This window comes from Dromiciops gliroides, chromosome 3 (genome assembly GCF_019393635.1).
Source record: "Dromiciops gliroides isolate mDroGli1 chromosome 3, mDroGli1.pri, whole genome shotgun sequence".
NCBI lineage: Eukaryota > Metazoa > Chordata > Mammalia > Microbiotheria > Microbiotheriidae > Dromiciops > Dromiciops gliroides.
In genome coordinates this window covers 404,420,379-404,492,467 of record NC_057863.1, presented here as the reverse complement: position 1 = coordinate 404,492,467, position 72,089 = coordinate 404,420,379, and the positions used below count along the sequence as shown (strand labels likewise).

The following is a 72,089-nucleotide window of genomic DNA, read 5'->3' as shown; positions in this document are numbered from 1 at the left end:
AGTGGCATCTCATTAAGACTATAGGTTGCAGAGAAGCTGTCAGCTTGCATTAATAGAAGGAGTTTTTTCCTCCTGGAATGCTCTCCATAATAATGTAATCATATATCTATACTTATCCTAAATACTCATATAATTTTAAAGGTGGAAGAGACATAAGTCTATGATTAAATCATTCGATGTCAATGAGTATTTAAAGAATATTGTTCCTCACTATATTAAGGGTCAAGCAGAAGAGAGAATGGGATTCTATTGATTACCATATCCAAGATAAAAGTTCAGTAGGAGGTCCAATAACTAAATGTCCAGGGAGCTAAAGACCAAGAGCCACATACCACATATTCCAATAGAGCTATGGGACTTGAATGTGGTTTTTTTTAGGGACTTCTGAGCAGGAAGAGAAGTCCTAAAAATAGCAACAAAAATACCTTCTTAGAAAAAAGGATATCCCTCTTCCTCGTGGCTCTCTGTGTCCTTTCTTGAGGGAATTGAGAGCAGGAATAACAGATGGACAGACAGTCCAGGTACTTACCTGGTCATGGGTGAATGTGACAGATCTTGGTGGGAGGGCTATTTCCCCCACCTAGTGATATAAAAAATATCATCTGTAACCTAAAATTCATTGGTCTCTCAGAAATTGAAAGCAGAGCAGGTGTGCTCTTTCACCAAAGGAGCACCAATACAGTTTTATTTTATCAGCACAGGCATCTCTGAGGGATTGGACAAATAAGACCCACCTCTGGCCATACACTCTGAATTGCTTCCTCAGAGACTTCAAGAAAGAAAAAAAATTCTTTGATTTCCTAATGTAGCTCTTGGGACATGATATATTCAGTAACTACTCCAAGGGAGCAATTAGTTCAGAGTACTCCCCTCCTCTCTCCCAATACACCCATTGGGTAACAGCAATGATGAAATCAGGAAACAACGGATATGAAATGGGAAATTTCAGGTATGCCTTCTAGGTCTGGTTGAACTGCATTATACTCTGTACTGTTCCGTTGCACTGTGTGCTGGCTCCTATTCTGTTGATCTTTAAAAATATTATAGTTTATCCCAATTCCACTCTGAGCTGCATTCCTACATATTAGTTATCATAGATTGCATTTATATTTAATTTAATGATTGCCTTGATTCAAGGAAGGAATTCAATCAATATCATTTAGCACCCATGTATTAAACTTCACTGTGGTTTTATGGGACCTACATTTAAAGGAACCTTGACAAACTGGAGTGCTCCCAAAGGAAGTTTAGAAAAATTGGAGGAGGGATTGGAAATCATGCATGATAGAAACAGCTGAAAAAATTTTATATTTAGCCTGAAATATTGGTGACATTGGATCAACATGAAAACAGCCTTTAAAAATATGAATGGAACACTTAAATCTCACTTTCATTTGAAGTGCTTTATGGAAGGAAGAATACATATGCACACCCATTTGGGTAGAGAAATTAATCTAACCCAGCAGGGGAGAAGGGGGGGAGGGGGAGAGAAGAGAAAGGGGAGGAGAATAAGAAGGGAAGATAGATTAAGAGAGGCAGTGATAAGAAGCAAAACAGACTTTTAAGGAGGGCATAAGGTAAAAAAAAAAAAAGGATTAATAGAAGATAATAGGATTGAGAGAAATATGCAATTAACAATCAAAGCTATAAACGTGAATGGAATTAACTCACCACTAAAATGGAGAATAGAAGAATATATTAGAAATAAGAACAAATTATATTGTTTACAAGATACACACTTCAAACAGAAAAAAATACAGAAAGTTGAAATAGGGGGCCAGAATAGAATCTATTATTCTTCAACTGAAATACAAAAAGGCAAGGATAGCAATCATGATCTCAAACAAAACAAAAGCAAATAGAGACCTAATTAAAAGAGATAATCAGGCAAATTACATTTTACTAAAAGACACCATAAACAATAAATTAATATCATACTGAATATATATATGCCAAATGGCATAGAATCCAAATTCTTGGTTTTTGTTTGTTTTTTTTTGTGAGGCAATTGGGATTAAGTGACTTGCCCAGGGTCACACAGCTAGTAAGTGTTAAGTGTCTGAGGCCAGATTTGAACTCAGGTCCTCCTGACTCCAGGGCCAGTGCTCTATCCACTGTGCCAACCAAATTCTTAAATATAAAGAACAGGAAAGATCAGATAGTAAAATAATACTGGTGGAAGGCCTCAATTTACTCTTCTCAGACCCAGATATATTAGCTCAGCCTAGCCATGAGCAATTGATATTATTCCAATTATTTAGATCTGATTTTATTTGTGTGAAAAGTGCTTTGTAATTGTGTACATAAAGTTCCTGGGTTTGTCTTGGCAGGTAGACTCCCAAGTATTTTATATTGTCTACAGTTACTTTAAATGGAATTTCTCTATCTCTCGCTGCTGAGCTTTGTTGGTCATGTGTCAGACCCCAATAAATTTAACAAAATAAACAAGAAATAAATTAAGGAGATGAATAGCATTATAGGAAAGTTAGATATAATAGACTCTTGAGAATGTTGAATGGAAATATAAAAGGAATATAATTTTTTTGTTGTGTGCAAAAACTCCATAAACAAATGCAAAAAAGCAGAAATATTAAATGTGTCCTTTCCAAATCATAATGCAATAAAAATTACATTTGATAAAGGGCCTTGAAATAAAAAAATCAAGATTAATCAGGAACTAAGTAATCTAATCCCAAAAAATTAGTAGGCCAAAGAATAAATCATAGATAAAATCAATTACTCATTAAAGACAGAAACAACCATGAGATGACATGCCAAACTTTATTTATTGTTTTTGTTGTTAAGTCATTTTAGTCACATCCAACTCTTTGTGACCCCATTTAGGGTTTTCTTGGCAAAGATAGTGGAGTGGTTTGCATTTCCTTCTCCAGTTCATTTTACAGATGAAGAGTTGAGACAAACAGGGTTAAGTGATTTGTCAGGGTCACACAGCTAGTAAGTGTCTGAGGCTAGATTTGAACTCAGGAATATGGGTCTTCCTGACTTCAGGCCTGGAACTCTATCTACTGTGCCACCAAAGCAGTACTTAGGGGAAATTTTCTATCTCTGCATGCTTACATCAAGATAATACAAGTAATTGAATTGGAAATGCTACTAAAAAAAAAAAAACCTACAAAAACAACAAATAAAAAATCACCAATTAAATGTCAAAATAGAAATCATGAAAAATCATATGAGACTAATAAAATTAAAAGTTTAAAAAACATTGAACTAATAAATAAAACTAGGAACTGGTTTATTTTAAAGAAACAATAAAATAAGCCATTGGATTTTTTTTATTTAAAAAAGAAAGAAGGGGGCAGCTAGGTGGCACAGTGGATAGAGCACTGGCCCTGGAGTCAGGAGTACCTGAGTTCAAATCTGACCTCAGACACTTAACACTTACTAGCTGTGACCCTGGGCAAGTCACTTAACCCCAATTGCCTCACTAAAAAAAAAAAAAGAAGAAGAAGAAAACCAAATTATCCATATCAAAAAATGAAAACAATGAATGCACAAGCATTGAAGCTAAAATCAAAGCAATTACCAGGTGCCATTTTTCCCAACTCTATGTCAATAAAACTGACTATTTAATTGAAATGAATAAATATTTACATAATATAAATTGACTAAGTTAACTTGCCTAGATTAGTTTCCTAGAATATTTTAATAACCCTATCTCAGAAAAATATGCTGAACAATCCATGAATGAGATCCTTAAGAAAAAAAAATCCAGCACTAGATAGATTTACAGGTGAATTCTTTCAAACATTTTCCAAACAGTTAATTTTAATAGCACATAAACTGTTTGAAAAAATAGGTAAAGAAGAAATGCTACCAAATTCTTTCTATGATATAAATAGTTTAATAGCTAAATCAGTAAAAGCAAAAGACTCAGAAAGAAAACTATAAACTGATTTCCCTAATGAATATTGAGGAAAAATTTTTAAATAAAATACCACCAAGGAGCTTATACAAACATTTCAAAAAAATTATATACACTATTACCAGGCCGGACTTACGTCAAAATTATAGGACTAGTTCAATATAAGGAAAAGTATAAATATAAATAATCATATCAATAACAAAAACAAGAAAAAATACATGATTATATCAAAAGATATAGAAAGAGCTTTTGGCAAAATATAACATTTATTCCTATTAAAAACACTAAAGAGGCAACTTGGTGGTGCAGTGGATAAAGCACTGGCCCTGGATTCAGAAGGACCTGAGTTCAAATCCAGCCTCAGACACTTAACACTTACTAGCTATGTGACTCTGGGGAAATCACTTAACGCTCATTGTCCTGCAAAAAAAAAAAAAAAAAAACACTAGAAGGCATAGGAATAAATAGGACTTTTTGTAAAATGATAAATGGTATTTATCTAAAACAAAGAACAAGTATTATTTCTAATGGGAATAAACTAGAAGCCTTTCTAATAATATCAGTGGTGAAGTAAGGATGTGCATTTCACCATTATTACTCAGTAATGTACTAAAAATGCTCACTATAGCAATAAAAATGAAAAAATGAAGGAATAAAAATACATAATGAGGAAACAAAATTATCACATTTTTTTGTAGATGTTAAGATGGTATATTTAAAGAACCCTAGAGACAACTAAAAATCACTCCGAGAAATCAAAGACTTTAGCAAAGTTGCAGGATATAAAATAAACCCACACAAATCATCAATATTTACATACATAATATATGTACATGTATGTATGTGTGGAAAAAATAATTTTTAATAATGGATTTCTTGGGGGACACAAAAATCAGTTTCTTAGTCCTTTCTCCTTTCCCACTCCAAAAAGTCTAGTTCTCCTTGATCTGGGACAAACCCAATGGAACAAAAGAAATGGAGATGGATACTTTTGTCTGGCTCAGTGAAAAACTGATGGGATCAAACCATATCTAGATGATGGACTTTGCCTTAAGCAACTTGAGCTTGGCTTTTTTAAATACTTTTCCCTGATGCCACCTATAGATTTCATTTTAATGTGGACCACATTCAAATCATGTTAACTAATGGAATTGAATGATTCTAACCAATTAGCTTTGATCAATGTATAATGACCTGCCTCTATCAAAAGAGCTTAAAAACCCTTGGTTTTTTAGTGCTTTTCTCCTGCTCCCCATAACTGCCCTTCTTTTTCTACCATGCAGCCTGAGATCATCAAGTTAGGGAGACACATGGTCAATCCTTTACTGGTATATAATATTAATAAATTAATATACACTTACCTAAAACTGATATCTATAGCAATAGTAATTATTTTAAAATACATATATATGTATATAAAATTTCAAAATGAAACAGCTGGAAGATATAGAATGAGAAACTAAATTTAAATCATTCTATACAATATAAAATACTTGGGAGTTGATCTGCAAGAAACACACAGGAACATGAACACAGTTATAAACAATTTTTACACAAATAAAGACAGAAATATCAATCACTCATGGCTAGGTCAACCTAACATAATAAAAATGAAAATACTGCCTATCTAAATTAGTTCACTTATTCAGTGCTATATCAATCAAACTACCAAAGAATTATTTTATAGAGCTAAAAAAACAAAAACAAAAACAAAATTCAATTGGAAGAACAAAAAGTAAAGACTATTAAGGGAATCAGTGAAAAAAAATGAAGCTAGGAGGCCTAGCAGCAGCATATCTCAAACCATATTACAAAGTAATAACAATCAAAACAATTTGGTACTGAAAACAAATAGTCATAATGTCAATGAAATAGATTAGGTACACAATATGCAGAAGCAAATAAGCACAATAACATAATGTTTGACAAACCCAAACACCCCAACCATTAGACAAATACTCTCTGACAAAACCTGTTGGGAAAACTGGAAAGCAGTCTGGGATAAATTAGGCATAAACCAATATCCCACACCACATCCAAAGATAAGCTCAAAATGGGTATGAGATTTGGATATTGTAAACAAATTAGGGGAGCGTAGGAGAAATTACTTGTTAGTTCTGTGGATAGGGAAAGATTTTATCACCAAACAAGAGATGGAGAGGTTCATAGGAGGTAAAATGGATAATTTTGATTACATAAAATTAAAGGATTTTAAGGAAACAAAACCAATACATCCAAAATTAGAAGAAAAATAAAAGAAGCAGGGGGACAAGGGAATTTACAGCAAATTTCTCTGATATGGGTCTCATTTCTCAAAGAAATAGAGAATTGAGCCAAATTTATAGACATTAAGAGCTATTCCCCTATTGATAAATAAGCAAATGATATGAAGTTTCCAGAAAAACAAATCAAAGCTATCATCATTTTAAAATGTTCTAAATCAGCATCAATTATAAAAATGTAAATTAAAACAACTCCCAGATACCACCTTAACCTATAAGATGGGTTAACACAATAGAAAAGGAAAATGAAAAATTCTTAAGAGGAGGTGGGAAAATAGGTTCACTAATGCACTGTTGGTAGAACTGTGAACTAGTCCAACTATCTTTGGGAGCAATTTGGAATTATGCCCAAAGGCTTATAAAACTGCATACCCTTTGACCCATTAATACTACCACTAATTTTATAACCCAAAGAGATAAAAGAAAATGGAAAAGAACTTGTATGTACAAATATATTAATATCAGGTCTTTTGTGGTGCCAAAGAATTGGAATTCTGAGGGGATGCCCATTAATTGGGGAATGGGTAAACAAGTTATGGTTTATGAATATGATGAAATATAATACTATTGTACGGTAAGAAGTGATGAAGAGGATGGTTTAAAAAAACATGGGAAGACATATGAACTGATGCAAAGTGAAGTGAGCAGAACCAATAGAATAATCTAAATAGGAATAGCAATATTATAAAGAAAGAGGCTAAAAAAGGATTGAAAAAATTAAGGGGGAGAGAGAAAAAATTCAAGACTCTCTACTGAGTAAAAATTGCAAACATCCCATCTCTATGTTTCTGTTTCTCATTTGCCAGGAAGGAACCCAACCTGCTGCAGTATCTTCTTTAGGGATGATTTCACTTCCTTGTTCCTTAGGCTGAAGATTAAGGGATTCAGCATTGGGGTGACCAGATTATTCAGGATCTGAACAGTAGCATTCAGCCAAGGATTGGGGGTAGGTTGTAAGTAAATGAGGACTACAGGTATGTATAAGAGAAGAATGGCTGTGAGGTGAGCACTGCAAGTGGAGAAGGCTCTGTGCCGCCCCTCTGCTGTGTGGATCTTCAAGATGGAGCAAACAATGCAGCTATAAGAAGTAAGGATAAGAAGGAAGCAGCTAAGTGGCATAAGGCCCACACTAATGAAACCCACCATCTCCAGGGCTGAAGTATCTGCACAGGCTAATTTCAGCATCACTGGGATATCGCAGAAGTAATAATCTACTTTATTGGGTCCACAGTAGGGCAACTGGAAGGTTAGGGCAGTTAGGAAAGTGGCCTGAATACAGCCAAAAAATGAAGTCCCCATAGCCAATATGGCACATATCTTATGTCTCATGATGACTGTGTAGCGCAGAGGAAAACAAATGGCAATAAAACGGTCATAGGCCATCACAGTGCACAGCAAACACTCGGTGCAGCCAAGGAAATGATAGAAAAAGAGTTGGCATACACAGCCCCCATAGGAGATGGCATGGCTGTTCCCAGAGAGGTAGGACAACATTTTGGGTGAACTCACTGAAGGGAAAAATATGTCCAGAACTGATAGCTTACATAGAAAGAAATACATAGGTGTATGAAGGTGAGATGAAGAGATAATGGCTGATAAAATAATCAGGTTCCCCAGCAGGGTAAAGAAATAGAAACATAAAAATACAATAAAAAGTTGAATCTCTAATCCCTCAGTGTGAGGGATTCCCAGGAGAATGAACTCTTTCACCACTGTATAATTCTTCATCTGTGTGAAAAAATATCAACCAATCTCTGGTATGGAGGGCACAAGAAACCAAAGGGTGGGTTCTAGTGTCAGAGATCCAATGCAAGGTTCAATGGACATGCTGCAAATATACCTGTAAAAGAAAAAAAAATAACTAATGGCTTTAGAATGGAAGAGTTTGGGCTGATTTTTATATATAGATGATTTTTTGTAGCCTTATAATATTTTTTTGGTGGGACAATGGGGATTAAGTGATTTGTCTAGGGTCACACAGCTAGTAAGTGTCAAGTGTCTGAGGTCGGATTTACACTCAGGTTCTCCTGAATCCAGGGCCAGTGCTTTATCCACTGATCCACTTAGCTGCCCCTTTATAGCCTTATAGCTACAAAATGTTCTCTTATTTGTTAACTCATTTGAGAGACATCATAGCACAATGGATACTGTCCTGACCTTAGAGAAAGGAAGATCAATGTTTGAAAACTGTCTTGGACATTTGCAAGATGTCTGACCCTGGGCAACCTAATCATTCACCATCAAAATCAACATCTTCCTCCTCAACATCATGTTCACCATCATGCAGTGATGCATCTCCAAATGCTTCTTAGAACTCTCAAACTGAATGTCCCATCTCAAACTCAATATGTTCAAAATATAATGCATTATCTTTTCTCCAAAGCCTCTCTCTTTCTGAACTAACATTGTCAAGGGCACCATCATCTTCCTAGTCACTAGGGCTACAGCCTTGACCTCTCTGTCATCCTGTGTAGCCAATCCATTGTCAAATCTTCCTTTCTACTTTGCTGACTTTCTTGTTCCCATTTCTACACTCACATAGCCACAACACTAGCTCAGGTGTTCATCACTTATCACCTGAACTACTGAAATATTCTTGTATATGGTCTCCCTGGATTATATCTCCCTACTCCAACCCATCCTTCACTCAGGTGTCAAAATATTCTTTCAAAAGTAAAGGTCTGGAAGAACAGCTTGGAAGGTCAGAAGGAGGGAGCTGCTGTGCTGATATAGGAGTCAAGCCCAACTCCACAGTCACCCTGATACAGATCCAGTCCCAGGAAGGCCTCACCAGAGAAGGAGACCCCCAGAGCCTCTGAATCAGCTGAAGCACCAGTGTCATCTGGAACTAAGCTCAAAGTCTGGTGAGAGGGCTGAGCTCTGGTCAGGGGAGAGACTATAGGGGTCTATGCTGGTGCTGAGGCAGAATTTGGGTTTTTCACCCCTGCTGGGAACCAGGAGATAGGCTTGAGTAGCAGTGGCCCAGGTGGTGGAGTGGGACAGGCTTATCGGAGCTGACAACCACAACACACAAAGCTGGTTGATTGGCAAGTTGGTCTGGGGTCAACTATGAACCAGGGAACAGCCCAGGCAAGTAAAGAACATGATCCTCCTTAAATCATACCACCTGGGACTTCTTAAGCTTGGGATACTGCAGCCTGGAAACAGTGCCCCACTTTAAGTAGCTAAAAACCAAGTAAAAGAAAGGCAAGAGGAGCAGACAGAGAAAGGTGAGGACCATAGAAAATTTCTTCAGTGATAAGGAAGATCGAGGTGCACCCTCAAAGGAAAATGGCAACGTCAGGGTCCCTATATTTAAAGCTTCCAAGAAAAATATGAATTGGTCTCAGGCCATTGAGGTGCTCAAAAAGACTTTGAAGATAAAGTTAGAGAGGTAGAGGAAAAAATGGAAAGAGAAATGAGGGTGATGCAGGAAAGACATGAGAAAAAAAGTCAACAGCTTGAAAAGCCAAATGGAAAAGCTCTCTGATGAAAATGATTGCCTAAGAATTAGGATTGAACAAATGGAAGCCAGTGACTTTATGAGAAACCAAGACACAATAAAGCAAATCCAAATGAATAAAAAATAGAGGGCAATGTGAAATATCTTCGTGGAAAAACTGCTGACCTGGAAAATAGGTCCAGGAGAGATAATTTGAAAGTTATTGCTCTACCTGAAAACCATGATCAAGGAAAGGGCTTAGACATCATCTCCCAAGAAATTGTCAAGGAAAATTGCCCTGAAATTCTAGAAGCAGAAGGTAAAACAGAAATTGAAAGAATCCACTGCTCACCTCCTGAAAGAGATCCCAAAAAGAAAACTCCCAAGAATATTATAGCCAAATTGCAGAGCTCTCAGATCAAGGAGAAAATATTGCAAACTGCCAAAAAGAAAGAATTCAAGTACTGTGGAGCCCCAGTCAAGACAGCACAAGACCTAGCAGCTTCTACATTAAAGGACCAGAGGGCATGGAATATGATATTCCAGAGGGCAAAGGAATTGGGATTACAATCAAGAATAACCTACCCAGCAAAACTGAGGAAACAATGGGACTTTAATGAAAAAGAGGACTTTCAGGTTTTCATGATGAAAAGACCTGAACTGAATGGCAAATGTGACTTTCAAATACAAGACCCTAGAGAACCATAAAAAATTGGAGTTGGGGGACATACCTGGGGTTGTGCAGTGGGGGACTGTCTTGTGTCTGAGGCTGGGTTTGGGCTGGGATCCCCCTGGGTCCAGGGTGGATGCTTTGTCCACTTTGTCACCTAGCTACCCCATGATGACATCTTTAGGGGTAAATTGAGGAGTGAGGGGAATGCACTGGGGGAGGGGGAAGGGCATAGGTGATATCCTACATGAAAGAAACAGGAAAAGGCTTATGGAATGGGGGAAGAAATGGGATGGAAGCAGGGCAGTAAATGAATTTTCCACTCATCAGAAAAAGGCTCAAATACCTTAAACTCATCTGAGTTGCCCCAAGAAGGGACCAACACACACACACACAACTAGGTGAAGTAATCTATTTAATCTGGGCAGTAAATAAGCCTAACACTGGTAAGAATTGGCTCAAAGACCTCAATCTCATTAGAATTGGCTCAAGGAGGGAATAACATACACACTCAGTTGTGTAGAGTAATCTGTCTAACCCTGCAGGAAAATAGGAGGGGGGGGGGGAGAGGGGCAAAAGAAGGAAGGGCAGATTGGGGGAGGGAATAGACACAAGCAAATCCTTTTTGAATAGGGATAGGATGAAAGAAGATGGATAATAGAATAAATATCATGGGGAAGAGAATAGGATGAAAGGGAAACAATTAACAATAGTAATCATGAAAAAGAGAAAAGGCTGGGGGAATTGCACAAAAAATATTTATAGCAACTCTTCGTGGTGGCTAAGAATTGAGAAGCAAGGGAATGTCCATCAATTGAGGAATGACTGAAGAAGCTGTGGTATATGATTGTGGTGGAATGGTATTGTGCTATAGGAAATGACAAACAGGATGATCCCAGAAAAACCTGGAAAGACTCAGGAACTGATGTATAGTGAAGTGAGCAGAGCTGAGAGTCATCATGCATAGTGATAGCAGTATTGCTCAATGAGCAATAGTGAATGACTTAACTACTCTCAGCAATGCAATGATCCAAGACAATCCCAAGGAACGATTGACAAAGCTTACTATCCACCCCCATAGAAAGAACTGATAAAAAGAGCACTTGTGGATTGTACATATATAACCTGGTTGCTATCTTGTGGAGGGGGGAGGAAGGGGGGGTGGAATTTTGTAACTCTAAATCTTATGAAAATGAATGTTGAAAACTACCCTTACATGTAACTGGAAAAAATAAAATAAATATTTGTTGCTCAAAAGTAAAGGTCTTGGGGCAGCTAGGTGGTGCCTTAGATAAGCACTGGCCCTGGATTCAGGAGGACCTGAGTTCAAATCTGGCCTCAGATACTTGACAGTTAAAAAAAAATCTAAAAGTAAAGGTCTAATTGTTATCCCCTTGTCCAGTGAGCTCCAATGGCTCCCTACTACCTCTAGGTCAAATCTAAAGATATGTTTGGAATTTAAAGCTCCTCATACCTGGTCACTGCTTATCCTTCCATTTTTCTTAGGCCTTATATGCTTCTTACCTCTATTAACTCTAATAATGTACTTTTAGTTGTTATAATAAGACAACCCAATTCCAATCTATGTCTTTGCATTGACTGTCACTGCATGCCTGAAATGACCTGTACCACCCCTCACCTTTGCCTTTACGGGTTCCTTCAAGACCCAGCTCAAATTCTACATTGGGTAGGAGGCTTTTTTCCCCATTCCCCAAGATGCTAATACTTTCTTTCAGATTTGTTGGTCGTTTCAGTCATGTCCAACTCTTTGTGACCCCATATGGGGTTTTCTTGGCAAATATTCTGGAGTGGTTTTTCATTTCCTTCTCCAGCTTTTTTCAGATTAAGTTCATCTAATATATATACACATATATATTCATGTATGTAAATGTGTGAATATATAGGTGTGTGTATGTATGTATATATACATATATATATATACATATCTAAAATGGAGATGATAATAGGATTTACTTCATGAGATTGTTGTGTATATATATATATATACATATATATATATATACATATACATATACATATACATATACATATATATATATATATTGGTTAGGAAATTGGGGTTAAGTGACTTGCCCAAGATCACCCAGCTGGTGTCAAGTGTCTGAGGCTGGATTTGAACTCAAGTCCCCCCTGAATCCAGGGTCAGTGCATTATCCACTGTACCACCTAGGTGCCCCCCTATTCTATATATATCTTGTAAATACCTGGGTATTTACATATTATCTCCCACATTAGGATATGTACTCCTTGAGGGCAGAAAATATTTGTCTTTTTTTGTATTTCCAGAACTTAGAGTAAAGAGTAAAAGTTTAATAAACATTTTTTTACTTAGGGACTATCATTTGTATTGAGTTTTAACATTTATCAAGTGATTTGCATGTGTTAAGTCATTTGATACAACAATTTTATGAGGTAAATCCTATTATCATTTCCATTTTAGATATGTTGAAACTGAGAATGACAGAGATTAAGTGATTTGCCCAGGGTCAAATCAGTAGTAATGATCTGAAAGTTTCATGCTTAAGTCTTGAAGTCTTCCCGACTTCAAAAGTCCAGCACCTTTTCCACTAAACAGCCTTTCCTAGTTTCTGTTTCCTCATCAATAAAATGGGGATAATAATTTCTTTAGTATTTCTTCCTCAGAGTTCCTGTCAGGATTGAAAATAGAGTGTTTGAAAAACTCCAAAGTACTATATAAATATCAATTGCAATTATTATTACTATTATTACGACTAATTGTTATTATTCTTCAGCTCATTTTTCCCATTTTGTCAATAGAGCTCAGATGGAAATGATCTTGGGACATGCTGTTATCCTGCTATTAGTCTTCTATATATAGGTTACATTCTTCTATATACTTCTATATCTTCATTAGACTGTTGCACATGTGGCAGGATAATTGCTTTTTCATAGTTTAATGAAATTATTGAGATGTAAGCTTACCATGTTTATTCTCATTGGATACATTTTAGCAACAATTCCAGTAGCACCCAGGACAAGGATGATGATTAACTTCTTGCAGTTCTTGCATAGTTTGGGTTTCTTCTGTTACATTTCTATAGTATAAAAACTTTTCATTTTGCATTTAGGCATTATGAGTATTGGGCTTTGTAACAGTTATTAAAAACATTTTTCTTAAATTTCAATACAGCAACATCTTTTCAAAATATGTCTTAATTACTTATGGATCAATGTTATTATTACTTGCAAGGGAAAATAGGAAGAAACTGTTCCCAAGTAGCAACACTGTGACATAGGAATGGCACTTATGGAAGCAAGACAGATGCCAACAGGGAAGAGCATAGCTACAAGGCCTCTATCTCCATGTGTAGGTTTTTAGTTTGAATGTGCATCAGAATGGAGACTCTGTTATAAGGCCCCCAAAGCCATCCAGGGCTCAGACTACTATTAGACATTTAGACAAAGACCTTTAGACAAAGACATGGCACTAATAGAAGTTTGGTGCTAATAGGAGGCAAGGCAGTGGTATCTCACTGGACCACTGAAATTAGAGTATTCTCAGAATTACTGTTGTTTGTCCTTTGTTCTCAAAGTGGACCATGACAGAAGTCATGATTTAGAATGAATTGGATTTAAGTGAGGAAGGTCTGTACAAAGTCACCAGCCTTACACTCTCCTTTGGAGCTATCTGGGTATAGTGGCAAGATATATTATCAGGATGACTATAGATAGCACTAGATGTTTAAAGCAACTGGAGTTAAGTGACTTGCCCAGGGTCACACAGCTTATAAGTGGCTGAGGTCAGATTTGAACTTAGGTCCTCCCAACTTCAGGGCCAGTGCTCTATTCACTGAACCACCTAGCTGCCCCTTATGCGCAGAATTGCCTAACAAGGAATGAAAGGCATGGACCCAGGAAATTTGACTCTATCTATAGCACTTCAAGGAAACAACATCTTTTGGTCAGTTAAGCTTTGGAATACATGCATTGTAGGGGCTGGAGACATATTAGTTGAACAGGTTTTTATCATTTCATATCATCATTGTCATCATCATTAATATTATTGTTGTCATTAATCCTGGGAGAAACAAACTGAGGCTCAAAGAAGTTAAAAACTTTACCCAAGGCTAATCAAGTGGTAAGTGGTGGAAGATGGAAGTGAACCTACTTCTGATTACAAGTTCAATGTTCTTTGCACTATACATTGCTAAGGCTCCAAGCAGAGTAAAGTTAACCAATTCAGCAAGATAGGCTTTCTCATTGTTGTATTGTATTGGCATCATTTGTTGAAGAACTCTCTGCCAGCAATCAGTTCACTTATTGAGTCTCTTTATAAAAAGATGACAAGAATTGCTTCACTGGGTCAGAAGTATGGAACATCCAGCCTTGCCCTTGCTTCTGACATTGAGATCAAGGATGGCTTAGGGAAGAAGGTAACTGTGCATGAGAATTAGAACAACAACAATAGCAATTACCCATAACATCACTTCTATAGTGCCTTAAGGTTTTCAAAGCACTTTACTTATATTATCTCATTTGATCCTAATAACAACTCTGTGAGGTAGGACCCCATTTTAACCCAAGAGAAAACTGAAAAAGATGTTAAGTGACTTACATAAGTTTCTGAGGCAAGATTCAAACTCAGGTGGCTCTTTTCCTTGCCTAGGCAAACCCCTCTATATGGACAAGTGATCCCATCCCACCTTTCCTTCTCCAGCAGATTGCCCCCTATATCCTCCTTACTCTCCTATTTACCTTCAATCTCTCCCTATCTGCTTGTTGCTTACCTACTGCCTACAAACATGACCATGTTTCCCCCATCACCAAAAAAACCCATCAATTAATCTGTCCATCTGTGTTAGCTCTCATCCTATATCTCTCCTCCCTTTTGTGGCTATACTTAAAAAGACCATCCACAGTGGATGCCTCCATTTCATTTTCTCTTATCCTCTTCATAATTTTCTATAGTCTGGCTTCTAACCTCATTGTTTGAATCACTCTCTCCAAATTTACCAATAATCAAAATTTTAATTATCAGAATCAATATCCTTTTCCTAGTCTTCTTCCTTCTGGACCTGTGTGCAACCTTTGACACTGTTGACCATCTTCTCCTTGAAACTCTCTTCTCTCCAATGATACTACAAACTCTCTACTATGCTTGATCAAACAGCCTGAAAAGAGCAGCATCAACTGACCTGAGGAACAAGATAAAAATAATCAACTCAGAGAAAGATGTGGATGCCTTGAATATGAAAGTATCCCTCAGAAAGCAAGTAAAGACCAGGAAAACCTTTACACAAGAACAACTTTCTGGACACAAGAACAACCTTCAGCAGTGAATGTGTCAGTGGTTAAGATATCACAATCTTGAAGACATTTTGAATTTGTACCTTTTCACATTACATACTTTTCAGTCAACATTTTCATTATGAAATTCACAAACTTTAATAACTAAATGAAATCAAAAGTATAATTCCGGGCAGCTAGGTGGCGCAGTGGATAGAGTACTGGCCCTGAATTCAGGAGGACCTGAGTTCAAATCCAGCCTCAGACACTTAACACTTACTAGCTGCGTGACCCTGGGCAAGTCACTTAATCCCAATTGCCCAGCAAAAAAATAAAATTTAAAAAAAAAGTATAATTCCTCACTTTTTATTAAGGCTTCAAAAGATTTCTCAATGTGAGTTTTCCATTCACTGTGCTGATCTCAACCACTTTAAACTTTTGTAGATGGTATCATAAATGTATCAGCCCTTTAGTGGTAAGCTTCCCTGCATGTTTCTAGGATGCTTCTTAATTGTAGTTCATCACCATACCCAATAATGAAGCTTTTTGAGACTGAGAGGACTTGATCAAATTTACACTGTGCTTTTTTATAGCCTTTGAAAATTCAGGGTTACCTTAGTATGACAAAGGAAAACCCAAGCAGAATTATCTTAATTTTTCAAGACATTCAGAGAATTGTGGTAGACTAGACTTCTGGCTGAAAATTCATTTAGTACAAAAGGGATTCATGTTTTTGTGTCATAACCTAAAGTATTCTCCCTTTGGAAGACTAATAATGTGTTGTGTTGACCTTTTTTGTAGTGCATGGTGAGTCTTATCTGGATAAGGAAGCCTTATCTGTGATAAGGAAATTCCCTTGATTATGGCTGCATAAAATTGGAAGCTATGATATGATATACTGCTAATAATAGGTTGGATTAAGTGTGACTTTGAACATAAACATTACTGAAAATGAATCATAAATGTAGCATTGCTTGGGAGACAATAAATTCTTCCTAACCTTCCCATAATAGGACTCACAGAGAACTTTGAAAATTATTTTGAAGTGGACAGAGCATAGGTCCTGGAGTCAGGAAAACCTTAGTTCAAATCTAGTCTCAGACACTTACTAGCTGCTTGACCTTGGGCAAGTCATTTTGCTTCTGTTTGACTCAGTTTCCTCATCTGTAAAAAGGGAGTAACAATCACACCTCCCAGGTTTGTTGTCAGGATCAAGTTAGATAATAATTGTAAAGTGCTTAGGACAGTGGCTGGCATATAGTAAGCACCATATAAATGCTATTTGTTATTATTGTTGCTGCTGTTGTTGTTATTGTCATTATTTTCTCTCAAATGATTCCTGAAGACACTGGCATCATTTTTCACCTTTGTTCACTTCTTTACGCTTCTTTCAATGGGGGTAATAATTTGCCACTCTGTGTTACATTCAATTAAAAACATGACAAGGATAGCATGTGTACAATTAGACCTAGTGCTATAACAATCCAGGTGCCTAGGGCAAATTCAGTGACAAGAGTATGCACAACATAACTGGTCCTAAGAACAACTGGACCGTGTACGAAATGGTACCAGGAAACTGTCCATTAGGGAATCTGGCCTGTGCCCCAGTTGATGTTGGTGGGGAGTCTTGGCTACTAGAAGAGAAGCCCTATGGAAAGAAGATCCTTGGGGTGTAATGTGAGTAGCACAAACTAGCAAAGTACCTTAAGCTGAGGTCTGGTCTTGGCAGTTATTGCACAAAGGAAATAAACTCATACCATCACACACTAGAAATGCTTCCCCTCTGTGAGCACCATGGACTAAAGTTTTAGCTACCTTTCATTACTTATAGTTCTGATTACAGGCCTATTCCTTCCCTCCTCCATCCCCAACTAATGATCTAATGGTTAGAGGCAGTTGAAGTGTGTCAAATACAGCTTAACTGTTCTGACAAATGTAATAAAGCTAAAGATTGACATTCATGCACAGTGAGCAGTGAAAATGTTGAATGAATAGCATCCATGACCCACATTGCAACATTAAATATGGGGCCTATAGTATAGAGACAAAAGTGGGGGAAACATTTTTCTTTTTCATTGCTAATATTTTTTATCAAAGCTTGGTCAAATACCATCATCCTGATAACAAAAGAAATGGTAGAAGTGAATGAATACACTCCAAAACTTAGGATAAATAGTTTTATCATATGTTTTCTGCCTCTGATGACATAGATGACAACATGTTACATAGAAGATGGTCTCTGAGTTTGCAGTGGTCAAAATTTTCAACGACCCTGAAGCCAATCTAGTGGATAATCTCTGTAAACTTAGTAAGGCTAATTTTATGTACAATATGATGGCATTTGAAGCCTTTCCAATTTGAAAGGGGGCCTGCCAGGAACCTTACCCACCTCTAGTACCACTTTAATAAAACCACGGTACCCTCTACACTGGGCATCTAGGTGGCACAGTAGATGGAGTACCAGGACTGGTGTAATGAGACTCATCTTCCTGAGTTCTAATCTGCTCTCAGATACTTATTAGCAGTATGAACCCTGCACAAAGTTATTTAATGCTGTTTGCCTCAATTCTTCGTCTGTAAAATGAGCTGGAGAAGGAAATGGCAAACCAATATCTTTGTAAGAAATCCCATATGGGGTCACAAAGAATTGGACATGATTGAAAGCAAGTGAACAACAACAACCTCCTCACTACCACTGGGGCACAAGAAAATGAGGTCATTATCATATTTTCTAATAAAACAGCACTGTCATTCTCATTTAAAATTGATCTATTTTAACCAGCTTTGCGCACATCTATTTCCCAAGCCTGCTGAGCAAACTGACCAAATAAAGTACCTGCCCATGCAAATATGGGGGACCGGATGCTAGAACTCTAGTGATTTCCCAGGTGCTCATATGGGCCTCTAGCTGACAGTTACTTTCATTCTTGGCATTCAACGTTACTACAATAAGGCCAGGTTGATCCTTGGCATTCTGCATACCCATCTTCTTATCAACCTGTGTGACTTTCCAGAAAGGACTGAAAACTAACTGGTGAGAATTACTTCACAGTACTCATTGCCTGTATTAAGGTGTTAAATGTCTATTAGCAAGGCTTTCTCCTTCCTTTGGCCTAGTGTGACTATGCACTGAGAATGACATTCTATTCAGTCAATAGTCAAAATGATGCAAAGTCTTAGAGCAGGAATAAGAATAAAAGCATATCTTTTATAGTTTCTCAGACTTTCAATAACCCATGAAGTAAGTAGTACAAGTATCCACATTTTCCAGAGGAAAACTGAGACTCAGGGAAATAAGGGGTCTTGTTCAAGGTTTTACAAATGGCAAGTATAAAAGCAGGCACTGGGGCAGCTAGGTGGCGCAGTGGATAGGCACTGCCCTGATTCCAGAGGACCTGAGTTCAAATCCAGCCTCAAACACTTGACACTTACTACCTGTGTGACCCTGGGCAAGTCACTTAACCCCAACTGCCTCACCAAAAAAAAGTAGGCACTGGAACAGAGGTTTCTCCCGAAATCAGAACTAGAAGGGGGGCAGGTAGGTGGCACAATGGATAATGTACCAGCCCTGGTTTTAGGAGTAACTGAGTTCAAATCCAGCCTCAGACACTTAATAGCTGTGTGACTCTGGGCAAGTCACTTAACCCTCATTGCCCCACAAAAAACAAAAACAAAAAACAGAAAAAGAAAAAAGAAATCAGAACTAATATTTCCACACTGCCACACTATTGATGCCTATCTGTGTAGGTACTGAAGTTGAATCCATACTCTTCCTACCAAAGCATCTAATGAAAACCTTCTCTGAATTGCTTATAACAGTTAAAATGTATACTCTGTTTGGCTAAGGTGGACAAAATGCTTCCTATTGATATCCCTCAGCTCTAAGACCTACATCCATTCACTGATTGCCAATATACTCTTGGGTTTTCAACCCTAGAGACTTGAGGAAAAATTAAGAGATTTCACTCCTGCCCAGAAATACCTCCTGATTTCTCTCAAGTCTTATGCCCATATAGACATTCATCAGGATTATTTTTTATATCCTTCACAGTGATGATTTCCTGGGGCAATGGACTACAACTCTAACTCAAAGCATCTGTAATATGGCTATATATGAGGACCCAAACCCTTGCTCTACATGCTATAAAAGCATACACAACTTTGAATTATTATACACAGAGCAGTTTGGCTTATTGTGGGCCCAAAATTCTGAAACTCTCTACCACCCTCAGGACCACAAGATGTCTCAGCCTCTTTAAAGTCTAGAAATACATTAAAATCTGCCTCAAATGCTACCTTCTCCAAGAAAGCTTCCTGTTACATATATCCCCATTCCATCCTATCTTTGTGTGTCTTCTAAATCAAGATAAAACCTGAAAATCCACTTATCATTACTCATATAGATGCAGCATGGTATAGTAGTGTGTTGAGCTTGGAGTCAGGAAGACATGGGATCAAATATTCTGGCATGTGGGACTGAAGGCAAGTCACTTAACTTCTATGGACCTTAAGCAAGTCTAGGACTTATCTCCTCTTCAAGCATCATGGCACAGTAAATTGAGTGTTGGTGTTAGAAACTTAATTTTGAATCTTGTCTCAGACACTCACTAGTTTTGTCAATCTGGTCCAATCACTGAACTTCTCTAAGCCTCTATTTCCTCAGCTATAAAATGAAGATAACAATGAGGAGCAAATGAGTGAATTAAAAGACTTCAATGTTAAGATGTTATATAAATGTTAGCTTCTATTTTACTAAGTCATAAATTGGCTCTGGGCTATATTGAAGAGAGTCAATTCCCATGTTATGAATTCTTCTCCTTGAGAAAATCACATAATTTTTTCTCATGTTTGTGTCATTACTCATGATAAAATCAGTGTGAAGTAATGGAAAGCTTCTTGCAGTTGGGAATGACTTTGGTTTGACTCCTAGTTCTGACACTTACTAGGTGTCAAATTCCTTCCATTCACTGAGATTAGCTTTAGAGTCTGTAAAATGGGGATAATTAACATAATACTATTTATTTGCCAGGGTTGAAAGGAAAGTATTTTATAAACTTTATCATATTGAACAAATGGGAGATGCCATTATTGCTTTTAGAGCTAGAAGAGACTTAAGGCCTGTAATTTTATGACTTGTACATTCCTCGTTATAGTCAATCAAGGGAACAGGACAGGATGAGACTATATGGACCAGGATTTCTAAGATAAAATTCTAATAGGAGGTTGAAGAGGTAAGGACTAAGTTTGTTTATCCCTCCCTACTAATGACTTCATACCCATTAAAGACTCAGATCCAAGGAAGTCAACCCCTACTCTCACTCTTAGGACTCAACCTATTGCCCACTTTGATAGATTGGTGACTTTGCTATATTTTCATGGACTTGCTAGTAAGAGGGAAACCCTGTAGAACCTTCAAAGGATCATCTAATAGTCCTGTTCATCTCCTTTCTTCAGTAATGTGAAAGCAGGGAAGACAGATGGACAATCAACCAAGGTACTTACACTGTTCATGTGTGAATGTGGCAGGTCTTGGTGAAAGATTGTTTCTCTGGGGCAGCTAGGTGGCAAAGTGGATAAAGCACTGGCCCTGGATTCAGGAGGACCTGAGTTCAAATGCAGCCTCAGACACTTGCCACTTACTAGTTGGGTGACCCTGGGCAAGTCACTTAACCTTCATTGCCCCACCAAAAAATTATTGTAAAAAAAAATTAAATTTTCAAATTTTTTAAAAAAGATTGTTTCTCCCACCTATTCATATAAGACTATCATGTGTACCCTAACATTCATTGACTTCCAGCTACTGAAAGCAGGGAAGGTTGTGCTCCCACTAGAAGAGCCCCAATATTATTATTATTATTTATCAGTGAGCAAGTCTCTGTGGGATTGTACAACTAAGACATACCCCCTGAATTGTTTCCTCAGAGGCTCCAGAAGCCAGAAAGTTCTTTGGATACCCTGATGCAGCTCTTGGGACATGATGCATTCAGTGAATCCTCTGAGGAAGTAATTAGTTCAGAGATTCCCTCTTCTTATCAACCATCCATCCCTTGGGCAACAACAATGGTGAAATAGGAAAAAAAGATCTGAAAGAGGTAATACCTGGTACCTCTCATCTCTGGTTACCCTGTGTAATAACCTTCAATCCAGACCCCCCCATTCACTGTGCTCATTGTTCGCTTATCTCCCACCCTTTCAATCTTTCTAAGTAATGCAATTTGTATCAATTCCATTTCAATGTTATTGTTATCATTTATTTCTGTTTAATTTAATAATTGTCGTAATTCAAGGAAATTATTAAGCTGATATTAGTCAACAAATATGTATTAAACATTTAGATATCATTCTGGGTATTACATCTTCCAGAGGAAGGTGAGCAAAAAAAAAAAAAGAAATGATGAGGAGACTGGAATTCATATCTTATTAGAAACAGTTGAAGGAACTGGAGACTTAGACTAGAGTAGAGAGGACTAAGAATAAACAAGCAGTTTTTTGGGTTCTTTTTCAGCAATTTGAAGGGCTGGCACATAACTACAAACAGCAAATACCTTTGTGTAATAACATTTGGGAGATTAGGGTGAAAAGTGAAACCAAATGTAGGTTTTATTCCATCCTCCAAATAGAAGAGGAGATACAGATTTTTCCTACACTTTTCTCTTCCCAGTGAGTGATCCTGGACATGATTTTCCCCTAGTTCTCACCCTTCCCCACCACTGACTTGGCCATGTGTAAAAAAATATGAAAGTTTTTTTAACAGTCGGTTAGGATAACTGAAAGACGCCAGTTTTTCTTTAAGGACCACCCTTTCGGGGGAGGAGACCAATGGCATGAGCTACACACGCCAGTGTGCCTGCTGCGCATGTCAGACTGCCTACTATGCACTACACTTCCGGGGTGCGAGCTGAAAAGGCAAGGAGAGAACGGACGTGGGGGTTTTTTTCCTGCTCTGCTGGTCTCCTGACTGCGCGGCACAGACGGTCTCTCTCTCTCTTCAAAGGTGGCCTTCTCTTTTGGTGAGTTTTTTATAAGGAATATAGACTAAGCCTAGACTTAAGACGATTTGTATTGTATTTCTACTTTCCTATCCTTCTAATCAACATCACCTTGTGACTACCATACAATAAAGGCTCTATCTAGAAAACCAGAAGCTTCTTCCATTTACTAGTCTGGGAGATAAATTAAGGGAAAGGTTAAGTAGGGGAGATTTATGATCTAATATCCAATTTTAATCTCACAGCCAGAAAATTTGACTAGGGCACCTATGGTTAAAGTAAACTGATTCACAATAAAATAATAACAAATTTGATTTCAAGTATTATGGGTTTCTCTCTGATATTTTTAGGAGTTTATAAATATGGTTTATTATTTTTGTTGGATTGAATTAAGATCTTTTCATACATAGTTCATAGAGCCTTCACCAACACTTCGATGTTTTGCTCAGAAAATTTAGATCTCTGACTAGGTTGAAGTCTGTGTATTTGGTTTGACTTCTCTGATATTAACATATAGACATACAGCACCAAGCAGTTCATAGATTTTGTTTCAAGGTAAAGTGTTTTCAAAGACACAAATTAAATCAGAGATTATAGCAGACTTAAAGAACACAAAAGCTTAATAGTAAAATGCCTATTTTTGGAGACAGAGATAATGTTGGGAGAAAGTGGAGGTTAAAGCTCATTCATTACAGGTTCTAGGATTCTCTCTAGAAGAAAGGTTGTCGCTTCTCAGCCAAGGGTTTCAAGTACCTTGGTAAATCTGGATAGCTTATTTTATTTATCCATCTTTCCCTTCACCTCCTTCTGTCTCTCTCTCTCTCATAGTTCAAGTAGTTAGCAACAAGTATGAGAGCAAAAGAACATAGGAGGGGCTGAGCAGGAAAGATGATTAAGAATTTGGATCACATCTCTTACAATTTCTGGCTGTTTAATTATAGACAAGCCATGAGAAAATCCATTTAAAATAACTGCAAACAATATAAAATACTTAACACTCAACTGCCAAGACAAATCGAAGAACTATATGAACACAATTACAAAACACTTTTCACACAAATAAAGTCTGATCTAAACAATTGGAAAAATATTAATTGCTCATGGGTAGGCTAGCCAATATAATAAAAATGACAATTCTTCCTAAATTAATCTACTTAGTCAGTGACATACCAAACTACCCCAAAAAATTTATAGAACTAGAAAAAAATTATAACAAATTTCATCTGGAAAAACAAAAGGTCAAGAAAATCAAGGGAATCAATTAAAAAATGTGAAGGAAGGTCACTTAGTAGTACTAGATTTCAAACCATACTACAAAGCTGTAATCATCAAAAACAATCTGGCTCTGGCTAAGAAATAGAGTGGTGGATCAATGGAATACATTAGATACATAGTACACACTAGTAAATGACCATAGTAATCTACTGTTTGACAAACCCAAAGATCCAAGATTTTGGGACAAGAATTCACTATTTCACAAAAATCACTAGGAAAACTGGAAAGCAGTTTGACACAAACTAGGTATAGACCAATAGCTCAACCTTCAGAATAATTAAGTAAACAAAAGTGTGTCTAAAATGCACCCTTGGATCCAGAAATACCACTGCTAGGTTTTTATCCCCAAAGACATCCCCAAAAAGAGAAAAAGACATATTTGTACAAAAATATTTGTAACTGCTCTTTTTGTGTTGGCTAAGAATTGAAAATAAAAGGAATATATGATGGTGATGGAATGTTATTGTGCTATAAGAAATGACAAACAGGGGCAGCTAGGTGACACAGTGGATAAAGCAACAGCCCTGGATTCAGGAGGACCTGAGTTCAAATCTGCCTTCAGACACTTGACACTTACCAGCTGTGTGACCCTGGGCAAGTCACTTAACCCTCATTGCCCTTCCCTCTCCCCCCCCCCAAAAAGAAATAACAAGCAGGATGACTTCAGAAAGACCTGAAAAGACATAAATAAAATGTTGTATTGTAAAGTGAGCAGAACCAAGAGAACATTGTACACAGAGACAGAAATATTGTTTGATGAAGAACTGTGGGGGCAGCTAGGTGGCACAGTGGATAAAGCATCGTCCCTGGACCTGAGTTCAAATCCAGCCTCAAACACTTGACGCTTACTACCTGTGTGACCCCGGGCGAGTCACTTAACCCTCATTGCCCTGCCCCCCCAAAAAGAAAGAATTGTAAATGACTTGACTGTTCTCAACAATACAATGATCCATGACAATTCCAAAAGACTATTGATGAAACATACCATCCACCTCCAAAGAAAGAACTGATATTAATGGAACAGACTGAAGCATGAAATTTTTTCATGTTCTTTCATTTTTTTCTTTTAATCAAGTTTTCTTGTACAAAATGACAAATGTGGTAATGTCTTACAGCATCATATATGTATAACCCATATCTGATTATTTGCTATCTCAGGGAGGGGGAAGGAAAGGGAGGGAAAGAGGGATAAAAATTGAAAACTGTGGTGACCAATTTTTCATTGGGGAGTGTTAGCTAAGTGGCTCACCACAATATTAGGGCAAGGAAGGAGACAGACAGCCTCCCTCAAAACAGAGCAGGATTTATTTAACAAGAACAAACTTAAAAAAAACACAAACAGGGGGCAGCTAGGTGGTGCAATGGATAAAGCACCGTCCCTGGATTCAGGAGTACCTGAGTTCAATCTGGCCTCAGACATTTCACACTTACTAGCTGTGTGACCCTGGGCAAATCACTTAACCCCCATTGCCCAGCAAAAAAAAAAAAATACACACAAACAGGAACAGTAGGATTAAGGGAAAGGAAATAAAATGGGGAAAGGGAAATTATACAACCTGAACAACACCACCACCCAGGAATCAGCTGAGAACACACAGAATGCATCCTGTCACCTTCCAGCTTCAAGCTAGATGGTGAAAAACCTCCCTTCTTCCCAAGCAGACCCAGGCTGACCAGACACAGCCCCCAGCCAATTGGGCTGGCCACTCTGACAGTCACATGACTGCCTTCACCAGGCTTCCAATCATTATAATTTTCCCAGGCCCATGTAGGCGTCAGCGAGTGGTGATGATGTGAGGTGCCAGCACCATGGCAACAGCTACAACCAGTGGGTGGAGCACTGTGCGGTTTGTGGAACTCCAGGCCACTGAGTGTGCAAGGGTTTTGTTTTTTTTTATTCTAGCCAAAAGATGGGGTTATAAAAACCTCAAATAACAATTAATTCTTTACAAACCCAAAACTATAAATAAAAATGTTTATTAAAATGCAAGCCCCAGGACTCCTAGAAGATAGCCTTGTTTCTCAAAAAACATATAGGAGAATTTTGTAGTTTTGAAAGTAAAGGAGTAGTTTTAACCAAAAAATAAATTCTAAAATCTTTAAACATGAGCAAAACTATCATAAATCCTTGGCAAAAAATTCTTAATTTTAAAAAAGTTTTTGAAATTAGAAAAAAAAGTCATTCAACTTCTTTCCCAAAACAGAAAAAGGACTCTTTTAAACTTGAGTGATAAGTGTCTTCCAAAGGACAGAGATAACAGGTGGTATATTACTCTAATGGCATTCCAAATGACTTACAAGGAGTTTCTATACTCACTTCTGAGCCTTCTATCAGTAGCCTCCTTTTCTCCTTTTCCTTACCATTTTCTTCTTTCTCCTTCCACTTCTCTCACAAGAGACCTTACCCTTATTAAGGTTCATTCCTAAGAAGCCTCAAATATTGTTTTTATTGCCTGTCTCCTACAGAAAAAAAAGATCAGAGAAATTATTTTTATAATATTTACTACAGAAAAAAAAAACAGATCAGAGACAGACAGGAAGGAAAAACAGTACCAGTTTATTTGTCCCAAGAACAAGCAGCATGAATCATACTGAGACCCCTTCCAAAGAAGTTCTCAAAGATTCCTCCTTGCTTGTGACAGTATATAAATCTTTTTTCTCTTTCACTGGTTACAAGGTAACTCCATTAGCATGATACTAATCAACTTAAAGCAAATACTATAACTGGAAACTTAAAGAAATAGGAAGGGTTTACCAAGGACAAGGATGCCTAGATATGTGATAAGGAGAACAATAAGATATATTTACTCTCTTGGAGAAAGTTAGTGAATAGGGATTATTTATCTGCTATCTGGGTTTAGTTTGAAGTTTAGTCAAAGGGCACTTTGCTAATCCAGAGTTTCATAAAATCCATTTGGATTATAAGGCAGCTCCATCAAATCCAGGTGGTCCATACATTTTTATCAACAGAAGAAACAGGAAATTGAATATGAAAACTCAAAAGAGGAAGGAAAATTCTGCCCTCCTAGGTCAGCCTGATTCCACAAAAAGAGAGCATGAGCTTCAGCTCTGCCCAAATGATGCAGCCCTACCTTCCAACACAGAAACTTCAGGAACAAAAGCTAGTAACAATTTCTTTCCCCAAGAAAAATGGAGCCCATAATAGCAAGACCCTAATAAATTTTTGTTGAATTGAGCTAAACTCAACAGTGTAACTGAGTGTCTCAGTGTAGCTGAGACAAGCCTGAAATATGAGTTTCAAGGCTAGAAGTTTGCAATCAGAGAGGAATCTTTCTCAGAACAGCTGGACTGACCCCACTTGGGGGTGTGGGGGGGTGGAGTGTTAGTTTCTGCCTTGATGCTGGGCACTTCATATCTTCTACTCTAAGCTGCTCCTGTGACCTCATTTGAGCCCTTCTCATCTAACCATAGCCATCCACATCTTCAACGGTGCCTGACACATAAAAAAATGGTACATAAAAAAATGTTAGTTAACTCTTTTTTTTTCTCCTTTCTCCATAAATAGATCAGGAAATAGAATATAGAACTGAAATATATTTCTATAATGGTATTTAGAATCACCTATCCAGCTGTCCTTCCTCTCACCCTCAAACCTAGCCTTTTTTTTCATATGTAGTAACTTCTCATAATTACAGTGGTAGGGTAGGACAAACGCCTTTGTTTCCTGACTCCAAGGGCAGTTTTTTTTTTTTTAAGTGAGGCAATTGGGGCCAAGTGACTTGCCCAGGGTCACACAGCTAGCAAGTGTTAAGTGTCTGAGGCCAGATCTGAACTCAGGTACTCCTGACTCCAGGGCTGGTGCTCCATCCACTGCGCCACCTAGCTGCCCCCCAAGGGCAGTTTTTGTTCCTACTCTTGCACAGAAGGCTTAACTCACAAATAAAACTTCAAGTGCCCCAGGGACCAATATTCTGTTTTATACTTGCTTATTCCCTTATTGTCCTTTGCATTGTGTTTTACTTATAGCTCCTATATTAATATTATTTAACAGTTAGCTGGTCCCAAATCTTAAGATTGCTGTGGAAACTACTTGCTTAAAGGGGGTGGGGTTCTCATAAATGACTCTGTTCTCTGATCTAAAGTCTGATCTTGTAACCCTAATACAGTAGAATCAGTAATTTATTCCATTGCCAAAGTTAAATTTGTAAGCATAGCTTCATGTTTGTTACCCAACAAAAGGAATAGTGAGGGCAGCAGTTTTTCAGACCTAACAAAGAAAATTATCTCAGGTTCCTCTTCTAACTTTAGTATGAGAAGAGGCAGTGGCATTCTTACTCTGGAATCCAAATAGCCCAAGATAACATATGGGCTTAAGCAAGTGGTAGTTAACACTAAAGATTTATAATCTCCTCCTTGGTATAGGAAGGGGAGATACCTTGGGGCACAATAGGGTGCAAGAGGACCAGGGCTAAAGTTGACCTGTGAATGGACTTAACAGCTAATCTAGCATCAAGGTCTGCCCTGTGATTCCCTTGTACTATGGAGTTGGTAGCTTGGTGCCCTTGGCAGTACATAACAGAAATCTGACTGGGCAGATTTATGATAAAACCTAAAATGCATAACTATGTTTCCTAGTTACCATTCTCCCTCTCATCTGAATGGGGAGGAATTTCACTTTCTTCTAAACCAAAAAGATCCCCAGTTAATTTAACCTTATCATACTGCCATGTAAGCATTAACATGCTGATGATGAACCTGAATATTAATTAATATATCTAGTTCTTTGGCATACCAAATGATCACACATTTAAACTGAAAACAATAAGATCTTACATACTAGGATTGTGCTCATTTCTTCTACTGACTACTTGCTCTGATTATAGAAATCTGCTATAAAAGAAAAGTCGGGGACATGATTATAAGGCCAGGATAAAACATCCTTAGCTCTGTTTGATTTTAGGTAAAAGTAACCAGTGACCAGTAATAGCCAAATTCAGGGATAGCTAGGTGGGGAAACATTTCCTGTTCAGTAGAAACTCAATGAGCCAGAAGGAGCCTACCTTGGATTGAGTCTGAAATTGTCCTCTCAGCTTTTTCCTCAACCAATGAAATCACAAGTCCAGACTGTGGGTGTGACAGGGCAGAGGGAGAACAACAAGATGTTAAGATCAAATTTATGTTTATGTTGTCCAGGGGCAGCTAGGTTGCGCAGTGAATAGAGCACTGGCCCTGGATTCAGGAGTACCTGAGTTCAAGTCCGGCCTCAGACACTTAACACTTACTAGCTGTGTGACCCTGGGCAAGTCACTTAACCCCAATTGCCTCACTGAAAAAAATAAAATAAAAAAATAAGATCAATTTTTCTTTTACCAGGCTGCTAAAGGACTGAAGATGTTGTTGACCAATTTGATCCCAGAGAAAGGTTAAGAAAATGCAGCTTCTCTCCATCTTTTCAAAGGTTGGGGACTATGTCCATGAAATAATCTTGCATATGTTGTTGAACCCGGTTAATGTGCTGGTTGTTTTGTTGTTGTTGTTGTTGTTGTTTTCTGGTTGGTTTTATTGGATTTCTAATTTTCTCTTCTTTAATCTTTGCCACAAGAAGTGGCTTATTGGGTAGGGGAGGGAGAAGGATACCTTTGGAAATAAAGGTGATATAAAAATTTAAAAATTTTTAAAATAAAGTCTGATCTTAAGATTTTAAGACTGTTTCATACTGCCTGGTCTTGGGAAGGTTCTTAGTATGAAGATAATTGACACCCCTACTTGATTTAGTCATTATTTACTCAGTTCATTGTGATTTAATAGGTATCATTTGGGGCAGCTAGGTGATGCAGTGGATAAAGCACTGGCCCTGCAGTCAAGAGAACCTGAGATCAAACACTGCATCAGACAACTGACACTAGCTGTGTAACCCTGCACAAATCACTTAACCCCAACTGCCTCAAACATCTGGAGCCATCTCCAGTCATGCTTGTATCTTCCCATATGACAGCACCTCCAGATGTTATGATCCTCTTCCAGAACAAAGGACAAACAACAATGGGTAGCAGTGATTGTTAGTGAATTAAGAAGAATGGGATGAAGTTTGAGTTAGTTATGTTAGTTAATACTATTTAAATGAGTTATGATTAGGTAACTATGTATTGATTATATTCATTGTATTTAATTTATAAGATAGTTCCATGCTGTATTAGCTAGGCCTGTTCAAAGAACATATATTAAGTTGTCTTAAGAACTTGTAGTTGCAATGCTCCCTGACCCCTAGGAATCACCACTACCACTCCCAAATGACCTTTGCTTTAAAACCACAAATTGCTTGGTCTCCTAGGATACTGTTGGCTAATCCCTACTGTTTGATGGCCTGTGGAAAACCCCTGCTGAGACAGCCTGTAGGAGATGACCTGTGAAAGGATTGCTGACAGAATTGGTTGTGGTTGATTTGAACATTGCCCTGAGCCACTTGAGAACTCCACACACACACACACAAACACAAACACACAAACACACACATACTTCACACACAAACTTCTGAAGCTTAGCCTATTATCATATTAGGAATTGATGTGGGCAGGAAATTTGGGGTCTAATTGATCGTGAGTCATCCCAAAAGAATTACAAAACTCAGTGACTCAGTTTACCAAGTTTTATTGCAATGCTGTGAGTGATCATAGGGAGAGAACCAGAAAAGTGGAAAGGTATCTCTCAAATGAGGAAAGGAAAGACCGTTATATTTATAGTATGGATAAATTGATTATCAGTCTCATTATAATAATCTCCACATAGGGGTGTTACAAGGGAGGGGTTATCCTAATTTGGAGTTCCTGGGAGTCCTAAGCCAACCCCCGAGGTGGGTACCTTTTTCCGTGGAGGTGTGTTTTTAGGGTTTATAGGTCATAAGGTGAATCTGGGGACAAATTTGGCCTTTTCTGCACATGTCTCTTTCTTTTTTTTTTTTAATTAATAAAGTATTTTATTTTTTTTCCCATTACATGTAAAAATAGTTCTCAACTTTTGTTTATACAAGCTTTCCAATTTCAGATTTTTCTCCCTCCCTCCCTCCCCTCTCCCCGAGACAGCAGGCAATCTGACACAGGCCATATATACACACACACACACACACACACACACACATCATAACATTAATCCTATTTCTGCATCAGTCATGTTATAAGAGAAAAACTAGAGCAATGATGAAAAACCTCAAAATAGAAAAAACAACAGCACCAAAACCAAAAGAAATAGTATGGTTCATTCAGCATCTATACTCCACAGTTCTTTTTTTTTTTTTCTTGGATTTGGAGATCCTCTTCTATCATGAGTTCCCTGGAACTCTTCTGTACCATTGCATTGGTGAGAAGAATATAGTCCATGACAGTAGATCAACACTCAATGTTGATGATACTGTGTACAATTGATGATACTGTGTACAATGTTCTTCTGGTTCTGCTGATCTCACTCATCATCAGCCCACGCAAGACCCTCCAGGTTTCTCTGAACTCCTCCTGCTCATCATTTCTTTTCTTTTTTTTTTTTTTTAATGAGGCAATTGGGGTTAAGTGACTTGCCCAGGGTCACACAGCTAGTAAGTGTTAAGTGTCTGAGGCCAGATTTGAACTCAGGTACTCCTGACTCCAGGGCCGGTGCTCTATCCACTGCGCCACCTAGCCACCCCCCTCCTCATCATTTCTTACAGCACAATAGTATTCCATTATATTTATATACCACAACTTGTCCAGCCATTCCCCAATTGATGGGCATTCCCTCAACTTCCAATTCCTTGCCACCACATAAAGAGCAGCTATAAATATTTTTGTACATGTGGGTCCCTTTCCCTTTTCCATGATTTCTTTGGGCAAAAGACCCAAAAGTGGTATTGCTGGGTCAAAGGGTAGGGCACATATCTCTTTCTGATTCCCATGGCTAGTTTCAAAATATAATCATTTTTCATTAGAATTTCTATAGGTTGTCTTTTTCCTTTATTGTTATTTTGACCTGACCCATTCTGGTTCGTTATGGTATGGATGTTGATCACTATGGGTACAAGAACCTAACATAAGTTATCTATTAACTGGGATCTGACTCCCTTTTAGAGCTAATATCTGTATTAGAGCTTGCGTCTTAGGTTTTTCTATTAACCCCTTTTTGCCTCCTGTTTGGGACAAACTGCCTCAGTTTACTCAAATAACTCAAGGAGACCACCAAGTCAAGCAGAGACAGATTTATTACATCCTTGCGAGGACAGGCAAAACCCAGTTATAGATTGAAGTCTTGCAAAGATAGGCCCAATCCTCTAGGCCTTTATAGTAATCTTAAGGGGAGGGGGGAACCTTCATATGCACATGTTGAGCTCACAATCTAACATCCAATCCTGTCTAATCCAATGTGCATGCTTAGCTCATGATCCATGTGTGGAGGCATGTCCAAGAACAGAGGGGAAAAGGAGAGGGGGTAACAGGTCTGAGGAACGTCAAAGAAAGAGCGAGGCAGAAATCACTCCCTTATCTGACTGCAATTAATTCATGACAGGGACTGGGGTTCTGACACATGATGGATTCCAGATAGGCTGAAGACACAACTTTTATTACAGGCCATAAAACAAAGATGTAGCTGACATGTGGAAACTAAGCAGAGGTAAAGTAAATAGTGCTAATTGGTAGAACTGTGACAAGTAATAAAACTTACTGGGGGACTGGATATCTTCCAGACCCCATCCCAAAGTTTACAGAACTGACCTAAGTCTGTTATCTCATCAATAAAACTTAAAGAAGACAGTGAAAATTCAACAAGCAATTAACTTTTAGGCAAAGCAAGAGGCTAGCTATTGGGGGGGGTTCTATCTTTCAGACTCCATCCTTAGAGTTTAATCTGGCTCAAATCCATAATTATCCCATACACCTCCTACATCAGAATCTCCGTATTTCTGAAGAAACCTCCCAGGGACTTCCTAAAGGTCTATAAAATCCCTCAACCACTCATTGACTGAGGTACTTGGTTAAGAGGAAAGTCACATCTAATTGCTTAAGGAGCCCCAGTTTCCCTAATAAATTGATAAGTGAATGAGAAAGGTGAGAACAGCTGGAGCCAGAACTTTATATCTTCCACTAAACAGATGAAGAATGTTCTCCCAACACTAGATAACTAGGTAGATTTTTGAAGATCTGAGGTCATTCCATTGCTCTTTCTCCTCCAGCAATGCCATGAATTGCAGGCTCATCATAGTATTCCTGGAAGGTCCTGCCAAGGGTAGCCCCCAACACAAGGGAACTGAGACTAAAGGATGAATTACAGGGAGCTATTTATGAGATGGGACAGTTGGAGACATATGGAGAAAAAGAGCAGATGGGTGGAGTTTGCCCACAGGAGAAATGCAGGCAATCAGGACAGAAGATCAGAGGTGTAACAAACAAGGTACTGTGATTGGGCAGAAGAATACACCAGATGAAACAAAGAGCATTAATAGGCAAGTTATTTTATTCTTGTTACTAGAATATTTGCAGGAAATAACATGTTTCTGAAAAGTTTAAGTACCCATGATAAAGCAAGTGTGGATACACGGGGCAGATTGCAACATAAAGAAGCTATTTCCTTCATCTCAGAGAGATGTGTGTTATTTCTATCCTGGATTTCTCTACTATTACTATTGTTATTCAGCAGAAAATAGGGCATAAAAGCAAAGGGCATGCAGCCCATGGTCAAAGGATTCCACCCCATGACCACAGGGAAGTTTCCATGTCTCCAGTAGCTCCCATAGGTGGCAAGGGGAGCTCATCAGTGCTTGTAGGAGGAGAGGATATAAAGGGCACACGGGAAGCTGAATGGTCATGGGCAGTTTAGGTATCTCTTCCCAACCCATCCCCCAGGCATGGATATGGGTTAAACCTAATGCCTATGTGTTAAAATAATGGAATTTGGTAGACTCCCAGGGGTCCCACTTGATTAACTTAGTAGTGTTTGAATTGGGTGTGAATGAGGAACTACTATGTACACACTTAAAGGTGACTAGATCTTGAATTTAAATGTATTCAACCCTGAGGAGAGTGTGTTCTCCAAAGCTATGGACTGCAACATCAACAGGAGACTGCTCCCAGCCAATCAACTTGAAGAAACTCTCCTTTCTGGGAGAACAGGAAGTAGGAAGTTGGGCTGGCAGACAGGATCTTCCTCTTTTGGTGGCAGAATTTTGAGAGGGCTGTTAGGAAAGGAAAAGTTTCTGTCTTTCTGGCTATACCGAACAGATCCAAGCTTTAATAAATCCTTAAAAGCCTAAACTCTTGGTGAATTTATCAGTGATTTTAGCCAGTTTCCCCCCCGAACTGGGGGAACAGATAAGAACCCATATTTAGATTTTTAAACAACACACCTGCCTTCCACCTCTAGCTCCCTAGGTTTGGGGTCCTTAGAAGCTCACTAGCTTGGGCTGGGTAAAAAAATTAAGTGTTAGAAGAATTTTTTGAAGTCATCTAACACAATTAATTCTAGCTCTGCTATACAAGTCATGCATGCTCTACCTTCATGTTAATTTTCATTCTCTCCTCCCTACCTACACACAGATTAAGACACTTCAAATTAGCATCTCCCTCCCTGTTTAAAAAAGGCTCTTTAATGAGCCTTGAGATGGTTGAAAGGGGGAAAGGGGAAAAGTGAGAGCAATATCTGCTTTCCCCAGCCCTGAACTTCATGGATTTTATGCAGTGACAGATTCTGGAAACTACAAAGAATGATCTAGCACAGAAATGTTTGTGGAACTGAAAGAGGCCTTTCCTGATTCTCCCAGTTGTGCCTTCTTTCTTCCTCTCTAAATTTTATTTTTATTTATTTTGTACATATTTTGGAATTTAGTGATTTGTGAGCTTGCTGCTTTCCCCAGTAGAATGCAAGCTGCTTGTGTAAGAAGACTATCTCTTTTGTCTTTGTAGCATTAGCTCCTACCACATGCCCAACTCACGGTAGGGTCCTTAATAAATACTTGAATTGAACCAAATGGAATCCAATTGATGAGTTCCTATGGGGAATGAGTCATAACAGGGAAGGAAGGCACATCAACAGGCTTTAGCAGCATAGAGGGTAAGGAGCAGCAGCCAAAGATAAACACTTTCATTTCTACTCTCACAGGCCAAAGACAGCAAGATCCACAGATGATTTCAGGAGAGCGTTGGCTGCTTTGATGCATTCACCCAGGGAAGAATCTATAAACACAAGAAGATAAGTGCCAGGAAAAGCAGGGTTTGCTTCACCAGTCTGTATCCTATTCCCTTTTCACCCCTCCTTCCTATATTCAGTCTTTCTCCCCCTTCTTGATGTCGTTGAATTGTTTCAGTAGTGTCTGACTCTTTGTGACCCCACTTGGGATTTTGTTGGCAAAGATACCAGAGTGGTTTGCCATTTCCTCCTCTAGCTCATTTTACACATGAGGAACTGAGGCAAACAGGGTGTAGTGACTTGCCCAGGGTCACACAGCTAGTAAGCATCTGAGGCCAGATTTGAACTCAGATCCTCCTGACTTCAGGGCCACTGCTCTATCCACTGGACTACCTAAGTACCCTGACTACCATTCTGCCCTAGCTCCAGGAAACATTCATGAGGCATTTATTATGCTTAACAGAAAACAATCTAGTAGGCACTGCTATATTCCCCACAAGAATCATGCTCTCTTTTCTCATCCCTAAGTTCCCCTTTCACTTTTCCTGGCCCTACAAACACTTTCAATGTACAATATTCTTGAAGCCAGAGGAGTGGATAGTTAGATCAATCTCAGGTTCATCCTGGGGGCATCTATGGGACTAAAGTAGGAATGATGCCAGCAGCCTGGCAGAAGGAGTGTGAAGAGAGACAAGTCTACTCTGTCACCCAACCCTCTTCTTGTGTCCCCTCTATGTCCCTTATTCTCTGTGAGTCCTTCCTCTGGATTGACAGACCAAAAAAGGGGGACAGAAAGGAATCAGGCAATCAATCCCTCCATCTCCCACCCTACCTGTCTAGGTTAATGAGGTAGTATCCTGAGGGAACAGTAAGTCTCATGATGTATGAGGGACAAGGTTCTCACGGTGGAATCCTTACCAGACTGAGACTGGATCCATGCCACAGCCTTCCTCTCCAGAAGTTCCCATTCTTCTCTCTGGTTCCAACTGGACTTGTGCATCCACAGCACAGCCAAGATAGTGGCCCAGCGTGGGACGTCTTTGCTCTAGAAAATAGATACAACAAAAGGCCCCAGTGTCAGGGTACCATAGAATGGGGCAGACAAACCTTTGGATGGCTCCTAGCCCACCTAGGGCCATAGAAATAACTGATCCCAGACAGATTATCTACTTTTTCAACTTCCCTGCCCTTATTGCTTTCCTCAATGAACAAATATTTACTGAGCACCTATACATGAGCAACTATCTATGCTAAGGTTTAAGTCCTAGAAAGTACTTCCATGAAACTTTCTGTCATAGACCACGCCAAATAGGTAATAGCTCCCATCACTCTGCACAAAGGTGTATTCCTCTCCCTTGCTCCCTCTCTCTTGCTCTTCCCCCAATATATATCCCATGCTATGCCCTCCTCTCTGTGGCATCTCACCTGGTCAGGCAAAGCAGCCAATGCAGTCTGAACACTCACACCCAGAAGTGAGGCCAGGGCTTCATCTAGTTCCCAGGAACCATCTGCCTTCTGGAGGGAAACCAGCTGCAGAAGTGGAGACTCTGGAGGGGATGTGTCTGGGGGAATAAATAGTAAACTTGAATATCATTTGCACCCCCATGGCAGCTGAGGGGAAATGTCATTCTGTAAAGACCTACTAGACACAAAGCAGAATACATTGGGGGCCTAGAAGAATGGAGAGGGTTCCTTGCAGTAACCCTAGTTTGAGAGACCTTAGGCTTCATATCCAAGGGGGCTCAGACAGACACCCCCCTCCCCACCCAACAACTCCCCAAAGGCTTTGCTGAGCCCCAGGGCAATCTACCAGCTAGACCCTGCCCCAGTGCAAGCCAAGAGTCTCAGACCAGCCAGACAGCAAGGACCCACCCCCAGTGCAGGCCACCAGCTAGGAACCACCCCCATCCCAGCAGCCAGCCAGAAGCAAGACTGCATCTCTAGTACAAACCAGCATGGAACTACCTCCACCCCCCAGATCCAAGGCAAGCCAGCAACTAAGCCCTCAGGCATGGTGAAAGTACTAAGGCCCCAGAGTGAGGGCAGAAGAGGTAAGGGACAGTGCAGGAGCAGAGCCAAACAGTCACATAAAAGTGCAAAGCACAAAACAGGTAGGAAAAAATAAGCAACAAAAAAGAAGTTGGCTATGTAAAGTTACTATCATGAGAGGGATTGGCTAATATGACATAAAAGGAAAATGACAAATGCTGTAGGGGATGTGGGAAAACTGGGACACTAATGAACTGTTGGTGGAGTTGTGAATTGATCCAACCATTCTGGAGAGCAATTTGGAACTATTCACAAAGGGCTATAAAACTCTGTGTACCCTTTGATGTGGCAACACTACAGCTAGGTCTGTATCCCAAAGAAAATTTTTTTTAAAGGGGAAAAGAACTTATCTGTATAAAAATATATATAGTGGCTCTTTTTGTAATAGCAAAGAATTAGAAACTGAGGGGATGCCTTACAATTGAGGTATGGCCGATTATATGCTTGTAATGGAATATTATTGTGCAATAAGAATGACAAGTAGGATGATTTCAGAAAAACCTGAAAAGACTTACATGAACTTATACAAAGTGAAGCAGAACCAGAACATTGTATACAGTAATAGCAATATTGTTTGCTAAAGAACTGTAAATGATTTTCCTATTCTCAACAATACAATAATCAAGACAATTCCAAAAGACTCATGATGAAAAAATGCCATCTCCCTCCACAGAAATAACAAATGCTGACTGAAGCATACTATTTTTCTCTTTCTCCCTTCCCTTTCTCAATCCAAATCCTTGTTCTCCTTTCTGAAGGTATTGATTACCACTTTACCATATTCTACTTGTTTGTCTTTAATTCAGTCACTATGCCCAGTTAATACTGGAGGCACCCTTATCTTCTGGGATACTTACTCTTCTATGTAATTGTAGTGTAAGGAATATAGAAATAAAATGGCTATAATTTTAGCAATTTTTGTCCATCTGGCCAAACCTTCTTAGTCTCCCTTCCTGAATCATCATCCATACCATGATCCCTAACTGTGGTTATCCTCAAAGGTGCTGCCCTAAGCCTATTTTCTCTTTATATTGAGATGAGATAACAAGCTCCCATAGATTTATCTCCATGCAGACTATGCCAGACCCATATATCTAGCCCTAATTTCTCTCCTACAGCTATAGTCTCACACAACCAAATGCCAAATAGACATTTTAAACTCAGTGACCTGTAGGCATCTCAAACACATTTTAAAAAGAACTCATTATCTTCCTTCCAAAATCCATCCTTTTTCATTATTTCTTATTTCTTTTAAGGCCATAGACATTCTTTCAGTCAACAGATTTATGATCTTGGAGTTATCCTCAATTCTTCTTATTCACCCCACACAGCCAAATCAGATGTCAAATCTTATCCTGTCTACCTCCCATAGCACTTTCTTCACTTTCTATCCACTTACTTGATCATCAACCTAGGTCATTATCCCTGGGATTATTGCAATGCCTCTCCTTACTGACTCCCCATTTTAAATCTCTCCATTCCAATCCAACCTCCAGACAACTGCAAAAGTGATTTTCCTAAAATGGAGGCCTCCCCTTATGACGTCCCTTCTTAATAAACTCCAGTGAATCCTTATAACTTCACAGATCAAATCCAAAGGAGCACTCCAGACACATCTGTGAGAGCAGATCCTAGAAAAGGATGGGGCTGTTTGGTGCCAACGTGCATGAAAAAGATTCCTCTCCTTTTATTGGGAGTCATAAAGTGTGGTGAAGACGGGAGCAGAGAAGAGAGGAGGAAAATGAGCTAATGCTTACTTAGGCACCAGGAAGAGTACCTCCTTCTGAAGAAAAGATATGAAGGACCAGAGAACAAGACAGCCAAGCAAGGCCCACAATGGCAATATGGAAACAAATTAAGTTCATTTTCTTGCCTAATACTTTTCAGAGGTAAAGCCTCAAGGAAATAATCATTTGGAACAAGAGGTCTTCAGCACACAGAGGGGTAAATGACACACAGCAGAGTGCAGAGTCTATCTCACCTCCAGCTACAGAATGCGCCTCCCCTATCACGCAAATTTGGGGAAATGCCATTTGTAAATGGCATGACTGTGGAACAGCAGACTTGACAGCCACCTTTTTTTTGAAGAGAGAGCCGACAGTTTTGAAAAATCCTATAGGGGGAATAGACCAAATTCAAAAGAAAAGAAAAAAAAAGGAAATTTACCTCTGGGAGATAGAATTGTGGATGAGTCTGAGTCACAGAGAACATAAACTCAGTCATCAAGCTCACCTCCATCAGCAGAGCATGGTGAGCCACAGGCTGTGAGAGGTGCACTAAGTTCAGACAAGTGGGAAGCAGAACCACCACCTGAAAACCAGCAGGACAGAAGTTAAATTCAAAACAGACTCAGGATCCTTGAGACAGACAGGAAGTTCAGAGAATGGAATGCTATTCTTCAGGTGTGTGACCACTGGCATGCTCTCTCTATAGCTAAGAGATCCTCTCTAAGGAACTTCTATCAATTGACATATCAAAGTAGTGCCCACACCAGCTTTTCAGTGGGTCACCAAGATTTTCTTGGTAGGGATTACTCATCTACACAACATTTTACACCCATCTGTATAACTGTAGTTTAGGGGATACAAGAATAAAATGGCAATAACTTTAGCAAGTATGACATTCTTAACCTGTAAGATTTCTGTTGCTAAATATTTCTTCACACCTCTTTATTTCTTTCTTCTCTATGATGTTGCATCGCTCTGCAACCCAAGAGCTCCTTTCCACCAAAACCCAGTTGCAACAGGAAAGCTTCACCAAAAAAGCATCTCAAAACAAGTCAGGATCGCCAGATAAGAAAATGACAGAAGATACCAGTATGATCTCTTTGTCTCTTGAATGTAAGAAAAGGGGATCAAATCCACCTTACCTCTTAGAGAATATGTGAAGGATGGGGCCCCAAAATATATAAAAGGCAATGGAATATCTCTCCTGGTGAGGGGCCCCTGAATGGGCTGGTTGAGCTCCTTATTGATAGCAATGTAGGCAGTGTGAGAAGAGACAACACCCGACTGAAGGCTGATATCCACCACTTTTTTCTTCTCTTTTGCAGCATCCTCTAAGTTTCCATCAAGAGTCTGGATCAGGGCCTTGGCAGCTAGGCGGTGAATGGTGAGTCTGAAAACAGACAATCTTCTCTGCTAACTGTGGGGACCTGGGAGGCAGTGCTAACCCCCAATGTCTAAGGCTTCCCAATAACCATGGAGAGAAGGTGGGCAATAAAAGGAAAAGATGTGTGGGTCCACAGGAGAGAGATTCATGAGAAAGGGAAGAAAAGAAGCCTCAAGAACAGGCAGGTGAAAAAGGAGGGAGGAATCACCAAGGATTCTTACTTGTCATCTGCTTTGGGATCCAGGCAGAATGGCACTGTGTTCTGGAAGCCAGCACCTTGGAGGGTGTATTGAAGGCAGACCTCACCTGCTGCCTTTTTGGACTAGAATAATATGAGCAGAGAAGTCAGAGACTACATAGCCCATTGAGGGAAGTGTCAAGGTCTAAATCACAAGCATAAGATCATAGCTCTAGAACTTTCAGTGACCTCAGAAGTCCATCCAGTCTGACCCCTTCGTTTAAATAGCAGAGAACAGAGCCCCAAAGGAGCTCAGTGACCTGTCAAGATCATAAGTCATAAGCATCTGAGGTGAGATTTGAAATCAATCCGTCAAACTCAGAGCCATTACTCTGTCCCACATATCACACTAGTCAGAATGGAGTAATCAGGCAAAAACATTTTCAAGTTCCAGGTATACCAGAAAGAAAAGAAAATTAGAGCATTTGTTCCTCACCCACTGAGGCACTCACATGCCCACCCACTGACAGAAAAGGAAAAGTCCAGGACAGTGTTTAGACATCAGCTACCACAACCACCAGCCCCAAAAGTAGAAATGTGGACTCACTGCATTTTTCCCTTTCAACTGGGCATAGATGATTAACCTCTGACCCTGGAAGATGACAGTAGGAGCTGGAGAGAGCAAGGTAGCCTTCAGCCCAGGGTGCAGAGTCCAGGTCAGGGAGATGTCCTGTACCACCGGCTGCAGGGCTCGCTTTAGGGACCTGAGGGCCTGCGGGAACAGAGAGGAGGCTGCAGATTTCTAGGTGTGAGGGACCCCTAGAAAACTGGGGTTTTGGAGATGGGGGGGGGACTTGAGAAGATAACTAAGGGTTGAGAAGATATTTCCTCCTCTTTGGTCATGTGAGAAGCCAGGCCTCAACCCTCTTCCAAACTCCTGAATGCAGCACAGCTATGTGTTTCCCCAGTTCTTTTTTGTCATTTACAGCAAAACTGGGAGAGTTGGATTTTTACACTGAAAATGAAGGTAAGTCCACGTTGTAGAGCCAGAACCTCCAGGGAAGCAAGGAAAGTTCCCAGTCTCTGAGGCTGGCCCCAGTCTTTATACCTTTCATCCCCCCCTTCATGTTCATTTCCCTTAAGCATCTGTCTGTCATGAGCAGAGTCATTCCCAGGGACCATGACTCCTGCTCCACACTCAAGAGCTCCCACATCTACAGCTGTCACATCCCAAGGCCCAGGAAGGGAAGTGTCCCACTTCCCCTCCCCACACACATTTCCCAAGCACCTAAACACAAAAAAATGCTACAGCACAGGACATGGGGACAAGGATGTATCCCTGCTCAGTTAGCTATTGTGGTGCCTCAGTCTAGAACAGATGCTTTTGGAAAAAAGATAACCATGCCACCTTGGGCTGCATTCTGTCCTTGCCCGTGATGAATTCTGCAGTGCCCCCAGCTGCCCGAGCAATGCCTTTAATAAGGCTGGTGGAAGCCCCTTCTCCAATTCCAAAGGAGAAGCACCTGTAATGAGAAACAGCTGGCTACCCAAAGGAAGTCTCAGGAAAAGGTACCTCAGTCTACTTCAGTGGGGAATTTGAGGACAAATGCCTTAGGGGTGGAGTCCTGCTGAGGGATCAGAGCCCTGCTTTAGGTACAGATCATCATCACAGAGTCACAGATGGAGAACAGGAAGAAGTCTCTGGACTATCTGGCCCAAACCCCTCATTTTCAGATGAAGAAACTGAGGCCCAGAGACATGGTGACTAAATATGTGTCAGAGACTGAATCCTGAAAACCATACCTGTGATCCTTGTTGTGGCGTTGAACTTCAGCAATGACCTGTCGGGTATTAGAAACTTCTCCATCTGTGAAGACAAAGAGCTGCAGAAGGAGAGAAGTAGCCACAGATCCTGTTAGAGCCACATCAGGTCCCTCAGCACAAGACTCAGCTGACCCAAACTACAGCAGTCATCCATCCCATGGTAGAGCAGGCTGCCTCAGTATTCAATTCCACATTAATGCAGGTCTGTAAAGAGAGGCTCCAAGGCCACTAAGCAGCACTCCTTTAGATGCAATTTCAGCTGGGATATGGGAGGAATGGGGGGGTGGCAGGGAGAGGGTAATAAGCATTTTTTTTTGGTAATAAGCATTTATGAAGCACCTAATATGTGCCAGACACTGTGCAGTATATAAGTATCTCAACAACTGTGGGGCAGCTGGCAGGTTTCAGAGCCTCCTAAAATGCTTAGTCAGGCTCTTCTGTGAGGGGGACCTTTCTCTGGAACCCTGCAAAGACTTGGAGAGCCTATGGGAGAAATAGAAAGAATGATGGACTTGTGTGTCAGTAAAGAACTGGGTACAAAGCCATCTCTATCATTTAACTAGTTCTGTGGCCATAAGCAAGTCACTCAACCCAAACTTAGTTTGCCAGGCTGTAAAGTGTAGATAATGACATCTGTTGGTCCAACCTCACAATGTCATTCTAAGAATAAAATGATATAAATAATATCATTATCATTTCTAAAATTTCTTATTTATATCAAAAATTCTTGCAAGAACTTTCAGTTATTATTGTATAGCCAATAGTTCTCATTCCTGGGGTAAGAGATGAGACAATTACAACTCCCCCACTCTGCTCTATCATTTTAACTTGACACAGAAAGATAGCACCAGACCTGGAGTCTGGAAGAGATGAGTTCAAGTCTGACCTCAGACACTTAGTAGCAATGTGACCCTGAGCAAATCACTTAATACAGATTACCTCCCAAAAAACCCTGATCACTACTGACTTCATAGAGAATTAAGTGCTAAGGAACCATCAACAAAACAAGACTTGTATCTCCTTTTCTCCCAGCCCCAGTAACTTACCTGCCGAGGGTAGCCTGGCCTGCAGACTTTGCTATAAATGTTCTTCAGTGGCTCTAAGATTTCAGTCCCTCCCAGGTTAGCTTCTAGATTCTTTACTCTCTTCATGGCCTCCTCCATGAACTGCTGTGTATATGCCACACTCTCTCTGAGATACATACATACACATAAGAAGTCCATGAGAAATGTTTCCTGACTGAGTCAGGAATTTAAGCCTATTCCCCACTCTCATACTCCCAGGCTCCAAAGACAGGTCTTATGCTACCTCTTCATATAGCTGCCTTAAAACTTCCCCTTTTAACCTCCATCCTTTCCTTCTGTGACTCTAGCCAGAGACTCACGGAAAGAATGACTCAAAGGAGGATCCAAATCCATAGATATTGAAAAAGCAACCAAGGGGTAAACTCTTCAGCAGCAAGAGCAGAGTTTCCTGAGTGAAAAGAAAGGCAGAGAAAACTTTAAAAAATAAAAACCAAGAGCAGGTAGGTGGCACTGTAATAAAGCACCAGCCCTGAATTCAGGAGGACCAGAGTCCAAATCTGGGCTCAGACACTTGACACTTACTAACTGTGTGACCCTGGGCAAGTCACTTAACCACAATTATATTACCCCCCCCAAAAAAAAAAACAAAAAAAGGCTGCCATTTTTCATTTTTGTGATACTTGGGTCTTATCCTGTTGTCCTCTCCATGATTATAGTCCTAGTCAGTTACTCTTAAAAAGGTCTTAATCAAATTAAGGCTACAATAATAAAATAGTATGTTACAAGATTAATTTAATCCAACAAATTCCATCTTTATGCCTAAAAAAGGTATATGCAAGAAAGATGTAAAAGGCAAAAGAAGCTGGTACCTTGGCACTGTCTATGCGCAACTGGCCATCTCCTTTGCTATGCACTGGGGAAGACATGCTCCCTGAGCGGTCCATGAGGAAGATAAATTCACCAGTGATCTCTCCCTGAGACTCAGGGATGCTAGGGTAGAAGCTCACCATCATAGCTGGATCTCCCATGAGGGAACCTAGCCAGAGAAAAAAATAAATAAAGCAAAATACATACCACAGGCCCCCAGAATACAAAATGATGTGGAAAAGGACCTGAATGTGAGTTGAGAGTTTCAATATTACACCATGAGCTTTAATTTTTGGTTTGGAATTTTGTCCTAGTTGCAAAAGGCCTTAAGACAACTTACAAAATAACCGATGAAGAACTGTATAGGAGTAGGAGCCACTGAACACAGGTGTAATCCCTGGACATTATGTGAACTACATCACAGAGATATATAGGACTAAAATAAGTGAAGTGATCATGAAGCAAGATCAAAAAATGATGAGTGGACAACATATGATGGATGTATGATGCCTTCTGAAACCTATGGGCAGGGGCAGCTAGGTGGCACAGTGAGTAAAGCACCAGCCCTGGATTCAGGAGGACCTGAGCTCAAATTCAGCCTCAGACACTTGACACTTACTAGCTGTGTGACCCTGGGCAAGTCAGTTACCCCTCATTGCCCCCCCACACAAAAAAAGAAACCCCACAAAAACAAAAAGAAAAAAAGAAACCTATGGGCAAGAGATGTGCAGGATGAAAATGTGTGAATACATTTCAATCTAAACCAGCAGATACTATAGCCATACTGATGACATCACTTGTTTACTTGTTAGTGAAATAAAAAACTAAACATCATGTTAATTTGTAATACTAGAGAGAAAATGACAAAAACAACCTAACAGCAGTATCAGATGTCACTAGACATCTAAGATAGGACAACCAGGCATTAAACTTGGCTTGGCCAATATCCAGAGAGTTTTCTGATGGAATAAACTAGGGATCTGTCATTAGCCCTGGATTGTTCAATTTTTTTCATCAATGACTTGGAAAGTATGACTGACCATAAAGAGGAAGGGCTAGGTAACACATCACATAAGAGACTTCCAAAAGATCTCATCCAGCTAGAACTATGTGCCCAAAGTAATCACCTTAAATTGAAGATGGATAAAATGGAAGGTGCTACCAACAAAATGAATTAGTGCAAGCACATAACAGGAAAGCTATGTTAGACAACAGCTTCTGTAAAATGATCCTGCAGTAGGCAAGAGGGTCCTTGCTATCTCTTCTAATTCTGGGATTCTAGGTCTGTGACTGTACTGCATTATGATTTTATGTTAGGTCAAAGTATAATAGTATAACATACAACAGTAAGAAGAGTATCTGTGTTCTTTCCTTAACCCTTAGCATTTCTACATTTGGCATTATAATGAAATCCTTCCTTGTTCCCTTTTAGTAAGATATTCAATCTCCCTCTTTGCCTTCCTGAGAGCACCACTGTATACCATGGTCAGAACCATCCTACAACTGTTTCAATACCTCTCTGAAATCTTTATTTCAGAGGAAGAGGAGGGAAAGCAAGTAGGACACAGGTATCCTCATGCCTGGGAGATCTATCCTCAGCAAGGTGAGCAACTTCCTGAGATTAGCTCACCTGGTTTGGCATCAGCCTGGGCCAGCTCCACAGAGACACTGGGTGTGTTCACCTCCCTGTAGTAAACCAGAATCTCAACATCCTGATCAAAACGATGCCCTTCAGCCAAGGAAACCTGAATGATGATGGGGAAGAGCAGAGCAATGATAGGAAGAGAAGGAAATTCCAGGAGCTTCCTCTGGATTCCCAGGTGAGAGAACAAGGGACTGGAGAGTTAAATTCCTATTGCTGAGTGATGCTCTGGGATGGAGTTGGTATGGAAGAAGAAAGACCTTGGTCTAGAAGGAGGGGAAGGGGATACAGTATGACCAGCGTAGAGGTGAGTTCCGGACAGTGGACAGGAACTGGTAACAAAAAGGAGGGGGGTCAAAGTATGGAAACAGGCAGGGGCACCAAGTCAATGATGCTCCCTGCCTAGAGAGTTACCTGGGCAACTGTCCTTGTCATCTTCTAAGTACTGCAGGGGACTCAGAGGACAGTTGGACTGGACCTTCTCAATGCCATGGGCAGAGCAGACATTGGCAGTGACACTAAATGTATAGGGCAGCTCCTTGCCAGCAACCCGGGGGATTTCAGAGGTGATGTTGCATGCCACAGCTGACCCGAAATGAACCACCAAATAACTCAGGACAGTGATGACCCAGCAGGAACTAAGCTCCCCCTTTCTCACCTAGGCCACAAGACCCAGGTGAACCAGATGACCATTGTTCTTCCATCCACAATCCCACACCCCCTTGCTACTGGAGGACACCAGGCTCCTCACCTTGGAGGGGATAGCGTGGATTCAAGATGGCTGGAGGACAAAACGAACAGCCCCATCTGCCTCAAGGACAGTTACTGAACATAGCTCAGAGTGACAGCAGCCTCTGGCCAGCTGGTAAATTTCCTAGACTGCAGCTGAAGATGTCACCAGGAGCTGCTATCCTGCTCCAGAAGGAAGGCTTGCTGGCCTTGGGAGATGGCATTCTCATAATCTTTCCTGGGCCTGAGGGGCAAGAGGAAGAGCAGCAAGGAGGAAGTCCTTAGGAACAAGTAAGAAGAGGAAGAAAGGGCTTTGGGGAAGAGGCAGAAGGGGAGATAATGAAAGGGGTTGGGCGAGGCAATGAGAGAGAAATGACAGCAGGGTTAGGGTAGGAAGCACCAGCCACTCAGGCTGACTTCTCTCCAAATGGTTTCAGGCAAGACACAGAGATTTAGGGTTGGAAAGCCCCTGATGACTACCTAGTTCAACCCCCTCATTTTACACAAGCAAATACAATGGGCAAAACAGCAGCTCAATGAGGACAAAAGCAACTCAGTGTTTCCACATGAGACTACACCAACTCTTACTGATTTAACATGAAGAATGCAAGGGAAGCCCTGGGTCCCATCCCTACTACCTGCTGCTTCTCTTGTATTTCTGCCACTATCCTCTTCCCATCCACCAGGGCCTGGAAGCTATAAACAGCAGAGTCTTCATCCATGGGGAACACAAAGAATGCTTCCACAGGATCAGTTTCCTCATTCTTGTAGTCCAGGGTTGCAGACACATCTGCCACAAACTCATGGATAGACACAGCCACTGAGATGCTCTTAAGAGGCACTGAAGGAAGGAAATGCACATCAGCCCTCACTTTTTAGCACCAAAAACTGCACAGAAGGGCTATAGAGTCCTGAAATTCTCTCTCCTGCTTCTTGTCCTTCTTGGACTCATAGTGGACTTACCTGGCTTCTGGGAGCGGGTGAGAAGACCACAAGGGATTTCCATGGTGAAACTCTATTTAAAAAAGAGAGAGAGAGAGAAAAAAAAAGTGAAATCCCAAAGTAATCCAAATATATTGTTCCAACACCACCCTCAACTTTTTATTGGAGCCAGAATTCTCTTCCAGAAACAATCTACATGTTTGAAAGCAAGGAAAAATGTTAGGAAAGAGGGAAAGATGGGATCAGAGAACAGAGGGCTCTCAGCCTTCGAATGGAAGCCCAGATCTAGAGACTTTCTCCTTCCCACTTAGAGCCAAACCCTCCTTACTTTGCTGACCTGAATCAGCCAGCGCCCAGTAGTGCAGATGCCATTGGTTTAAGGGAGATGCATAGCCATGGAGGCAGGAGTAAACCAAGAAATTAGGGGACCTCACATTCAGGACCAGGAGGGGCCAGATCCTATTGAAATGATTTATGCCGATGAGCCTCAGGTACACCAAACAAGACAAAAAACTGAGCCTGAGGGATGAGGCTGCAGCCCTTCTGTCCCAGCACTGATGGGGTGTAGAGAGCGTGGGACACAGAAGGGAGTGAGCCATAAAGGGAGAGAAGGAAATATGTTGCCCCATACCTAGTCTCTGGGGTTTCCCTGGAGGGACAGAAACAAAGTTGAGCCCTAGAGCCAGAACTAGAAGAGCCTCTAGACTTGCTGGGAGGGTTTGGGTGGAGATGGAAGGGTTGGAGGGAAACCCATGCACTTTAGCTAAGGCTCTATAGCCAGGGGGAGGGAGTAAAACCTCAGGTTCTGCAGAGGGAATGTCAATTACCTACCTTCTCAGAAGTACTTCTTCAGGTCTAATTTCCCAGCAAAGTGAAAGCAAATATTTTGGTTTCCCAGAAAGCCCCGCCCTCCCCAAGGCACTGACTACCAACTAACTACTCTACTTTCAAGGCATTGTCTGCAAGTTCCTTACTTACATTCATTATATAGCTCACATGGATCACCAAAAGCCGGCAAGTCAAGGATTCTCAAATGTGCTCCCTGTACCCCAGGAGTTCTCTAAAATCTTTTCAGAGCTCCCTGAAGGTTGCTATTTTCATGATACAAAGACCTTAAAATACTCGTCACTTGTCTAACCGTGTAGCTGTGGGAAGCCAGGTTTTCTTCCTAAACGGAAACCAAAACAAATCATAGTGAAGTAGGAGGTGAAAAAAGGGTTAACAGAAAAACCTAAGACCTAAGCTTTAATTCAGATATTAGCTCTAAAAGGGAGTCAGACCTTGTTTACCTATTAACATACTCATCTCTGGTCTAACTGGGTAGCTGTAGGAAGCCAGGTTTTTTCCTAAACTGAAACCAAAACAAATCATAGTAGATTAAATACAGAAGCTGATGTGAGAATCCAGCTGCCTTCAATTGAGCCAGACTGTAGAGATTTGCCAAAAAAAAAAAAAAAAGGAAAAGAAAAACAACCAACCACACTTTTCTCAGTTTTTGTTTTGCAAAATAGTTATTTCCAATAAAATTGTGTTGTGTTAAATTTAATCGATTCTTATGTTATTTTTATTAATTAATATATATATATTTTAAATTGATAAACTTGAACTCCTAACTAAAATCTCACCTTCTACAGAAAACCTTCCCAAACCCCATTTAAGAGGGCAGTGCTTGCCCTCTTTTAATTATTTCCTATTTATCCAATATAAAGTTTGCTTTGTGTATATGTTTGCTTTTTGAAAGCTCCTTGAGGGCAGGAATTAACTTTTGCCTCCCTTTTGTATGAGAAGGCCTTAGCACAAAGCCCTGCACATAAGTAGGAGCTTAATAAATGTTCATTGATTGAAACATGGATTTCTAATAGTTCATAAATGTTTACTAACCACTTAGGATATGCTTACCACTTTCCTCTGAGCTGGGACTACAAATAAGAAAGACAATCCCTTTCCCTCATACAGTTTACAGCCTGACAACCTAATTGGGGCAAGGGGACATTTAGAAAACAAGGAAGGTGTAAAAGGAGGAGGGGAGGAGACAGTAGGGCTGGGAGATAGAGAAATCCACCCTGGGCAAGTCCAATTGGCTAGGCTCTGTGCCCACTTTAAATGGAAGTTTGGGGAGTTTAGCAGAGGAAAAGGTGAAAAAATACTGGTCCTTGGATTTCCTCTATTAATGAATTAAAACTTGCACACGTCCTGATGACAGATAAAAGCAAGGGGGATCTGGCCTGGAGGAAAGTCTAGAACTTTAATCTCCTTAAACCAAAAGAAGGATAGTGCTTTTATGGAGGGTACATGGGGTGACCACCTGGAAATGGATAGTTCCTTTTGGCTGTAGGATAGGGAAAGCCTGGATGTTTGTCATATTCCTAAGAGTCCCCTAAGAGGGATTTTTTTTTTTTGACACGATGGTCCTGACCTTTGGGATTATCTTTGTCTCCTAGCTCCTGTCAGGTAGTAGCCAAGGCTAATGGACTTTCCTGCTGTAAAATTTTATCTCCCGGGCAGCTAGGTGGCGCAGTGGATAAAGCACTGGCCCTGGATTCAGGAGGACCTGACTTTAAATCCCACCTCAGACACTTGACACTTACTAGCTGTGTGACCCTGGGCAAGTCACTTAACCCTCATTGCCCGGCCAAAAAACAAACAAACAAAAAAAAAAAAAATTTTATCTCCCCTTACTTCTTAGGTGTGTCTGTTCTGATATTTAGTTGGTCAATCTAAACTTTAGTAGCCCCTTGATTCCTCCATCAGAAAAGAGAAAGAAATTAAATCCTTGGGAGCTAATGAGATCAGCTTAAGAAGGAACATAGAGGGAGAATATAAAAGACTATACTTAAATTCCCTCTGTCCTACAAGTTGACTGTGCTTGGCTAAGAGAGACCCATAGCTCAGGAAGTCCTGTTTAGAGCATATTTGCAGTCTGTCTTTTTTTAAAGCTGCTGCTGGTGTATTTCAATCCTTGATTGTTTGGTCCATTTGTATTATTCTCTATGTATTGCTCTCCAATCCACAACTGCTCAAAATTCAAAAACATTTTAAGAAATCCAGATAACAAAACTATAACCACTTCTGTGTGATCCCTGACCACAGCTGTAAGACCCTCTTCTAAGTTAGCTTACTCTAATCAGTGCTTAGGACATGTACTTGTAAGAAATCACTTATTTGATTGAACCCCTACTCTTTTCCAATCAGTATTAATCAGTTTGATATGATTCCATAGGGGTAGTGATTATAAGTTGTATATATTAGGCCCCAGAGCTGTGAACTTCAGGTTGTACATTCACTTGCTTGATCATAGGAAGATAACTAAAGGTCCTCCAGCCTTGTTTTACCTTGTCATGGTGACCAAGCCCAACATGCCAGAGGTGACTCAATTACACAGAAAACCTTCCAACTTATTTTTGTACCTCTGGACCATTCTCTGTTATCCACCATGAGCAAATGATCATCTCATGACAACTTAGCATTGCCCAACCTGAAACCCCACTGCTGACATATTTCTAGCTGTCCTTTATGATTTAGCCCACGAAGCAAGATCAGTAAGCTAATGGGATTTTGTACTTTGTATAGCCTCTTTAGAATGTTCAAGTATCAGATCTGATATTAAACCTTATGAAGATAAGTCCCTGGAAGAAGGTGACATCTCAGATCATGAGGAAGATTTGAGGTCCGCTTCATTAGAAAGGACCATGACAAGTTGTGGTATATGAATGTAATGGAATGCTATTGTGCTGTAAGAAACGATGAGCGGGAAGAGTTCAGAGAAACCTGGAGGGTCTTACATGGGCTGATGATGAGTGAGATGAGCCCAACCAGAAGAACATTGTACACCATATCATCAACATTGTGTATTGAATCTACTGTGATGGACTATATTCTTCTCACCAATGCAATGATACAGAAGAGTTCCAGGGAACTCATGATAGAAGAGGATCTCTAAATCCCGGAAAAAAAAAAAAAAAACAACTGTGGAGTATAGATGCTAAATGAACCATACTATTTCTTTGGTTTTTGGTGCTGTTGTTTTTCTATTTGGAGGTTTTTCGTCATTGCTCTGATTTTTCTCTTATAACATGACTAATGCAGAAATATGTTTAATGTTATTTTATATATATATAAAACCTATATCAGATTACCTGCTGTCTAGGAGAGGGGAGAGAGGGGAGGGAGGGAGAAAAATCTGAAATTGGAAAGCTTGTATAAACAAAAGTTGAGAACTATCTTTACATGTAACAGGAAAAAAATAAAATACTTTATTTTAAAAAAAAAAGGACCATGGATCCTTTAATAAAGTTCAATTGGCTCAGAGCTCTGCCTCAGTCTCTTTTAATATGGGTTGGACAATTTTAATCCCCACACAGCTTCCAAATAATTTAATATCTGTTGAGTAACCACCTTTGCTCCAATGACTTAAAAACTTATCCAAATCATTTTGGTGGTCATGGCAGTCATGGTGGTTTCAAGCATGGGTGGATCTCTATTGGCTTCTTTTAGATGCCATTTCAGGAAAAAACATCACTCTCAGAGAGTGACTTTACTGTCCAACATCCAGTTTTCCTGTTCAACATCCAGCAAAGTTTATTCTCACCAATCCAATCCTAGACTTTCTCAGTGTACCCTGAACTCTGATCCCAGGCAAAGAGCCAAGTACAGTACCTGGCACATAGTGGCTACTTTATAAATTTTCATTCCTTCTCCTACCCAAAATGCCTCCAACTATTGGAGACCTCCTTAATTATGCATCCTTTAAATCTCCTACAAAGGAGCTGTTCATGACTGACCTCCAAACAAATATTTTATTCCTCTGACATTGAGGTCTTTCTTATTTACCTGCATAGCTGATCATGCAGTCTTTAGCCTTTTTCTCTGGCCTTAGGCCATTTTTCTTTTCCCTTTGCAATCTTTCCCTTAGCAATATCATTGATTCACACTGCTTCAACTGTCAAACTTCATAGCTGTCTCCTGGATGTGTAATGCCCCTTCTATATTCTATTGTTTTATAGATGTCTGGGTTAATGTCTTATCTCCCTGCTAAACTGTAAAGCCTTCAGAGGAGGGTCTATGGCTTATTGAAATATTATAGCCAGTACCTAGTACAATGGCTGGTAGGTAATAGGTGTTTTGATAAAGGCTTGTCAATTGAGTGATTGACTACATGTCCACCAATTCCTAATATAATAATCTTCCATTATAGCTGAGAATACTAAATCAATCTTTGTTTCATATCGTTTCTATTTAAAGAGGTTTAAGAAACCTGCCTCAGGTTTGCCCATTTGTCAACTGTAGCACTGTTATTTGGGGGGTTTCCATTTGTTTTGGGGGGTTTTTTGCAGGGCAATGAGGGTAAAGTGACTTGCCTAGGGTCACACGGCTAGTAAGTGTCAAGTATCTGAGGACAGATTTGAACTCAGGTCCTCCTGAATCCAGGGCCAGTGCTTTATTCACTGTGCCACCTAGATGCCCCATCCTGTTATTTTTTGGGGAAAAAAAACTATTGTTGCTACATCAGTTATAGGTGTCTACTTGTCTACTTATTTCCTTTGAAATATTTTGTCATCTTTCCAAAATTTCTCCAAGTTAATGTCTCCCATTTTTTTGTCTGAAAGATTATACTCAGTTTTCCTGGGAAGGTGATTCTTGGCTGTAGTCCCAGTTTCTTTGCCCTCTGGAATATCATATTTCATGCTTTCTGGCCCTTTAGTGTAGAAGCGGCTAGATCTTGTTTTATCCTTATTGGAGCTCCACAGTATTTGAATTCCCTTTTTGGAGATGCTTGCAATATTTTCCCCTTGACCTGGGAGCTCTGGAATTTGGATATAATATTCCTGGAGGTTTTCCTTTTGGGATCTCTTTCAGGAGGTGATTAGTTGATTCTTTCAATTTCTATTTTGCCTTCTTCTTCTAGAATATCAGGGCAATTTTCCCCAACAATCTCTTGGAAGATACTGTCTAAACTCTTATTTTGGTCATGGTTTTCAGGTAGTCCATTGATTTTCAAATTATTTCTCCTGGATCCATTTTCCAGGTGAGTTGTTTTTCCAAGGAGATATTTCATATTTCCCTCTATTTTTTTTTAATCATTTGGATTTGCTCTACTGTGTCTTGGTTTCTCATAAAGTCACTAGCTTCCATTTGTTCAAGCCTAATTCTTAGGCAATAATTTTCTTCAGAGAGCTTTTTTTTTTATCTCCTTTTCAATTTGGCTTTTCAAGCTGTTGACTTTTTTCTCATGACTCTCCTGCATCGCTCTCATTTCTCTTTCCATTCTTTCCTTCATCTCTCTAAATCTTCCTTCTATCTCTCCTACTTTCTCTTCAAAGTGTCAATGCTTTTTGAATGCTTCCATGGCCTGAGACCAATTCATATTTTTCTTGGAAGCTTTGGATGTAGGGACCCTGAGGTTGCTATCATCTTCTGAGGGTGCACCTCAATCTTCCTTGTTGCTAAAGAAACTTGTGATAGTTCTCAACTTTCTTTGCTTGCTCATCTTGCCATCTTTTATTTGACTTTTAACTCCCTCTTAGTGTGGAGCCCTACTTCCAAGCTACACTGTCCCAAGCTTCAGAGGGTCCCAGGTGTTTTGGTTTGAGGGAGGGCAGGTTTTTCTCTGGCTTGGCCTGTTCTCTGGACCAAAGACAACCTCTAGCCAATTTGCTAATTAACCAGCCAGCAGACCTATGTGTGCTGTGGATCTTCGCTTTGACAAGCTTGAACACTTCCCCCACCTGCATTTCCCACTGCTCAGGATTTCTTCCTGGTTCCCTGCTGGGGTGTGATAGATGAATTCCTCCATAGGTCCCGCAGACACCCCTGTATTTCCCCACCCCATCCCCCCTTGGCCAACCTTTCAGCCCTCTCATCTGACCATAAGCTTAGTTCCAGAAGATGCTGGTGCTGCAGCTGATTCTGAGGCTCGGGGGTAAGTTCCTCTTGTGCAGCATGTCTGGGATCTGTGTTGGCATGATTGAGGGGTCAGACTCTATCTACTTGCAGCCCAGTAAGGTCCCCTTTAATCTGGAAAATAATCTCAGCCCATCTTTTTGTGGGTTTTACAGTTCCAGGGCTTATTTTATTGCTGTTTTGGGGGGTAATTGTGTCAGGAGCTCTGTGCATTTAATGTCTTTCCTCCACCACCTTAGCTCTGCCCCCTGAGGCCTATACCTTTACTATCTCTCAATACCCCATATGCAATCTGTTGCCTTGCAAGACCTGCAGGTTTTACCTTTGTGATACCTCTCAAATACATTCCCTTTGCTTCTCTGACACTACCACTTTGATGCAGGCCCATCTTACCTCACACCAGATCTTTTGCAATAGCCTCTTAGTGTATCTGTCTGCCTCAAGTGTCTTCTCACTCTAATCCATCCTTCATTCTGGTGAGAAAAGTGACTTTTTTTAAAAAGTTCAGGTCTGGTCATTTCACTCCCCTACTCAAAATCCAGTGTCTCACTATAGCATCCAGGACTAAATACAATATCTTCTTTGGCATTCAAAGGCTTTCATAACCTGGCCCCTAAAACCCATCTATCTTGTCTTCTTAGACTTTATTCCTCACCACATACTTTTTTTTTTTTGATGAGGCAATTGGGGTTAAGTGACTTGCCTAGGGTCACACAGCTAGTAAGTGTTAAGTGTCTGAGGCCAGATTTGAACTCAGATCCTCCTGAATCCAGGGCCGGTGCTCTATCCACTGTGCCACCTAGCTGCCCCACCACATACTCTTGAAGTAGCCTTTCTAGAGGGCCAGGAGTCAAGAAGGGGATGACCCAAATGCTAAACTAGGAATCAGAGTGAAGTTCATTGTACTGTAGTTTGTGGACTTTATTCTCTTCCCTTTTCTGAACTTTGGATCAACAATTGTGCTTCTCTAGTCCTGTGGTACCTCTCTAATTCTCCATGATCTTTCTTTTTAATGTAACTCTGAATCTTTTACAAAGGAACTATTTACTGCAAAAGCTATAATCAAGGGGTAGCTAGGTGGCACAGTGGATAGAGCACCTGCCCTGGAGTCAGGAGGACCTGAGTTCAAATCCAGCATCAGACACTTAACACTTACTAGCTGTGTGACCCTGGGTGAGTGACTTAACCCCAATTGCCTCACTAAAAAAAAAAAAAGTTATAATCAAAAATACCTGCCTCCCCCCAAGAGTGGGAAACACAATCCCCCTTTTTTGCTTTGGAATGCTTCAGTCTCAGGAAAGGGAAGAGGGACTTAGTTCATGGCTTAATTTGGTTTCTATTGGAAGCAAATCCCAGGTCCAAAGCCAAACCCCCTGTGGGGCTCAAGTCCAAAAGTACCCTGGTTTCTCAAGCAGACTGGCACTCTGGGTAGTACTTCCCCACCTGCATTCCTGGCTCCTATGTCACTGTAGATCATACTCCTATTCTGATGGGTCTCATGAGGATCACTTCTAGCCCCTGAAACTAAAGAGGACAAACAACACAGAACAGAAACAAACACGTCTAGGCCTCTTTCTCTAATCTGAGATTGTTGTTTGTCCTTCATTCTTGAAGAACACCATGACATTAGGGTGAAGTCATGGGTTGCACTGAATTGGATTTAAGTAACAGAGGGCTCTGCAAGGTCACCAATCTTACTCTCTCCCCCAGAACCATCTGGGTCCAATGGTGAGACATATATCAGGAAGACTGGAGATGGCCAAGGATGTTTAACAAAATTGGGGTCAAGTGACTTGCTTTGGGATACACATCTAGTAAGTGTCTGGGGTGAGAGTTGGACTCGGGTCCTCCTGACTCTCAGGTCAGTGCTCTATACACTGTGCCACCTAGCTGCCCCCTGATTTGGAATAAAAGAGAGGCAAATTGGGGAAGGCAAGACCCTCCTCTCTCACAAGTTCAGTTCATGGCATTCATGCTGCATGCAACATTAGGGTTCTCTGAAGAGTGAAGCCAAAAAGATGGCAGCTGAAAAAAAAATAGTACCAGAAGAGAGACTGGGTAGGTTTCACCAGTTTTGAAGATGTAGGCATCCAATCAAAGAGGGTCTACCCTGAAAATATTGTTTTCTTTTTTCACTGTGAATTTCACAAACATCAACAAACATGAACATTTTCACATGCACTGAAGAATGGAAAATGAGGACTGTAAATGATTGAATGAGTGAATGAATGAATGAATGAATGAATACAGTTCTTATTAAGTCATCACTATGTGTATCGCTGTCCTAAACACTAGGGTTATAAATATAAAAACAATGACAGAACTTTAAATTATAATGGGGAGACAACATACATAGTACAGAGGTAGATAGAAAAAGATTTTTTAGTCTGGAAAATTACAGTAATGTTGAGTAGGATCATAAACTCCTCATGGAGTTCACATAGCCTAGTCTGTAATTCCTGTATATAGGAGGCAACAGAAGTATCACCTCCCACCAGTGATGTATAAACTGGGGGAAACGTTTTAGCTTGGATAGAAGGGTGACCAAAAAGCATTTCATAAAGAGATATGTGAAGTTCCCCTCTTGGTCTACTGCATAGATAGAATAATGCCAGTGGTAGAACATTAGGCCATTTCAAATGGGTTTCAGTACATAATTTGCCAATCATACTCTTGTTTTTGTTTTGTTTTGTTTTGTTATTAAGTGACTTGCCCAGGGTTACACAGCTAGTAAGTGTTAGGTGTCTGAGGCCGGATTTGAACTCAGGTACTCCTGACTCCAGGGCCGGTGCTCTATCCACTGCGCCACCTAGCTGCCCCGCCAATCATACTCTTAAGCTCTTTATTCATACGTTCAACCTGACCTGAACTTTGTGGGTGGTAGGGCGTATGGAATTTTGGAGTTACTCCCAAGAAAGAGTAGATTTGGAATAAGACCTAATCAGTAAAATATGTGCCTTTGTCAGAATCAATGCAGGCTGGTGGGCCAAAGCAAGGAACTATCTCTTTAAGAAGAGTCTTGGCAACAAAGGCAGCTCTGGCTCAGGGGCTGGGAAATGCCTCTACCCACTGAGTGAGTTGGTCAACTATAATAAGGCAAAATTTATAATGTCCTGATTTTGGCATTGTGATATAGTCAATTTGCAAGTGCTCAAAGGGTATATATGCTAGAGGGCACACTCCATAAGCTTTGGGCTTGAAAGCATGTTGATTATAAGATTGACATGTGGAGCAGCCCGAGCAGAATGGAGATGCTGTGTTAGTCACACCTGGTGCTATCCAGGTTCTTTTAATAGAGTCCACAATGCCTTGTGTACCAAAATGACCTTTTCTGTGAATAGAGAGACATACCTGGTGATAGATTTCTGGGGAAGAAGTGGTTTTCCCTCCAATGACATCCAGACTCCATTGATCTGTTTCACCTTAAATCTCTTTTTCCACCTTTCTACTTCAGAATCATCTTAGGTTAGGTTGGGAGGAATATCCTCAGAAGGTAAGAGGTTAAATACATGTTCAGGAGCTTCTAATGCAGCAAGCTTGACTGCAGAATCAGCTCATGCATTCCCCTTTGAAACAGGATCACCATTCCCTGTGTGGGCAGGGCAATGTACAATGGCTAGGGCAGAGGGCAGTTTCAGGGCATCTAGGAGGTCCTTGATAAGATCCCCATTGGCAATGACCTTGCCCAAGGATGTTAAAAAACCTCTTTGTAGCCAAAGAATGCCAATTGAGTGATATTCCAAAGGCATATTTCGAGTCAGTAAAATGGTGGCACTCTTCCCTTTGGCTATATCACAGGCTTGTGTAAGAGCCACAAGTTCAGCAGCTTGTGCACTAAAATGGGAAGGCAGAGAAACTGCCCAGAGGGTGTCAATCAGAAACTACAGCAGCTCCAGTGAAACGGGTCCCCTCTCTCATAAATGAAGAGCAATCTGTATGGAGGACAAGATCAGGGTTTTCTAAAGGTGTATAAAAAGATCATCATGGGGTTTCTCAACCATATCAACTAAAGAAGCACAGTTATGCAATGGCTCCCCTGAAAGTGGTAAGTTAGGGAGTAGTGTTACTGGGTTAAGGACTATGCAGCATTTTAGAATGATATTCTCATTGCCTAACAGTGTTACTTCATACTTATCCAGCCTTTGATCTAAAAAGGCTTGTGTCCTGTGACATAGTAAGAGAGCCTCTATTTCATGAGGGCATTGCACAACTAGAGGGTTACCTAGGACCAAATCAGAGGCTTTTTCTACCAAAAGAGCTGTGGCCGCCAGTGCCCTAAGGCAAGGTGGCACCCCATACACTACAGGGTCCAGTTGGGTTGAATAGTAGGCTATGGGGCATTGGTTAGGCCCCAGTGACTGAGTCAGAACTCCAGAAGCCATCCCCCTTTGTTCATGCACAAAGAGAGTGAAGGGTTTACTGTAATCTGGGAGTCCTAGGGAAGGTGCTGATAGCAAGGCCCATTTTAATTCTGTTATGGCTGAGAGATGCTGGGGATCCAACTGTAACGTTTCTGGGACAGAATTTTTTGTTAGAGCTATAAGAGGCTTAGTAATTTCACCAAAAGCAGGTATCCATTGTCTGCAATACCCAGCTGCTCCCAGAATGGCTCTTAACTGTTTCTTAGTAGTGGGGGCATAAAGTTGTTGAATGGCCTGGACTCACTTAGAAGAGACAGAGCGAGTTCCAGCAGCCAGAATAAATCCTAAATATTCTACCTGTGGCAAACACCATTGTACCTTTGACTTGGACACCTTGTGGCTCTCTCTTGTGCAGCTCTAGTAGTAAGTGACAGCTATCTTCCTGACAAATTTCAGCATTAGTGGAGGCTAAAAGTAAGTCATCAACATATTGTACTAGTGTGGAGCCTTTAAAGGTAATGGAGGCCAGATCCTGCTGTAAAATTTGGGAAAATAATGTAGAACTGTCTACAAATCCCTGTGTAAGTCTAGTCCAGGTCCACTGTGTATTTTTCCAGGTGAAAGCAAATAAATATTGGAAGTCCTCATGTACTGGTATGGAGAAAAAGGCAGAGCAGAGGTCTACCACTGTGAAGTATGTAGCATCACACGGAATGGAAGACACTATCATGGCAGGATTTGGGACTGTAGGGTGTCTAGGAATAACATAATTGTTAATTGCTCTAAGATCTTGCACAAAATGATAAACGGGCTTACCATCTGGCCCAGGCTTGGGTTTTTTAACTGGAAAAATGGGAGTATATCATGGAGAGTGATGACATGGAACAATAATGCCCTGACTTTTCAAAGCTTCAATTATAGGGGTGATCCCTTCTATGGCTTCTTTAGACAATGGATACTGTGGAATGGATGGGGATGGTCCCCCTTTAACTTTAAAGGTAACAGGCATGGCAGATTTAAGGAGCCCCACCTCAGTAGGGGATGAGGCCCATAAAGACTCAGGAATGTCAGAGGGAATTTTGGATACGTCCCCTACTGCTCCTTGAGCTTCTGTAAGCAAAATTGGTAATAAAGCAACAGTATCCTCTGGCAATTGTAGGGAGACAGCCCCATCTGGAGTACAAGATATGGTTGCTCACAGCTTGCATAGGAGATCACAACCTAATAAATTAACAGGGGCATCAGGCATGAGTAAGAATGAATGTTCCACTGTTAAAGGCCCCATATAGACACCATGAGAGGGGTTAATTTTGCCACTCTTTGGGCTTTTCTCAAGACTCCTACCACATTCAAAGATCCTACAGCTTTACATCCAGGGTCTGGTTTTCTCACTAATACTGATTTAGAAGCTCCTATGTCCAGCAGACAATCATAATACATGTCCCCAACTTTGAAGGTCACATGAGGTTCATTACTCTGGGGAGGTGAACAGACTGGCACAAGGGCATTCAAAAAATCTGGATCTGGGAATATATAGCTTTCATCATCTATTTTCCATCCCTCCCCTTCATCTTGTCGATCCTGTTCCCCCCTCTGAGGGAGACCTTGGTTACTTTGATTCTGGTTCTATCTTTCTGATAGGGTCTATAGTTATTCTGGTACTGTCTCTCTGTATTCCCCTGAAAAGATCTATTTCCATTTTGATTTCGCCTGTAACATGGCCTATCATTATCTTGATCCTCATACGTAGTCCGTTTAAATGTTCTTCTCCAAGTCCTACAGTCCCTCAATGAGTGCCCTTCTTTCTCACAGTAATCACACACCTTAGTACCCTTGTGTTGGCCCTTATATGGCTGACTAGAAAGTGCTGGTGCCAGGATACTCTGTTTAGGGTCACTCTCCTCACATGAGTCAAAAACATAAAAATCATAATCACTAGAGCTATGGTTATATTTTCATGGTAAAATTCAAATTTAGCTATGATACTCTCAGTAGCATTAAACATATGCCCTGTGAGGGGGACAGACTCTCCCACTCCATTATGCCAAAGATTTCATCCTACATAGATAAAGAAAAAGCTTGTAAGACAACAAGAAAAGACTGAGTAGGCCATCTGATTGAATCTGGACGTTAAGTAGTCCCAAAATGATCCAATGAGGAAAAGCATGAGGAAGAAAAAATATTCAAACATGTTGCCCTTTAAAATGGACTGGTTTTTTTTCTCCTGAAGCAAGGCTTTTAGAGGCATAAAGCAAGGAAGATTAGGCAAATGAGGGAAAGTCAGTGGAGGGGGGGGGGGGCGGCAGTAAGAGAAAGTCCACCAGATTAGCTGGCTTGTGGTCAAGCTGGCTGGGAGGGTCCGTAAGCTCCCGGTTTAGCTCACCAAACTGTGAGGGCCAAAATTGGATATACTGAGAGCTATTTGGGTGACTCACCTTAATATTGGGGTCCCAGAAATATGAGGGACCTTTTTTTTAGGTTTAATCTCCCCTCTGAACTATTCTTTTTAGATACTTCTCCCAGGCCAATAAGAAAGGAGCCTCTAAGCTTTAGTTCATAAAAGGATCAGATTTTATTACTTGGGAATTGATTAACAACAAAGGTGAAACTAATAAAAATCAAAGATAAGGAAATGGGAAAATAGAAATACAGATAGACGCTCTTAACTCTAAACTTACTCTAAGCTGGTTCAAAGGAATTTAGGGTTTTCAGTAACTCACCCAACCTGAACAGCCTGCCAGTCAAAGGTTGCTCACATGCCCCCGTGACCTCAGTCAACCGCCAGAGAGAGCGCTCTGCATTCTGGAAGTCACTGAGAGCTTAGCCTACTGGAAGTGCCTTGCCTCCCTTCAGGTCGCATTCAATCTTTCCTCCCCCAAAAGAGGAGGTCCTTCAAAAGCTGCTCATGGAGAGTTCTCCTTCTGACCTCAATAGCATACGTAATCTCAGGGTGGGCCAGGTATAGCCCCTCCCAAATGATTCAGCTAAAACTTGTGATATTAATCTTTACCACAAAACTATACTGCAGTAGTCAGGATGTGGATGAACCAAATCTTGGTTTTCTAATTGTGAATGTATTATTTTCCTTGGGAGCACAGTTATGAAGTAGAGTTGCAGGTTCTCTTTTTTAGTAACTGCCTGTCTGCTACTGGAATACATCAAATGTATCTTCATCCTCCATTTCCAACTGTGCAGGTGTATCTGTTTCATTGATTGGTTGCCCATCAAATCAGAATCTGATCTGCCTCACTGACAAACCCTTTTGTTCACAATAGGCTTTCATTAGTTTACTAAGTGGTGTGTGCCTCTTAATCTTAAATTGCAACACCAAACCATCTTGCCCTGTCACCTTCAAATTAATATGGTTGTTGTTTTCAGTCTTGACTCCTTTCTTCAGCTTTTGATCAGCCATGGTGAGCCCCTGGGTCTCCTCAGCAGTTGCTTCACAAAAGAGGCACCAGGATGGTCCACTCCAAGGGAAAGGGGGAGGGGGAAAAGCAATAGCAGTAGGAGCAGAAGGAGGAGGAGGTGGAGGAAGATGATGGTGGTAGTGATGGTGAGGAGAAGAAGAAGGAGGAGGAGGAGGAGGAGGAGGCAGCTATGGAGGTAATGAGGGTGCTAGCATGTTCTGTGCTCCCTCTACCCCCTTAAAATAGCCTTTAAAAATGTTAATGGAACACCTAAACCTTACTGTCATTTGAACTGCTTTGAGGAAGGTAAAATACACGTGTACACTCGACTAGGTAGGGAAATTCATTCTACCCAAGAAGGAAGTAGAAGAAAAAGGGGAGAAGAGAAAGGAGAGAAGAGTAAGAGGGCAGAAAAATTAAGAGCAGCAGTAGTAAGAAGCAAAACAGACATTTAAGGAGGGCACAGGATTAAAAAAAAAAAGAAAGAAAATGAAGAGAAAATAATAGGATTGAAAGACAGACAATCAACAATCATAACTTTGATTGTGAATGGAATGAACTCACCCACAAAATGGAGAAGAGTATATTAGAAACTAGAACAAACTCTTTTGTTTGCAAGAAACACACTTGAATCAGAAAGTCATGCAGTAAGTTGAAATAGGGGGACAGAACATAATCTATTATGCTTCAGGTGAAGTACAAAAAAAGAACGGTAGCAATCATGATCTCAGAAAAAACAAAAGCAAAAAGAGATATCATTAAAGGAGATAATCAGGAAAATTACATTTTGTTTAAATGTACCATAAACAATGAATTAATATCACGCTGAACATATATGTACCAAATGGCATAGCATCCAAATTCTTAAAGATAAGTAGCAGGAAGAATAAGATAGTAAAACTATATGAGTGGAGGACCCCAATTTACCCTTCTCAGACCCAGATAATTTTTAAAAAATAAACAAGAAAGAAATTAAGGAGATGAATAGAATTATAGAAAAGTTAGATATGATAGACTCAGAAGAATATTGAATGGAAATAGAAAGGAGTACAATTGTTTTTCTTAGTTGTGCATGGCACCTTCCCCAAAACTGATCATATATTGGGGTATAAAAACCTCGCAAACAAATGCAAAAAAGCAGAAATATTAAATGTATACTTTTCAAACCATAATGCAATAAAAATTACATTTGATAAAGTGCCTTGGAAGCATAAACTAAAAATTAATTGGGAACTAAAGAATTTAATCCTAAAAAATTGGTAGTTCAAAGGACAAATCATAGATAAAAACAATTATTCATTAAAGATAAAATCAACTATGAGATGACATGCCAAAACGTGTCTGTTGTTTTTGTTGTTGAAACAAGTTAGTCATGTCCAACTCTTTGTGATCCCATTTGGGTTCTTCTTAGCAAAGATACTGGAGTCATTTGCCATTTCCTTCTCCAACTCATTTTACAAATGAAGAACTGAGGTAAACAGAGGTAAGTTAATTGCCCAAGGTCTGAGGCCAGATTTGAACTCAAGAACATGAGTCTTCTGTACTTCAGGCTTGGCACTCTTTATTGTGCCACCAAAGCAGTACTTAGGGGAAAATGTATCTCTGAATATTTACATCAATAAACAAGGTAATACAAATAATTGCATTGGGAATGACACTTAAAAAACAACCTAGAAAAACATCAAATTAAAATTCCTCATTGAAATACTAAAATAGAAATCCTGAAAAATCATACAAGGTATTAAGAAAATTCAAAGTTAAAAAATTTAACTAATAAATAAGACTATGATCTATTCTATCTTTAAAAGCCATAAAATAAACTATTGGGGTTTTTTATTTAATAAAAGAAAAAAGAAAACTAAATTATCCTTATCAAAATGAAAACAATGAATGCACAAATACTGAAGCTGAAATTTGCTGCAATTGTCTGGAGTCATTTTGCTCAACTCTATGTCAGTAAAACTGACAATTTAACTGAAATGAATATTTATAAAAATACACATTGCTTAGATTAACAAAGCAGAAAATGAAATATTTAAATAAACCTCTCTCAGAAAAATATGTGGAACAATCAATAAATGAGCTCCTTAAGGGGAAAAAAAAACCAAGGTCCAGATGAATTAACAGGTGAATTCTATGAAATTTTTTTTAAAACAGTTCATTCCAATTGTATATAAACTGTTGTTTTTTTAATTGGTTAAAAAAAAATTAATGCACTGTTGGTGGAGCTGTGAACTGATCCACCCATTCTGGCGATCAGTTTGGAACCATGCCCAAAAGGCTTTAAAACTGTGCATATCCTTTGACCCAGCAATACCACTACTAGGTCTATACCTGAAAGAGATCATAAAAAAGGGAAAAGGACCCACACTTACAAAAATATTTATAGTTGCTCTTTTTGTGGTAGCAAATTGGAAATTCAGGGGATGCCCATCAATTGGGGAATGGCCAAACAAGTCGTGGTATGTGAATACAATGGAATACTACTGTGCTTTAAGAAATTATAAGCAGGATTTCAGAAAAACCTGCAAAGACTTACATGAATTGATGCTGAGTGAAATGAACAGAACCAAGAGAACATTGTACGAAGTATCAACATTGTGTGATGATCAACCCTCATAGACTTAACTCTTCTCAGCAATGCAATGATCCAAGACAATGCCAAAAGACTTATGGTGGAAAATGCTCTCCACATTCAGAAAAAGAACTATGGAGTCTGAATGCAGATTGAAGCATACTATTTTCACATTTGTTGCTGCCTTTTTTTTATCTTATTTATTCTTGTGGGTTTTTTCCTTTTATTCTGATTCTTCTCTTACAACATGACTAATGTAGAAATATGTTTAACATGATTGTTATGTATCACCTGTTTCAGATTGCTTGCTCACCTTGGGAGGGTGGAGGGAAGAAAGGGTGGTAGAAAAATTTGGAACTCAAAAAAATTCTTTACATGTAATTTTTAAAAATTAAAATAAAATAAATTCTTTTAAAAATTGATTGAAAAGGGTCAGCTAGGTGGTACAGTGGGTAAAGCACTGGCCCCTGGACTCAGGAAGACATGAGTTCAAATCCAACCTCAGACACTTGACACTTACTAGCTGTGTGACCCTAGGCAAGTCAACCCTCATCTCATCACAGATACCCAAAAAAAAAAAAAAATGGTTGGAAAAGAAAAAAGGAGTCCTACTAAATTCGTTTGATGATAGAAATATGGTTTTAATACCTAAACCAAGGAAAGCAAAAGACAGAGAAAGAAAACTATAAAGTGATTTCCCTATTGATGGAAATACTTTAAATGAAATACTACCAAAAAGATTATAGCAATATTTCAAAATATTATATATACTATGACCAGGCTGAATTTATGTCAGGAATGTATGACTGGTTCAATATAAACAGTGGATGTGTATATACATTTAATACTGAAAAAGTATAAATATAATTTATCATATAAGAAAAACAAGAAAAATAACAATTATTTCAAAAAATGCAGAAAGATTTTGACAAAACATAATACATTTCTATTAAAAACGCTAGAAACATTGGAATAATGGGATTTTTATTAAAATGATAATTGGCATCTATCTAAAACAAAGAGCAAGCATAATCTATAATGGGAACAAACTAGAAACCTTTCTAATAATATCAGCAGTCAAGGAAGGATGTGCATTGTACCATTATTTGTTGAGAATGTACTAGAAATGTTAGCTACAGCAATAAGAAATTGAAAATAAATTGAAGGAATAAAAATACATCATAAGGAAACAAAAGCATCACTTTTTTGTACAAGATATGAAGGTATACTTAGAGAAACCAAGAGACAACTACAATTACTCAAAACAAAATCAAGTTTAGCATAGTTGCAGGATATAAATAAGCCGATACAAATCATCAACATTCATATGTCTATATCTGTCTGTCATATCTTATCTGCCTATGTAAAATTTCAAAATAAAAGCCAGGAAGAGATTGAAAGATAAACTACATTTAAATGATTGCAGACAGTATAAATTACTTTGGAGTCTATCTGGCAAGATACACAAAGGAACATATGAACTCAGTTATAAACAATGTTCACATAAATACAGATCTAAGTAATTGGAGAAATAACAATCCATTATGGATATGTCAAGCGTACATAATAAAAATGACAATACTACCTAAATTAGTTTACTTATTCAGTGCTATGTCAATCAAACTCACAAAATGACCTGTCCTACCCCTCACCTTTGCCTTTATGGGTTGTTTCAATACCCAGCTCAAATCCTACATTGTATAGGAGGCTTTTTTCCCATTCCCCAAGATGCTAAAACTTTCTTTCAGATTTGTTGATCATTTCAGTCATGTCCAACTCTTTGTGACCCCATTTGGGGTTTTCTTGGCAAATATTCTGGAGTGGTTTGTCATTTCCTTCTCCAGCTTCTCTCAGATTAAGTTCATCTACTCTATATATATATATATATATCTTTTTTCTTTTTCTTTTTCTTTTTGTTGGAGAGGCAATTGAGCTTAAGTGACTTGCCCAGGATCACCCAGCTAGTGTCAAGTGTCTGAGGCTGCATTTGAACTTAGGTTCCCCTGAATCCAGGGCCAGTGCTTTATCCACTATGCCACCTAGCTGCCCCCCTATTCTATATATATCTTGTAAATACCTGGGTATTTACATATTGTCTCCCACATTAGGATATGTACTCCTTGAGGGCAGAAAATATTTGTCTTTTTTTGAATTTCCAGAACTTAGAGCAAAGAGTAAGAGCTTAATGAATGATTTTTTACTTAGGGACTATCATTTGTATTGAGTTTTAACATTTATCAAGTGATTTGCATGTGTTAAGTCATTTGATACAACAATCTTATGAGGGAGATGCTATTATCATCCCCATTTTAGATATGTTGAAACTGAGAATGACAGAGATTAAGTGATTTACCCAGGGTCAAATCAGTAGTAATGATCTGAAAGTTTCATGCTTAAGTCTTGAAGTCTTCCTGACTTCAAAAGTCCAGCACCTTTTCCACTAAACAACCTTTCCTAGTTTGTTTCCTCATCAATAAAATGGGGATAAATAATTTCTTTAGTATTTCCTCCTCAGAGTTTTTTGTCAGGATTGAAAATAGAGTGTTTGAAAAACTCCAAAGTACTATATAAATATCAGTTGTAATTATTATTACTATTATTATGACTAATTGTTATTATTCTTCAGCTCATTCTTCCCATTTTGTCAATAGAGCTCAGATGGAAATGATCTTGGGTCAAGCTGTTATACTGCTATTATTCTTCTACATTTAGGTTCCCTTCTTCTATATACTTCTATATGTTCCTTAGACTGTTGCACATGTGGCAGGATAATTGAATGACACTTATGGAAGCAAGACAGATGCCAACAGGAAAGAGCATAGCTACAAGGCCTCTATCTCCATGTGTAGGTTTTTAGTTTGAATGTGCATCAGAATGGAGACTCTGTTATAAGGCCCCCAAAGCCATCCAGGGCTCAGACTACTATTAGACATTTAGACAAAGACCTTTAGACAAAGACATGGCACTAATAGAAGTTTGGTGCTAATAGGAGGCAAGGCAGTGGTATCTCACTGGACCACTGAAATTAGAGTATTCTCAGAATTACTGTTGTTTGTCCTTTGTTCTCAAAGTGGACCATGACAGAAGTCATGATTTAGAATGAATTGGATTTAAGTGAGGAAGGTCTGTACAAAGTCACCAGCCTTACTCTCTCCTTTGGAGCTATCTGGGTAGAGTGGCAAGACATATTATCAGGATGACTAGAGATAGCACTAGATGTTTAAAGCAACTGGAGTTAAGTGACTTGCCCAGGGTCACACAGCTTATAAGTGGCTGAGGTCAGATTTGAACTTAGGTCCTCCCAACTTCAGGGCCAGTGCTCTATTCACTGAACCACCTAGCTGCCCCTTATGCACAGAATTACCTAATAAGGAATGAAAGGCATGGACCCAGGAAATTTGACTCTATCTATAGCACTTCAAGGAAACAACATCTTTTGGTCAGTTAAGCTTTGGAATACATGCATTGTAGGGGCTGGAGACATATTAGTTGAACAGGTTTTCATCATTTCATATCACTGTCATCATCATTAATATTATTGTTGTCATTAATCCTGGGAGAAACAAACTGAGGCTCAAAGAAGTTAAAAGCTTTACCCAAGGCTAATCAAGTGGTAAGTGGTGGAAGATGGAAGTGAACCCACTTCTGATTCCAAGTTCAATGTTCTTTGCACTATACATTACTAAGGTTCCAAGCAGAGTAAAGTCAAACAATTCAGCAAGATAGGCTTTCTCATTGTTGTATTGTATTGGCATCATTTGTTGAAGAACTCTCTGCCAGCAATCAGTTTGCTTATTGAGTCTCTTTATAAAAAGATGACAAGAATTGCTTCAGTGGGTCAGAAGTATGGAACATCCAGCCTTGCCCTTGCTTCTGACATTGAGATCAAGGATGGCTTAGGGAAGAAGGTGACTGTGCATGACGATTACAACCACAACAATAGCAATTATAGTGCCTTAAGGTTTGCAAAGCACTTATATTATCTCATTTGATCCTCATAACAACTCTGTGAGGTAGGACCCCATTTTGACCCAAGAGAAAACTGAAAAAGATGTTATGTGACTTACCTAAGTTTCTGAGGCAAGATTCAAACTCAGGTGGCTCTTTTCCTTGCCTAGGCAAACCGCTCTATATGGACAAGTGATCCCATCCCACCTTTCCTTCTCCAGCAGATTGCCCCCTATATCCTCCTTACTCTCCTATTTACCTTCAATCTCTCCCTATCTGCTTGTTGCTTACCTACTGCCTACAAACATGACCATGTTTCCCCCATCACCAAAAAAAACCCATCAATTAATCTGTCCATCTGTGTTAGCTCTCATCCTATATCTCTCCTCCCTTTTGTGGCTATACTGAAGAAGACCATCCACAGTGGATGCCTCCATTTCATTTTCTTTTATCCTCTTCATAATTTCCTACAGTCTGGCTTCTAACCTCATTGTTTGAATCACTCTCTCCAAATTTACCAATAATCAAAGCCTCTATTTCCTCAGCTACAAAATGAAGATAACAATAAGGAGCAAATGAGTGAATTAAAAGGCTTTGATGTTAAAATGTTATATAAATGTTAGCTTCTATTTTTTAAATCATAAATTGGCTCTGGGCTATATCGGAGAGAGTCAATTCCCATGTTATGAATTCTTCTCCTTGAGAAAATCACATAATTTTTTCTCATGTTTGTGTTATTACTCATGATAAAATCAGTGTGAAGTAATGGAAAGGTTCTTGCAGTTGGGAATGACTTTGGTTTGACTCCTAGTTCTGACACTTACTAGGTGTTGAAATTCCTTCCATTCACTGAGATCAGCTTTAATGTCTGTAAAATGGGGATAATTAACATAATACTATTTATTTGCCCAGGTTGAGAAGAAAGTATTTTATAAACTTTATCATATTGAACAAAGGGGAGATGTCATTATTGCTTTTAGAGCTAGAAGAGATTTAAGGCCTATAATTTTATAACTCTTTGTAAGGTTTAATTTAGAGTACATTCCTCATTATAGTCAATCAAGGGAACAGGACAGGATGAGACTATATGGACCAGGATATCTAAGATAAAATTCTAATAGGAGGTTGAAGAGGTAAGGACTAAGTTTGTTTATCCCTCCCTACTAATGACTTCATACCCATTAAAGACTCAGATCCAAGGAAGTCAACCCCTACTCCCCACTCTTAGGACTCAACCTATTGCCCACTTTGATAGATTGGTGGCTTTGCTATATTTTCATGGATTTCCCAGTAGGAAGGAAACCCTCCAGAACCTTCAAAGGATCATCTAGCAGTTCATCTCCTTTCTTCAGTTAGTGTCAAAGCAGAGAAGATAGATGGACAATCAGCCAAGGTACTTACTGTTCATATGTGAATGTGGCTGGTCTTGGTGAAAGATTGTTTCTCTGGGGCAGCTAGGTGGCAAAGTAGATAAAGCACTGGCCCCGGATTCAGGAGGACCTGAGTTCAAATCTAGCCTCAGACACTTGACACTTACTAGCTGTGTGACCCTGGGCAAGTCACTTAAACCTCACTGCCCCACCCCCCACCCCCCCAAAAAAGAATTGTAACATGACATAACTATTCTCAACGATACAATGATCTATGATAATTCAAAAGGACTATTGATGAAACATACCATCCACCTCCAAATAAAGAAATGATACTTATGGAACAAATTAAAGGATGCTATTTTTCACTTTCTTTGATTTTTTTTCTTTTAATCAAGTTTTCTTGTACAAAATGACAAATGTGGTAACATCTTACATAATTGTACATGTATAACCCATATCTAATTATTTGCCACCTCAGGGAGGGGGAAGAAGAGGGAGGGAAAGAGGGATAAAAATTGGAACTCAAAACTATAAATAAAAATGTTCATCAAAATGCAAGCCCCAGGGGTCCTAGAAGAAGATAACCTTGTTTTAACAAAAAATATATACAAGAATTTTTTGGCTTTTGAAAGAAAAAGGTAGTAGTTTAACCAAAAAGTTAACTTCTAAAAGCTTTAAACATGAGCAAAACTATCATAAATCCTTGGGCAAAAAAATTCTTAATTTAAAAAAAAAAGTTTTTGAAATTAGAAAATAAAGTCATTCAACTTGTTTCTCTCCCCCCCCACCCCCCAAAAAAGGACTCTTTTAAACTTAGAGTGGTGGGTAGTGTGATAAGTGTCTTCCAAAGTACAAAGATAACAGGTAGTATATTACTCTAAAGGAATTCCAAATGACTTACAAGGATTTTCTACACTCACTTTTTTTTTTTTTTGGTGAGGCAATTGGGGCAAAGTGGCTTGCCCAAGGTCACACAGCTATTAAGTGTCAAGAGTCTGAGATCACATTTGAATTCAGGTCCTCCTGACTCCAGGGCCAGGGCTCTATCCACTGTGCCACCTAGCTGTCCCTATACTCACTTCTGAACCTTCTATCAATAGCTGCCTTTTTTCCTGTTGCAGTTATTTTCCCCTTTTCCTTACCATTTTCCTCTTTATCCCTCCACTTCTCTCACAAGAGCTTTTACTCTTATTCAGGTTCATTTCTAAGAAGCCTCAAATATTGTTTTTGTTGCCTGTCTCCTACAGAAAAAAACAGATCAGAGAAATTATTTTTATAATATTTCCTACAGAAAAAAAAAAAACAGATCAGACACAAACAGGAAGGAAAAACAGTACCAGTTTATTTGTCCCAAGAATAAGCAGCATGAATCATGCTGAGACCCCTTCCAAAGAAGAAGTTCTCAATGGTTCCCCCTTACTGACATTATATAAATCTTTTTTCTCTTTTCACTGGTTACAGGTTAACTTCATTAGCTTGATTTTAATCAACCTAAAGCAAATACTATAACAGGAAACTTAAAGAAACAGGAAGGGTTTACCAAGGACAAGGATGCCTAGATATATGATAAGGAGAACTATAAGATATATTTATTCTCTTGGGGTAACTTAGTGAATAGGGGTTATTTATCTACTATCTGGGTTTAGTTTGAGTTTTAATCAAAGGGCACTTTGCTAATCTAGGGTTTCATAAAATCCGTTTGGATTATAATGCAGCTCCATTAAATCCAGGTGGTCCATACATTTTTATTAACAGAATAGGAAATTGAATATGAAAACTCAAAAGAGGAAGGAAAATTCTGCCCTCCTAGGTCAGCCTGATTCCACAAAAAGAGAACATGAGCTTCAGCTCTGCCCAAATGATGCAGCCCTACTCTCCAACATAGAAACTTCAGGAACAAGAGCAGGTAAGAATTTCTTTCCCCAAGAAAAATGGAGCCCATAATAGCAAGACCCTAATAAATTTTTGTTGAATTGAGCTAAACTCAACAGTGTAACTGACTGTCTCAGTGTAGCTGAGACAAGCCTGAAATATGAGTTTCAAGGCTAGAAGTTTGCAATCAGAGAGGAATCTTTCTCAGAACAGCTGGGCTGACCCGACTGGAGGGGAGTGTTGGCTTCTGCCATGATGCTGGGTGCTTCATATATTTTACTCTAAAGTGCTCCTGTGACCTCATTTGAGCCCTTCTCATACAACCATAACCATCCACATCTTCAAAAGTGCCTGACACATAGTAGGTA

General features: G+C 39.6%; 3 protein-coding genes across 3 annotated transcripts; all 3 read right to left on the bottom strand.

Annotated features, from left to right (window-relative positions):
* Positions 1-6,963: 6,963 nt before the first annotated feature.
* Positions 6,964-7,896, bottom strand: LOC122750225 (olfactory receptor 149-like). The gene has a single exon (XM_043996894.1). It carries the CDS (start codon positions 7,894-7,896, stop codon positions 6,964-6,966), a length of 933 nt encoding a protein of 310 aa, XP_043852829.1.
* A 25,142-nt stretch (positions 7,897-33,038) lies between these two features.
* LOC122746561 (von Willebrand factor A domain-containing protein 5A-like) lies at positions 33,039-48,442 on the bottom strand. The gene is given in 23 exon segments (XM_043992275.1): positions 33,039-34,962; positions 35,834-35,960; positions 36,341-36,477; positions 38,946-39,077; positions 39,197-39,274; positions 39,834-40,081; positions 40,297-40,397; positions 40,861-41,025; positions 41,662-41,776; positions 42,057-42,136; positions 43,124-43,268; positions 43,462-43,550; positions 43,972-44,138; positions 45,600-45,718; positions 46,031-46,196; positions 46,351-46,398; positions 46,401-46,430; positions 46,433-46,468; positions 46,471-46,510; positions 46,512-46,582; positions 46,978-47,181; positions 47,304-47,355; positions 48,261-48,442. Coding segments are annotated over 23 exon segments (2,436 nt in total). The 5' UTR covers positions 48,267-48,442; the 3' UTR covers positions 33,039-34,882.
* A 13,246-nt stretch (positions 48,443-61,688) lies between these two features.
* LOC122746562 (small ubiquitin-related modifier 2-like) lies at positions 61,689-61,955 on the bottom strand. The gene is made up of 2 exons (XM_043992276.1): positions 61,802-61,955; positions 61,689-61,744 (listed from the first exon to the last, which is right to left on the bottom strand). Exons 1-2 carry the CDS (start codon positions 61,953-61,955, stop codon positions 61,689-61,691), a joined length of 210 nt encoding a protein of 69 aa, XP_043848211.1.
* Between the last annotated feature and the right edge of the window lie 10,134 nt (positions 61,956-72,089).

Coding starts and splice junctions, on each gene's coding strand:
- LOC122746562 (XM_043992276.1), bottom strand. CDS start 61,955: ATGGCTGATCAAAAGCTGAAGAAAGGAGTCAAGACTGAAAACAACAAC. Junction 61,745..61,801: donor AGCCTATTGTGAACAAAAGG/GTTTGTCAGTGA, acceptor TCAATGAAACAG/ATACACCTGCACAGTTGGAA.
- LOC122750225 (XM_043996894.1), bottom strand. CDS start 7,896: ATGAAGAATTATACAGTGGTGAAAGAGTTCATTCTCCTGGGAATCCCT.